Source organism: Nicotiana tabacum, chromosome 7 (genome assembly GCF_000715075.1).
Source record: "Nicotiana tabacum cultivar K326 chromosome 7, ASM71507v2, whole genome shotgun sequence".
In the NCBI taxonomy this organism is placed as follows: domain Eukaryota; kingdom Viridiplantae; phylum Streptophyta; class Magnoliopsida; order Solanales; family Solanaceae; genus Nicotiana; species Nicotiana tabacum.
Window position 1 is genome coordinate 42,780,577 of NC_134086.1, and position 72,089 is coordinate 42,852,665.

The window sequence follows — 72,089 nt, forward strand, 5'->3', positions numbered from 1 at the left end:
GCATTGATGCAACACATTCAAGGGGAGGTACCGTGATGTACGTTATTTGCGGACGATATATTATGATTGACAAGACACAAGAATGTGTTGATGATAGACTGGAGGTGGAGACAGAGTCTTAAGTCTAAAGGTTTCAAGCCGAGTATGACCAAGACGGAGTATTTTAAATGCAAGTTCAGCGAACTTACCTAGGAAGCGGTCATGAATGTGAGGCTTGATACAAAAGTCATCCCTAGAAGAGACAATTTTAAGTACCTTGGATCTATAATACAAGGTAACAGGAAGATTTATGAGGATGTCATGCATTGTATCAGAGCAAGTTGGATGAAGTGGAGGCTTACTTCCGGTGTCTTGTGTGATAAGAATGTGCTGTTGAAACTTAAAGGTATGTTCTATAAGGTAGTAGTTAGACCGACTATGTTGTTTGGAGCAAAGTGTTGGCATGTCAAGAACTCTCATGTCCAAAAGATAAAAGTAGCTGAAATGAAGATGTTAAGATGAATGTGTGAGCATACCAGGTTAGATAGGATTAGGAATGAAGTTATTTGGGATAAGGTTGGAGTGGCCCCTATGGAGGATAAAATGCGGGAGGCGAGGTTGAGATGGTTTGAGCATGTTAAGAAGAGAAGTATAGAATCCCCAGTTAGGAAGTGTGAGAGGTTAGCCCTGGTGAGTATCATGAGGGATAAAGGTAGGCCTAAAAAGTCTTGGGGAGAGCTTATTAGGCGGTACATGGCACAGCTAGAGCTGACTGAGGACATGGACCTAGATAGGAGGGTGTGGAGGTCGAAAATTAGAGTAGAAGGCTAGTAGGTAGTCGAGCGTTTTTCTTTGTCTTACTTAGTTCGCTAGAATTAGTGTTAGTATGATATTCTTTTATTTATAGATTGCTATTACTACCTAGAGTTTAACTACTTTTTTGGCTTCCCTCTTTTTTATCTTGTTATTGTTCCTACTTGTTGCCATTACTCTTTTTTTCATCATTCTATCAGAAACAACCTCTGCCCTTTTAATGTAGAGGTAATGTTACGTACATCTTGCCTCCCATCTAACTTGTGGGAAATGACTTGGTTTGTTGTTGTAGTACTATGATATTATACTATTAAGAGTAAATTATTTATTTTATTCGAATATCAAATACAAAAAAGAATTTACAAAATAGATTCTTCATTGAAAAACTCTAACGAAAATCCAGTGTTTATACTTTAATAGGTGGTTATTGCCCGTGCCAGCACGAGCCCAATATTACTTGGTTTTGTGTGAAAGGGCTGATAATAAAAATTGATGCATGTAAGTTAGTATCTAATTAGATAAGCAACACTACAGGCATACTAGTTGCTGGATATTATTTATATACATTTTGGATCAAAATATACATTCTTTATCTCTATGGTAGCATCATATTAGCAGATGCTTAAAGTCCAAAATGTACATTTTTTCAGATTCTTGCAGGCATCTGAAAATACTTTTCGGCTGAAGCTCAGTGCCTTCTTATTAATTATTTTTTTAACCAAACATCACCTGAAACAAAGAAGCAAGACAATAGACATCTGTCAAAGTGAAGGTGTCGAGCGGTCAAGGTGGAAGAAAAGAGGACACATTCAAATGGTAGCAGCCTTCATGAATCTCAACAGATTCAATTTGGAAAAACCAAAAAGGCAAAGTAATTTAAGAGAGTTAAGCATAACGGAGCATGCGAAATATACTATCAGAACCTTTTCTGAGTATTTAACTCAATTAATTCTATAAGATCAATAGTTTCACCAAATCTAACAATGTTTGGACAACAAAAGATATAGCTCATCTATGTGCAGGCAAATTCAAACAGACACAAGTACCAGAGACAGGGTAAAAGGAACATGCTATTCATATTTGTTCAGCCTTACCTATCTATCAAAATTACAATTCTAGCCTTTAAATACTGATTTTGTAAACCATTAATTGTTTTTATCAAGCCAAAAGCTCTCAATCTCAAAATGGCTTGAACAAGGTAAGAGTAAAAGAGCTTTCTTGAAGGAAATAACAAAAAGCAAAAAGCTTAAGCTTTTGTACTACCTTTACCTCCTTGTTAGAGCTAACAAATACTCACAATCTTGAAGCAGAAAGGATGAAATTTGACCAACAATCATATAGTAAACCATGATAGTACCTTTTACCAAGAGGAGAAGAGTAACAAATATTAACTATGTTGCTCTTAACCTTACAAGAGAAAATATTATCATAAGAATTACAAAAAGACACAGAGAAAGGGTGAATAAGGCTAACAATAAAGTGAAGGAGGTGGAGGAATAAAATGCTTTCAGATTTAAGTGTTTAGAGATCGACTGATATTTGTGCCTTTATTAGGTTAGTATTTTTCACATTTCTAAACTGCTGCTTTAAGTTAGCGTTTTTGTGGATGAAAAAGAACCTTTTGTCAAGTACTCGCACTTCATATAGCGAGAATACCTTGATGCTACCATAACAATACAGTCAAGAAGAGCTTTTCAATGTAAATCCAATAGATCTTTACAAGCTTATTGATTACGTTGTTATTGTACAGAGATATAATGACGGGAAAATGGCAGACCCACAAAAGAGCTGCATAGCATACCCCTTTCAACCCCTAGTTGCGATAGTTGTTTTCAAGGGATATTATGGTTTGATTTTGATACTAAGTATCATTAGTAAGACTGCTCGAAACTAAAGCCAGAGAACACAGAGCATATACAGAAGAAAACAAAAATGAAAGGACCTGGATCTTAGAAGTTAAAAGTACTAAAGAGTTTGATGTGTAACCAGCTGGACTAACCTAATAGTACAACAACAAAAAATGACTACAGCAGCATCTAGAAAAAGAGCAACAAAAGTAGTTCCAACCGCATCCAAAGCAACTTTAAAGGTGTTTGTAGTAACATCCAAGAAGCAGCAGCATAAGTGGCTTCAACTGCATCCAGAAACATTAGCAGAAAGTGGATCCAGTCACAACCCAAAATAGTAGCAAAAGACCTTTCACTGGCGAGTGGCGACCAAACCAATAAATAACATTCAATCGAAGTATCTTTTTTAGATTGACTTACCTTGTTGCAAGCTTGCTCTTTGATTATTCAAAAGTGAAACACTGAACCTTGTTCGTTGTAAATCTTCTCAGACATATTATAGGCATGAGATCATTGTAAGACTGTATATAAATTGTCATTACCCCGGTTCACCCTCCGTGAACCATCGTGACAACACCTATTCTCCACGACTAGGTAAGCCTAAAATGCGGAAGATAAATCAATTTGCGGAAGAAAATAATTTAAAATAGAAATAGAGTAATAAAACAGAGTTTAAAAGTGTCGCTCGGTATACACAATATTAACTCTCAAAAACTAATATATTTTCCCAAAACCTGAAAACCCATGAATCTCAAGCTACGAATATAAAAAAATGCTCTAACTCCGGAATGTCTACATCAACAGAAAAGATAGAAGGGCTATCACTACAAGATAGAATGGAAAGGGACTCCTCGGTCTGCGGACATGGCAGATATACCTCAAAGTCTCTGGAACAGTCGCCTAGCCTCAAGGGTGATAGGACTGAGTGGATGTACTTGGATCTGCACATGAAAAACATGGACAGAAAGGGCATGAGTACACCACATCGGTACTCAGTAAGTGCCAAGCCTAACCTCGATCGGATAGTGACGAGGAAGGTCAGGGACCTACTGAGATAAATAAAAATATAAAGTATGACAAGATAAGGTAAGCAGTACAGTTGAAAGCTAACAATAAGAATTTAATACAGGAATATAAGGAACTCAATAACTGAAATTGAGGCAAAAACAATCACAAAGATATACTATTCTTCACAAGGATAATAACTGAGGATCTCTCAGTATCCTGAGGATCTCTTAGTACCCTCACTATATGCCAGGGATCTCTTGGTATCCCGAGGATCTCTCGGTATCCTCAATATATGCTAGGGATCTCTTGGTATCCCGAGGATCTCTTGGTATCCTCAATATACGTTCTAGGGATCTCTCGGTATCCCGCACCTCAGCTCAAATCATAAATACGTGCAGGGGATCTCCCGGGATGTCGTCCCGTAGTCCCAAAGTAAAACACACAGCAACAACACAAGGAATACTCAATTAAGCTCAATTTTGTACCAAGTAAAACGGGTAATTCTAACCTAACATGCTTCACATAATGCAATTAAGGCAGTTTAGGCAAATAAGCAATTAAGTCAATTAAACATGCTTTTTCTAAGATAAAAACAGGCTTAAATTGCAAGTAGTATAAAACAGGAAAAAACAACACAATTATCAAATATACCAAATCCTAAGGGGAAGGTCCCCCACACAAGGTTAGACAAGCCACTTACCTCGAACCAGCTCAATTCAATCCGAAACCTTGCTCTTTGCCATTAGTACTTGACTCCAAATAGCCCAAATCTATTCAATTCAATTTCATAAAGTAAATAACACTTCAAGTAACAGATTCTACAAAGAAATTCTAAGCTAATATGCGAAATTAGGTAAAATGACCAAAACGCCCCTTTGGCCCCATCTCGGAATCAGGTAAAGTTTACATTTCCCGAATCTGCACACTCTCACGAGTTTAGTCATACCAAAAATACCAAAACCTCAAATGGTCCCTCAAATTATCACTCAAAGGTCTCTAATTAGTGTTGATACCCAATTTTTCCCTATGTATTTTTATATATAAAATACTTTCAAAATAGCATGTACATAAATTATAAGCATGCCCAAGAGTTTTGGTATTTTTTCCTAATTTTTAAGATTTTAAAATCAATTTATTGTCTATTTTTAGTAGTACAAAATCCAATAATTATTCCCAAGATTATAATCTTGGTAAATAAATTATTTTATTCTCATATTTACACCAAAATATAATTAAGGTGATTTTTGTATATTTTTTACAAATCTATTTGGTATTTTTAAGCAAAATTGCATGTAATTGCAATTATAGCCTATTTCACGATTAGTAGCATTTTATAATTATAACATTATTTCCAGTATTTTTAAATTAATATTTATATAGTATATTTTGGCTCAGTGTTTTTAATTTACTTTTAAAATTATTATTACTATTTTTATAAAATAAAAAGGGAAAATAGGCTATTTAACACGTAGCCCATTTGTATTTAAATTACAACCCTTTTACCTTTCAATTTTGGCCCTCAATTTGACCCAATTCCGCCCCCAAATTAAACCAACCCAATCCTTAAATTACCCGACCCCTCACCCGATTTAAAAACTCACCCGGCTCCCCTTTGATCCAGGCCGTTGATCATTTTGAGCAACGGCCATAAACTCCCCTTTCCTTTTTTTAATTCCCAAACCACCCTTAACCTAATTCATTTCACCTGAGATGCCGCCTTTGAACCCTCTTCGTCTCTCAAACTCTCTCGAACCTCTCTGAAATCCTAATCATTTCCCACCTTATCTCGCCATGATTCCACCGGAATCCATGGCGTCTCCGGCCATGGACGGTCTGTACTCATCCTTTCTCACCATAAGACCTAAGCTATTCAAGGTTTGAAGCCCGACTTCAGTGGCCTTCTTCAGATCTTTCTCAGATCTGTAGATCTATGGTTTCTCCGGCCATTATTCTGGCATGTTAAAGCAATATGAGTCTTTTCGACTTAGGATCTGACTTTCCTCAAGCCTTTCTCATTACTATGGTTTTCTCTGCATATCTAAGCCGTCTGAGGTTTTGTACCCACCTATTTTCGTAGATCTGTGATATGTCTGGGCTCTATTTGACATTTTAAAGGTTTTCCCCAAATTTCCTTTTTAAAATCATTCAATTTCGAATTTAGGGTTTCTGAAAAAGTTTCTTCAAATATCTTTCTGATTCTTTCCATTCTTTCTTTATGTGTGTTTATCTATGTTAGGCTCCTATGTTTTCTTTTCTCCTATGCATGAGTTTGCTCTCTTGTTTCTTTTATATTATGCGAGACTCTTCTATTTTTGCTGTCACTCTTATGCTCTCATGTTAATCTGTGTTGTTAATCCTTATTCTTTGTTATATGTGTTTATGGTAGAGTTCTTTGATTTTGTTCATTTTACTGAGTTCTGTTTGTGTTCCTGCTAAGCATATTTCATCTACTTTTGTTTAAAGCTCGTATCATCTCTTTCTTCTGAACTTGTTTAAATTCCAAGTTTTCTCGAGCATGTTCTCATGACTTTGAATCAGTGTTCTTTCTATCGTGTGTGTTTGTCTCTCATAAGTCTTTGGAAAAGACTTCTGAGCCTCTCTCAAGTGGCTTGCCTTCTCATCTCCATTGTCTGACTCAATTTGAAACCCTAGGATTTGGGGGTTTCTTTGGCAAGTGGTATTAGGGTTCCACTTTGGGACCCTAGGCTTTCAGACTCACTATGAGTCTGTAACTGAACTCGAATCCCTTTTGCTTGTGGCTCTAAGACTTTCAATGTTAGACTCTTTTTCTAAGAAACCTGACGATTCCTTTTGCTTGATCTATGTGCTTTATATACAAGAAATTCCTCTTTCAAAAGTTTTCACCAATTAAGTGATTGATTCTGAAGTCCCTTTAATAAGGCTGATGAATTGTCACTGATTTTCTTCAAATTGAACTTGTAATTTTGGTTTCATAGCTGTTTGATTGATTCCTTTGCCATATTTGGCACAAACCGTATGTCGTTGATTGTTTTCCTTAAATAACTTCTATGTACTTACCCCTTTTTGTGATCTTTGAAAAAGTTTTAATTAAAACTTATTTTCTTAACTAAGTTTTACCTGTTGAAATCAGAATCCCTTAACCAAAGGGAGGTTGATTTCAATGATATTTCCTTGCCTTTTTTACTTGCTTTCTGCACTATAAAAAGGACTGCCCTTCTGCACTTTTAAGACACCTTACACCTTCAGCTCACATGACCTACACACTACCAGTCCTTAACTCCAATTGAATACTTGCACACTAGCAATATTGCTTTGAATTCAATACTCTTTCAACACTCTGCTTTTGCTTGAGATCTTTTGAAATTGCTTGGCCTGCAACTTGGCTTTTCCTAAGACTACTGTTTTTACTTGTTTTCCCCTGAAACTGGTATGTTCTGATTTAATGTTTTTGCCTCACCCCTATGTGCTTATTTATAGTTTTCTGCAATCCTGTTTACTTTACTGCTCATGTTTAGTGATTTATGCTAAGTATGTTCTTTCCCTGCACCTGTTTCTATTGTGAATCCCTACCCCCTATTCCCTTCTATGTGTTTGAGTTAAGACTCATGGCCTGACAGTATTCAAATTGCTGCTCAGGTCATAACCTGATCCACAATGGATCCTAACTCTTAAGATTTGGCTAACAGGTTGGTCAGGGGTGTGCCAGCATTCCCAATTGTTGAGCATGACCACCAGCCCGCCATGACGTTCCCTAATTCCTCTATGCACTTACACTTATTCTTAGACTCTTAAGTTCTGTCCTGCCCCCTCTTATGAGCCTTGCTTTGGGACCTTGAGTTCCCTCTAAACTTGGACATCTGAGGGTTGGCCCTTCCACACTGCAGTATGATCTTAATTCTGCAATGTGTTTGGGGTGTAAGTACTACCCGTGGCCCTTTGAGACTCTTGGGAACTTTGACACATCCCAAACATGAGAAAGACTTTTGGAAATCTAATCTTGGAAGTTGGTTTATCTCATATTGTTGGACTTTGAGTCTGAATTAGGCTGTTTGGTTGTAGCTGGAATTTCTGATGTAATTTTACTTTTTTTCTGATTCATTCGGGTCTGTAATAATTTGTAATAACTATTGGGGTTGGCTAGTGAAAAGGGATGGGGATGAATGTATGCAAAGGGTAGAAAACTTGCCTATAGGATTTTTTTGATTTCTGCATTCTCATTTTAGAACTCATGCTTATAAGATTTTCTGATTTTGCATTCTCATCTTAGAAATCATGCCTATAAGTTTTTTCTGCATATAGAAATCCTGTCTCTAAGATCTGCACTTCTGCATATAGAAAATTATGATCATAGTTTTTCTGCACTTCTGCATGTCATTAGGCAAACAATCACAGGTTTAATAATAATCAACTTTATTCTAGATACCATGCATATAGGACACTTGCATCTACGTAATCATTTAAAACCAATAACGCTTAGATAACTTGCCTATAGGAGTAATCAATTGAATCGGCTTCGTCTATTGAGTCTATGAGTCTAAATCAGTCATAAGGTCTTACTTGCATCTTTTGTTTATAAAACCAGTAATCCTCTCTTCAAAATCAGTACGCTCCGTTAGATATCATGCCTATAGGTCTCACTTAGGCAAACCATTAGGTCATTAATTAATTATGTCAGTTTTGATAACTACAACCAGACAAGGCTAATTCGGACTCCTCATTTGAAAAATATGTGATAAATCAGCATGTCCTAACGCTTTTAAATTTAATTCAGACTATAACCAGTATTTGAAGTCGTGCTAAATAATTTGCTCCTTTAAGAGAGGAGGCATGTTTGAGACCTTAAACTGCTATTTGTTTCCCTCTACTTGCTTATGTGTTTTGTTTGTCGCATTAGAATTTTGTCCTTTTAAAACACTGGAAAAAGAAAACCAACCTCCCTCCCTCTAGGACTAGTAGTTCCAAATGCCTCCGGGACTGATAGGATCGGGAGGACGGTTAATAACATGCAGTAAGTAACGACACTATTCTGCATTTAATACCTTAACGGGGTGGGAAAGGGTAGATATGGACATGATGACCGGTGCACTAATACCACGTGCGACCCCTCTTATGAGGAGTGATTGTCGGGTATTGCATTTATGTGATCCATATTGTTTGTAAACCTAAGACCACTTCTCTTTTACTTGTTATCCCTTTTTTTAACTGTCCAGACTATTTGCTTAAGATTTCTGTTTTCTTTATCTTTCTTCAAACTTTCAATTCACTTGTAACATTATGTGTAAATCCCCTTCTATTTGAGACCTTTATTTACTTACTTGTTAGTTAAAATCACAATTGTAACATGGTCGGGAACCACACTAGTGGATCTTGGGGGTGCCTAACACCTTCCCTCGAGATAATTTCTAGCCCTTACCCGAATTCTGATTTTCCAACTCGAACTCTTCTTTAGTGTCCTAATGCACTTTAATCATTAGGTGGCGACTCTTCAACCCAAAAAAATCCAATTCCCAAGAGGGAATGAGTTGTCCTCCCAAATGTCATGAACCCGATTTCGCCTTTAGAAAAAGGGGGCGCGACAGCATGGCGACTCTGCTGGGGACTTCTTTAGGCTTTTACCATCTCATGTTACTTGTGACTTCACTGCTTCTTTATTACCTTTATTTAATGTCTTTATCTCTTTTCTACTATGAAACTGACTTGGCTCTTTGTTTCTTTTCTTTAATGCTTTCTTTTACTGTTTTCCTTCAATGCTGTTGTAATTATGAGCAATTATTATAATCATTACTTTATGAACGTGCACATACGTGACAACTTGTTTCATTCTTGTAATTGCATATTCAACATCATATTCCACTCGTGCCAAACAAAATATCATAGCAACGCTTATAATGAGTGGTTGCACCCTTCCAATATTATCACCCCCTAAATTTGGTAAAGGCGTATTTGCGATAAAACCAGTCGATCAGCGGTGTAGTCGACGGTTCCGTGCCTTTCCCTCTTGAGTTGTCCGCTCAAGGGTACCGGTATAGTACCCTATAGAAACCTTACTCTGTTCAATTGTGCATGCATCACTGTCAAACCTAGCCAAGTCAGTTATGTTGTCCGCATAATAACTCTTTAAGATAGTCTTGTCCAAAGTCCACTGGGTTCCCTTAGAACCCAAATGGATATTACCACGTTTGTGCATTTATTTGGAGAACTAAATGTTGCTTATGCCAATTATTGATATTTAAATAGTCGAGTCTAGCGGGGGTAAGGGTCTAACACTTTATTTTGCAAAAAATGAGGCACGAAGTCCCCAGATTCGGCATGGTAACCAACATGCACCCAAGGTTGCTAAGTTGGTGAGAAGACCTTCACTCCAGTGATTAGACCCTCGTCCGCAAATATTTGGGACATTTGCCTTCTCTTTTAAAGATCCAACCCGACAACAAAATCATAGAGGCTGCAACTCTATTCTGGAATGGCGATAGATTGGTGTTCCGCTTCAGGGACCTTGAAATGACACCTCTGCTCGAGGAAATAGGAGGATTAGCTGGTATTCCATGGGAGAATCCGGGTTTACTTATGCCGGAAAATCGCAAGGGTAGGGGCTTTCTCAAAATGATGGGACTAAAGAAGAACACAGACTTGACCTGCTTGAAGGATTCCTACATTCCTTTCGACTATCTATACGGAAGGTACGGCCATAGCAAGTCTTACCGCACTTACCCAGATGAATTCGCCCTCACATCATTAGGGCATATCCACAGAAGAGTCTTCGTCTTTATGTTCTGCTTTTTAGGGATGATAGTATTTCCTATGAAGAAGGCTAGGATCCATACCAGACTGGCCATAGTCACCAAGACTTTGATGGAAGGAATTGGCGGGCAGCCTTTTAGCATAGTACCTATGATCATTGCGGAGATATACCGAGCCCTAGAAAACTGTCAACGAGAGGCCAAACACTTTGAGGGTTGTAACTTACTGCTCCAACTCTGGCTCATAGAGCACCTCCAAAAGGGTGAATATCGACAAGAGATCCTGCGTAGAGACTGGGATGATCATATCGCCTTCCATCAGCCAAGGCGAATGAACTATATGCCTAACATGTTTGCCCAACCAGAAGATGCTAAAGGGTGGGTAGAGTTGTTCGGAAATCTGAAAGAGGACCAAGTGCAATGGATGTTCGAATGGTTCCCTACTGAAGAGTTCATCGCCCGATCCAGGGACGCTCCATTTCTGATACTGATCGGTTTGAGAGGAACCTACCCTTATATCCCTCTCCGAGTTATGAGACAGGCTGGTAGGAAGCAGGTTATACCAAGGGTCGACAAGATGAGTCACTTTCGGGCTGACTTCCAAGCTAATGACAGTCCTTATAAGTGCCAAGCTCAACATATGTGGCATTGCAAGATCATCATAAGAAGAGATACTATCGAATCAGATAGATACCATGCTGGCTGCACCCCATACTATTCAGGCTGGCTGGAGGATAATCACAATAGTCTGGGCCAACCCGGGTTTGTTCGAGGTCATAGAATCATCGATGAAAGGGCTGAAGCACAGGTCAAATACAACCAACTGTGCAAGAGGATTCAGAAATATGAAAGCGAGCACCGTGAGATTCAAGAATACCACCAAAAACTAATTTAAGAGTGGAAAGACATGGCTGTCAGTGCCAACAAGCGATTAGGATACCTGGAACGAGGTTTAGTGGAGCTAGAAAGGAAGTTCATCCAGAGGATCGAAAACTGCACTGACAGAAACGAAGGAGGACACCTGGCTAGAGCCTACTTGCTGCTGGGACTGCGTGAGCTGGTGAAGCTGTTCAATGGAGCTAAAGAGGCCGAGTCTGGGGAAGGTCCTTCTGGGACCAAGTAGCTAGGAGTCTTTTCTTTTGCTTTAAGAATGTAATAAGGCCAATGGACATTAGTGACATTTTATTTTCTGCTATTTTTAGTGTCGTTTTGGGATTTGTCTTATTTTTATCAATAAAATGAGGCATTTAGCATTATAAGTTCTCCAAATCAACTTGTCGCTAGGCCTACCTCGGGCACAACGAGGCTCCCAAATTAGGACACGAATTATATTCTCGCACTATGTGTTTAAATATTGCAACTTCTTTTTCTTACAACCCGCACTAACTTGCTACCTTTGTTTTTATTTTTTTTATTTTTTTTGTTTTATTCCCCTCGGTTGAAAGGGTAGAGGTTCCTCAGGGTATTCAGGTTTCCAAGGAAAGTGCCTCCCAGCTCGAGCAAAAGTTGTTGAAATTTCGGGAAGAACTGGACCAAGTTCGGAACTTGGCAAGCTTGTCGTTTTTCCTCACCACCCCAGATGTCAACTTTCGCAACACTCAAAACCCCACACCTCCACAAAACATCCCGAAACCACAAAACCAACCTGCTCCCCATCACCACTGCAACACATGCCACACTTCAAACAACACCCCACTGCTCATCCCTGAACTACTAAACTCCACAAATGATCATCTCCACAACACCCCCATCTATGTGGAAACCATACCACACTATACTCAACCTATTTCAAGCATACCTGAGTCTGATGACAAAGACTCTCTTATCAGGAATCTGGCCGCAGAACCCAAGAAGCTGACTAACCGAGTTTAGGGTGTTGAAGGAAGCAAGGGGATCAAAGGATTGAATTACGAAGACCTTTGCATTCAGCCAGATGTCGAACTGCCCGAGGGGTACAAACCTCCCAAGTTCAAGATGTTTGATGGCACAGGGGATCCCAGAGTCCATTTGAGGACCTACTATGACAAGCTGGTCGGAGTAGGGAAGGATGAAAAGATTCGCATGAAGCTCTTTATGAGAAGCCTAAAAGGGGATGCTCTATCTTGGTACATTAGCCAAGACCCGAAAAAGTGGTCGAATTGGGTAAGTATGGCGTCCGATTTCATGGACAGATTCAGATTCAACACGGAGAACGCACCAGATGTAATCTACATCCAGAACTTAAAGAAGAAACCTATGGAGACATTCCGCGAGTATGTTACTCGTTGGAGATCAGAAGTTGCTAAGGTCAAGCCGGCTTTAGAAGAAGAACACATGAATAGATTTTTTGTCCGGGCTCAAGACCCATAATATTATGAGAGGTTGATGTTGATTGAAGGACAGAAATTTTCCGACATCATTAAGCTAGGGGAAAGGATCGAGGAAGGTATTAAAAGTGGTATGGTCACAAACTTTGAAGCATTACAGGACACCAACAAGGCTCTACAATCTGGTGGCATGTCCAAGAAAAGGGATGTGAGTGTCGTGATGGTTGCACAGAGAACAAAGTCCCCAATCAAATACCAAACCTACCAGCCTACCCCAAATTACCAAGCACCATTGCCCTCTTACCAAGTTCCACCGCCTACTTACCAATAATCTCAACCTCCCACATATCAGCCCACTTCACCCAGATACTCTCAGCCTGCACCTGTCTACCAAGCCTACAACACCCAGCAAGCCCACTATCAATCATCCCCCCTCGCCAAAATTTCCTTAGACCCCGACCAAACTTCGACCGTAGACCCCCCAAACAGTATACCGCCATTGCCGAACCTATCGACTAGTTGTATGAAAGGCTCAAAGTTGCTGGTTATGTCACCCCTATCCCTGTCATAAACCCCGAAAAGCCCTCCCAATGGGTCAACCCAAACAAGACCTGTGCATACCATTTTGGCATGAAGGGGCATACCATTGATGAGTGTCGCTCTCTGAAGGATAAGATCCAAGCTTTAATTAACAACAAGATCATTGTGGCAAAAGAGCCTACTCTGAATGTCCGTAACAACCCTCTACTAAACCACAAGGGTGGAGATGTTCACATGATTGAGATAGAAGACGATTGGGACCCCAAAGGGTCGATTGGACTGATCGCTGAAGGTAACGAGCCAAAGAAACCAATAGTCACCCTTAACCCGATTGTGGTCCAGATGCAACCTTCTGGAGACGCCGAAGTGAACATGTCCATACCACTTGAGTTTGAAGCACCTTCTTCTGCAAAGACGCCAGGGCCTATTGAGGTCGAGTTTGGGTCCCCAAAGGCACTTGTACCATTTGAGGTTGTTGTATTACCTCCCAAAGCAAAGGTGCCCATTTCTGTGGCCATGACAGTCGTAACACCGTTCCACCCAAAGGCCATACCGTGGGATTACACCGACGAGGTGAGAAGGAAAGGGAAAACCAAATCTACAGAAGCAATTGCAGCACAGGGTATGACATGAACCGACAGGGTTTATACTCCAGAACATCTAGCTGAGTCCAGTAAGCAGGCCTCTGGACGACCAACCATCACTAAACTGGGCCTGACGATCTCTGGAGGAAGATACAAGCCAAAGAGTATTCGGTCATTGATCAGTTGAACAAAACGCCAGCCCATATCTCTATCTTGGCTCTGCTACAAAGCTCTGACGCACATAAGAATGCCTTATTGAAGGTGCTGAACGAGGCATATGTGCCCTGCAACATAACTGGAGGAGAAATGACAAACATGGTAGGGCAAGTATTGGAGAGTCACAAAATCACTTTCCACGAAGATGAGCTGCCACCTGAAGGGCTAAGCCACAACAAGGCATTTTACATCACTGTGCAGTGCGAAGATTATTTCATCACCAGAATCCTGATTGACGGAGGGTCTAGCCTCAATATTTGTCCATTGGTGACTCTCAGAACATTGGGAAAGAGCCTGCATGAGATCAAGGATGGAGCCATCACTGTCAAAGCTTTCGATGGATCACAAAGGTCCACTATTGGGGAAGTTAGTTTGTGTTTGCAAATGGGACCGACTAGGTTCGACGTTGATTTTCAAGTGATAGTCGTCCCAGCATCTTACAACTTGCTATTGGGACGACCCTGGATCCATGCCGCTGGGGCTGTAGCATCAACCCTACATCAAGCAGTGAAATTTGAGTGGAATCACCAAGAGGTAATTATTCACGGTGACGGTAGCAATCCCATATACAGTCGCCAGACCATCCCAGCAATCGGAGGAAGAAGGAAGATAGGCAGAGAAACCTACCATCACATTGAGCGAGTCAACGTCGTGGACAAGGATAAATGGTGGGATAACAAAATTGAAAGTATACTGAATTGTGGATACGAACCTGGCAAGGGACTTGGCAAGAATCTCCGAGGAATCTCTAAGCCTATCAAGTTGAAGAAACACAGTACCACTTTCGGTTTGGGATATGAATACACTTGGGAGGAGTTCAACCATTGGTTTCCACCATGGCGCAGCCCCTACTACCCACTGGAGCATCCGATACCTCGCTTAGAGCAGACCTTCTAACTAGCCGATGTCATATATGGGTCGGAAGAAGAGGAAGCACTGCCGGCGATGAGTAATTTGTTTTTGGAAGATGACAATATGGACTGTTGTGTCATTTTCGAGGAGGAGGGGGAGGAAGGCCCTTCTATACAAGCTATGAGCCGAGGAGCACGCCTCAATAATTGGTCTATCAGAACCACCAAGGCCCGAAAAGCTTCGGGGTAGCAAGGCTGAACAAAACACCATGCATTATCTTTATTTTTTGCTAGTTGACTTTCTTTCCGCATTTTTAATATTGAAATAAGAGCTCCAATGTTCAAAACAATTATGAAATTTATCTTGCTCTTATTACTTTTTATCATCTACTTTATTTACACAGCATTACTATTACTTATCTTGATGAACCGACGATTGTGACATGCAACGAGACAACGCAACAAATGGATATAGACTCAGAAGAAGATGATATACCAGAAGAGGTAGTTAAAGAGGTTGAGGATTTTGAGAACAGACCTAAGTCTAACCTGGACGAAACTAAGGTTGTCAACCTGGGAGATGCAGAAAATGTCAAAGAAACGTGCATCAGTGTTCATCTGTCACCATCAGAAAAGAAAGAGTACACGAAATTTCTAAGGGAATATGAGGACATATTCGCCTGGTCTTATGATGACATGACTGGTCTCAGTACATCTATTGTAGCTCACAAACTGCCAACCGATCCGACATGTCCACCAGTAAAATAGAAGCTTAGGAAGTTCAAACCCGACATGAGTTTGAAAATCAAGGAAGAAGTCACCAAGCAAGTCAAAGCCAAGGTTCTCAGGGTAGTAGAGTATCCAACATAGTTAGCCAATATTGTGCCAGTGCCGAAGAAGGACGGGAAGGTTAGAGTCTGTGTCGACTACCAGAATCTCAACCGGGCCAGTCCGAAAGATGACTTCCCCTTGCCGAACATGCACATTCTAATTGACAACTGCACCAAGCATGAACTATAGTCGTTCGTTAATTTTTTTGCTGGGTATCATCAGATATGGATGGATGAGGAAGACGAGGAGAAAACAACTTTCATTACGTCGTGGGGGATGTATTGTTACAAGATGATGCCGTTTGGGTTAAAGAATGCTGGGGCTACCTACATGAGGGCCATGACTACTATTTTACATGACATGATACACAAAGAGATCGAGGTATATGTAGACGACGTCATCATCAAATCCAAGAGAGCCACTGACCACATGGAAGATCTGAGGAAGTTCTTTAACAAACTAAGAAGGTACAACTTGAAGCTGAATCCCGCCAAGTGTGCATTCGGGGTTCTGGCCGGAAAACTACTTGGGTTCATTGTGAGTCGCCGAGGAATAGAACTGGATCCTTCAAAGGTCAAATCCATCCAAGAATTTCCACCACCGAAGAATAAGAAAGAGGTTATGAGTTTCTTGGGAAGACTCAACTACATCAGCCGGTTCATAGCTCAATCCACTGTCATTTGTGAGCCAATCTTTAAGATATTGAAGAAGGATGCCACTACCAATGGACTGATGATTGTCAAAAAGCCTTTGATAGAATCAAGGAATACCTGTCAACGCCGCCAGTTTTGGTCCCGCCCGAGCTGGGTAGACCTCTATTACTCTACCTTGCAGTATTGGATGGAGCTTTCGGTTGTGTTCTGGGGCAGCGTGATGAAACGGGAAGAAAGGAGCAGGTCGTCTATTATCTCAGCAAGAAGTTCACCCCGTACGAGGTCCGGTATTCTCTATTAGAACGCACCTATTGTGCTCTGACTTGGGTAGCTCAGAAGTTGAGGCACTATTTCTGTGTCTATACTAATTGTCTCATATCAAGAATGGATCCTTTGAAGTACATCTTTCTGAAGCCCATGCCCACTGGCAAGCTAGCCAAGTGGCAAATCCTGCTAAGTGAATTCGACATTGTTTACGTGACTCAGAAGGCAATCAAAGGACAAGCACTGGCAGATCATCTTGCTGAAAATCCCGTGGATGGAGAATACGAGCCTCTAAAGACGTATTTTCCTGATGAAGAGGTATCTTTCATAGGGGAAGATATTGCAGAATCCTATGATGGTTGGAGAATGTTTTTCGACGGAGCAACAAATTTCAAAGGAGTTGGCATAGGAGCAGTCCTAGTATCAGAAACTGGTCAGCATTATCCGGTATCTGCTAAGCTCAGGTTCCCGTTCACTAACAACATGGCCGAGTATGAAGTCTGCATCTTAGGGCTCAAGCTAGCCATTGACATGAACATTCAGGAATTACTAGTGATCAGAGATTTAGACCTGCTTATACATCAGGTCCGAGAAGAATGGGCAACCAAGAACTCCAAGATACTCCCTTATCTGCATCATGTACAGGAGTTGAGGAAGAGGTTCACAAAGATAGAGTTCCAACATGTTCCCGAAGTTCAGAATGAGTTTGCCGATGCAATGGCTACCCTATCGTCCATGATACAGCACCCAGACAAGAACTTCATTGATCCTATTCCGGTAAAGATTTATGATCAGCCAGTTTATTGTGCTCATGTAGAAGAAGAAGCAGACGTAAAACCTTGGTTTCATAACATCAAGGAATATTTGACGAAGGGTGAATATCCAGAACTCGCAGATCCTACTCAGAAGCGCACACTTCGGAGACTATCTAACAACTTCTTTCATAGCGGAGGAATCCTGTATAGGAGGACTCCTGATTTGGGATTACTAAGGTGTGTCGATGCAAAGGAAGCATCCAGATTATTGGAGAAAATTCATGCAGGGACCTGCGGACCACATATGAACGACTTTGTCTTAGCCAAAAAATACTCCGAGCTGGTTATTTTTGGATGACTATGGAAACGGACTGCATCCAGTATGTCCAAAAATGCCATCGCTGTCAGATACATGCAGACATGATAAAGGTGCCTCCAAACGAGCTTACTGCAACAAGCTCGCCATGGTCGTTCGCCGCTTGGGGAATGGATGTTATCGGACCTATCGAGCCTGCCGCATCAAACGGGCACAGGTTCATTCTAGTGGCAATTGATTATTTCACCAAATGGGTTGAAGCAGCATCGTACAAAGCAATGACTAAGAAAGTGGTAGCAGATTTTGTCCGCGACCGTATTGTTTGTAGGTTCGGAATTCCAGAGTCAATCATCACTGATAATGGTTCCAATCTCAATAGCGACCTGATGAAAGCCATGTGTGAAACCTTCAAGATCAAACATAAAAATTCTACGGCTTACAGACCTCAAATGAACGGAGCTGTAGAAGCTGCCAATAAGAATATCAAGAAGATACTAAGGAAGATGATAGAGAAACATAAGCAGTGGCATGAGAAGTTATCATTTGCTTTATTGGGATACCGCACCACAGTTCGCACATCAACCGGGGCAACTCCCTATATGTTGGTTTATGGTACAGAAGCAGTCATTCCCGCCAAGGTAGAAATTCCCTCTTTGAGAATCATACAGGAAACAGAACTTGACGATGCAGAATGGGTAAGGAGTCGCTACAAGCAGTTAGCTCTTATAGATGGGAAAAGAATGAATGCAGTTTGCCATGGTCAACTTTATCAGAACAGAATGTCCTGAGCCTTCAACAAAAGAGTCAAGCCGAGACAGTTTACACCGAGGCAGCTGGTGTTAAAAAAGATTTTCCTACATCAAGATGAAACCAAAGGGAAGTTCTCTCCCAACTGGTAGGGTTCATACGTGGTTCACTGGGTTCTAACCGGAGGACCCCTCATACTTGCAGAAATGGACGGTGAAGTTTGGCCGAAACCGATAATTCAGATGCAGTGAAGCAATACTATGTGTAACTCTTACGATTTCTTGTATAATGTATTTGAACTACGCCTAACCTGATTCCCGTTTAAGAGGGGATACGTAGGCAGCCCTATGGGTTCGGTCACAATTCAATAAAATTTTCATTTCCCCCGCTATTGGAAACTGGGGCAGAATTTTGAGGAGGACCCTCAAAATTCCGAAGTTGATTTCAGCCATTTATCGCACGCAGCCGTCAGAAGCACCAGCCCAGTAAACTGGGGCAGAATTTTAAGGAGGACCCTCAAAATTCTGGAGAGAGAGAGGTTGCAATGCCTTGAACTGCGTCGCATTCATCGGTTCATCTAAAGAAAACTATTTTAAATTATGTATTTATGTTACATTTTTTCTAAATCATGCATGTCTGGTATCAAAATTTCTTTGTTTAGAAATGCTACCTCAATGATACACAACGCCAAGCAGGACAAGCGAAGCTCAGGGGGAAACGAACTAGCCTTTCCCCCTTTACAAAACTCACAATTTTCTTTGGATGCAGGCACTCAAGTCATAAAATCATCAAATATATCTATACACTCATACTTCCCAGGAATACAACTCTCGGAATCATCACCTATTTACAGTTGCTATCCGTACACGACATCCACAGTAGCCACAATATAGCAATCAGCTATCATCTATCAGCTAAGAGATTTCATTACTATTCGCCTTTTATTTTTTGCATAAGGCTACCTTTCTGCCTTCCGAGGTTAAGCTCTACCTCCATCTGCATCTTCTGCATTGCATAAGGCTACCTTTCTACCTTCCGAGACTAAGCTCTATCTCCATCTGCATTTTCTGCATTGCATAAGGCTACCTTTCTGCCTTCCGAGGTTAAGCTCTACCTCCATCTGCATCTCCTACATTGTATAAGGCTACCTTTCTGCCTTCCGGGGTTAAGCTCTACCTCCATATGCATGGCTGAAATATCGCCAATCTATTTCTCTTGCATGACTGAAATACTTCCATCTTATTTCTCTTGCATGGCTGAAATACCGCCACCCTTTAATTACGTCTTGCATCGGCTGAAAGATCGCCACCTTCTGCATTTTCATGGGCTGAAAGATCGCCAAATTGTCCAAAGGTGTCATTGTTCGTAGGCACCATTTTCATAGCCCGAGAACGCCATGCCATGGCCTGAGGACCCCATTTTATCTTTTGCATATCATTATTCAAAGGCATCATGGTTCACAGTCATCATCCCCATAGCCCGAGAACATCATTTCATAGCCTGCAAATCCTTTACCATACACTTCATGGCCCAGGACATCATGGCCCGAGGACGTCATCCTAACCGTCCAAAGACAGCATTCACGGTCCAACGGGAACTTGCATCACGTTTAAATTTATGCACAATATATATATATGCTGGTATTGTTCATTCGTAGACCGGCTAGCAACGGCCGTCTCAGCAAGAGCGATCTCGCTCCAGCTCCCGCGGCCTATCAGACTCTGACCATCCTTTCTCGACCTGAACATCGCGTCCGCTTTTCGAAAATCTCCATCGGCATACTCCGCCGATGGATCCCGAACTACATATGGCCCGATTCCTGTAATACCAAGGATATGTAAGCAGCTCAAAAACCAGAGCTCGGTCAAAACTCTTCAAAATCGTTTCATTCGGTCAAAATTGGCCATCATATCTTTACCCGACAACTCTTTCGTCCTTCCCGGGTAAAGAGGGGCAGCTGTTGATACCCAATTTTTTTTATATGTATTTTTATATACAAAATACTTTCAAAATAGCATGTACATACATATATAAGCATTCCCAAGAGTTTTGGTATTTTTTCATAATTTTTAAAATTTTAAAATCAATTTATTGTCTATTTTTAGCAGTACAAAATCCAATAATTATTCCCAAGATTATTATCTTGGTGAATAACTTATTTTATTCTCATATTTACACCAAAATATAATTAATGTGATTTTTGTATATTTTTTACGAATCTATTTGGTATTTTTAAGCTAAATTGCATGTAATTGCAATTATAGCCTATTTCACGATTATTAGCATTTTATAATTATAAAATCATTTTCAGTATTTTTAAATTAATATTTATATAGTATTTGTTGGCTCATTATTTATAATTTATTTTTAAAATTATGATTACTATTTTTATAAAATAAAAAGGAAAAATAGGCTATTTAACACTTAGCCCATTTCTATTTCAATTACAGCCCTTTCACCTTTCAATTTTGGCCCTCAATTTGACCCAATTCTGCCCCCAAATTAAACCAGCCCAATCCCCAAATTACCCGACCCCTGCCCCGATTTAAAAACCCACTCGGCTCCCCTTTGATTCAGGCCGTTGATCATTTTGATAAACGGCCATAAATTCCCCTTTCCTTTTTTAATCCCAAACCACCCTTAACCTAATTCATTTCACTTGAGACGCTGCCTTTGAACCCTCTTCGTCTCTCAAACTCTCTCGAACCTCTCCGAAACCCTAATCGTTTCCCACCTTATCTCGCCATGTTTCCACAGGAATCCATGGCGTCTCCGGCCATGGACGGTCTGTACTCATCCTTTCTCACCATCAGACCTAAGCTATTCAAGGTTTGAAGCCCGACTTCAATGGCCTTCTTTAGATCCTTCTCAGATCTATAGATCTATGGTTTCTCTGACCATTATTCCAGCATGTTCAAGCAATATGAGTGTTTTCGACTCAGGATCTGACTTTCCTCAAGACCTTTCTCATTGGTAAGGTTTTCTCTACAACTCTAAGCCATCTGAGGTTCTGTACCTGCCTATTTTCTTATATCTGTGATATTTCTGGGCTTTATTTGACATTTTAAAGGTTTTCCCCAAATTTCCTTTTTAAAATCATTCAATTTCGATTTTAGGGTTTTTGAAAAAGTTTCTTCAAATATATTTCTGATTCTTTCCGTTCTTTCTTTATGTGTGTTTATCTATGTTAGGCTCGTATGTTTTCTTTTCTCCTACGCATGAGTTTGCTCTCTTGTTTCTTTTCTATTATGCGAGACTCTTCTATTTTTGTTGTCACTCTTATGCTCTCATGTTAATCCGTGTTGTTAATCCTTATTCATTGCTATATGTGTTTATGGTTGAGTTCATTGATTTTGTTCACTTTACTGAGTTATGTTTGTGTTCCTGCTAAGCGTATTTCATCTACTTTTGTTTAAAGCTCATATCATCTCTTTCTTCTGAACTTGTTTAAATTCCAAGTTTTCTCGAGCATGTTCTCATGACTTTGAATCATTGTTCTTTCTATCGTGTGTGTTTGTCTCTCATAAGTCTTTGGAAAAGACTTCTGAGCCTCTCTCAAGTGGCTTGTCTTCTCATCTCCATAGTCTGACTCAATTTGAAACCCTAGGATTTGGGGGTTTCTTTGGCAAGTGGTATTAGGGTTCCACTTTGGAACCCTAGGCTTTCAGAATCACTATGAGTCTGTAACTGAACTCGAATCCCTTTTGCTTGTGGCTCTAAGACTTTCAATGTTAGATTCTTTTTCTAAGAAACCTGACGATTCCTTTTGCTTGATCTGTGTGTTTATATATGAGAAATTCCTCTTTCAAAAGTTTTCACCAATTAAGTGATTGATTCTGAAGTCCCTTTAATAAGACTGATGAATTGTCACTAATTTTTCTTTGATTGAACCTCTTTTACCTTTCTTGACTTGGTTCATTCAAATTGAACTTGTAATTTTGGTTTCATGGTTGTTTGATTGATTCCCTTGCCATATTTGGCACAAACCGTATGCCGTTGATTGTTTTCCTTAAATAACTTCTATGTACTTACCCCTTTTGTGCTACTTTGAAAAGGTTTTAATTAAAACTTCTTTCCTTAACTAATTTTTACCCGTTGAAATCAAAATCCCTTAACCAAAGGGAGGTTGATTTCAATGATATTTCCTTGCCTTTTTTACTTGCTTTCTGCACTATAAAAAGGACTGCCCTTCTGCACTTTTAAGACACCTTACACCTTCAGCTCACACGACCTACACACTACCAGTCCTTAACTCCAATTGAATACTTGCACACTACAATATTACTTTGAATTCAATACTCTTTCAATACTCTGCTTTTGCTTGAGATCTTTTGAAATTGCTTGGCCTGCAACTTGGCTTTTCCTAAGACTACTGTTTTTACTTGTTTTCCCCTGAAACTGGTATGTTCTGATTTAACGTTTCTGCCTCACCCCTATGTGCTTATTTACAGTTTTCTGCAATCCTGTTTACTTTACTGCTCATGTTCAATGATTTATGCTAAGTATGTTCTTTCCCTGCACCTGTTTCTATTATGAATCCCTACCCCTTATTCCCTTCTATGTGTTTGAGTTAAGGCTCATGTCCTGGCAGTATTCAAATTGTTGCTCAGGTCATAACCTGATCCACAATGGATCCTAACTCTTAAGATTTGGCTAACAGGCTGGTCAGGGTTGTGCCAGCATTCCCAATTGCTGAGCATGATCACCAGCCCGCCATGGCGTTCCCTAATTCCCCTATACACTTACACTTATTCTTAAACTCTTAAGTTCTGTCCCCCCTCTTATGAGCCTTGCTTTAGGACCTTGAGTTCCCTCTAAACTTGGACATCTGAGGGTTGACCCTTCCACACTGCACTATGATCTCAATTCTGCAATGTGTTTGGGGTGTAAGCACTGCCCGGGGCCCTTTGAGACTCTTGGGAACTTTGACACATCCCAAGCATGAGAAAGACTTTTGGAAATCTAATCCTGGAAGTTGGTTTATCTCATATTGTTGGACTTTTAGTCTGAATTAGGCTGTTTGGTTGTAGCTGGAATTTCTGATGTATTTTTATTTTTTTTTCTGATTCATTCGGGTCTGTAATAATTTGTAATAACTATTAGGGTTGGCTAGTGAAAAGGGATGGGGATGAATGTATGAAAAGGGTAGAAAACTTGCCTATAGGATTTTTTTTGATTTTTGCATTCTCATCTTAGAACTCATACTTATAAGATTTTCTGATTTCTGCATTCTCATCTTAGAAACCATGCCTATACGTTTTTTCTGCATATAGAAATCCTGTCTCTAAGATCTGCACTTCTACATATAGAAAATTATGATCATAGTTTTTCTGCACTTCTGCATGTCATTAGGCAAACAATCACAGGTTTAATAATAATCAACTTCATTCTAGATATCATGCTTATAGGACTCTTGCATCTACGTAATCATTTAAAACCAATAACGCTTAGATAACTTGCCTATAGGAGTAATCAATTGAATCAGCTTCGTCTATTTCGTCTATGAGTCTAAAATCAGTCATAAGGTTGTTTAAAATCTGCAGATCTTTTGTTTATAAAATCAGTAATCCTCTCTTCAAAATCAGTACGCTCTGTTAGATATCATGCCTATAGGTCTCACTTAGACAAACCATTAGGTCATTAATTAACTATGTCAGTTTTGATAACTACAACCAGACAAGGCTAATTCGGACTCCTCATCTGAGAAATATGTGATAAATCAGCCTGTCCTAATGCTTTTAAATTTAATTCAGACTATAACCAGTATTTGAAGTCGTGCTAAATAATTTGCTCCTTTAAGTGAGGAGGCCTGTTTGAGCCCTTAAACTGCTATTTGTTTCCCCCTACTTGCTTATGTGTTTTATTTGTCGCATTAGAATTTTGTCCTTTTAAAACTCTGGAAAAAAAAAACCATTCTCCCTCCCTTTAGGACTAGTAGTCCCAAATGCCTCCGAGATTGATAGGATCGGGACGGATAATAGCATGCAGTAAGTAACGACACTATTCTGCGTTTAATACCTTAACGGGGTGAGAAAGGGTATATATGGACATGATGACCGGTGCGCTAATACCACGTGCGACCCCTCTTCTGAGGAGTGATTGCCGGGTATTGCATTGATGTGATCCATATTGTTTGTAAACCTAGGACCCCTTCCCCTTTACTTGTTATCCCTTTTTTTAACTGTCCAAACTATTTGCTTAAGAATTCTATTTTCTTTATCTTTCTTCAAACTTTCAATTCACTTGCAACATTATGTGTAAATCCCCTTCTATTTGAGACTTTTATTTGCTTACTTGTTAGTTAAAGTCACAATTGTAACATGGCCGGGAACCACACTAGTGGATCTTGGGGGGTGCCTAACACCTTCCCCTTGAGATAATTTCTAGCCCTTACCCGAACTCTGGTTTTCCAACTCGAACTCTTCTTTAGTGTCCTAATGCACTTTAATCATTAGGTGGTGACTCTTCAACCCAAAAAAACCCAATTCCCAAGAGGGAACGAGTTGTCCTCCCAAATGTCATGAACCCGATTTCACCTTTAGAAAAAGGGGGCGCAACAACTAGTCAAGCCCTAATCCCCAAATTACCACTGATTTCCTTAAATTTTCATGTTTATAATGGTAGAAATCACCCCAATAACGAGTTTAGGACCAAAGACCTTACCCTAATGAATTCCTCTGAAAATCTCCCTCGAAAATGATGCCCAAGGCTTCTTCCCGTTTGAAAAGAGGTGAAAATAGCTTAAATTCGCGAAGGCAAGAATTTATATGTTTCTGCCCAGCTGATCCGCTTCTGCGGTCCCGCTTTTGCGGACCTACAGTCGCATCTGCGAAAATCACTAACTCAGCCTTCTCCGCACCTGCGACTCCCTATTCGCAGATGCAGTACCGCTTCTGTGGTAAATCTCCTGCATCTGCAGATCCTGCTGTTCCTCCCAATTTCCGCTTCTGTGATGACAATACCGCTTCTGCAGCTACGCACCTGCGGGACCCAACCGCAGGTGCGGTTATGACAGAAGGCCAGCAGCTGAAGCTGCTCAAACAACTTTCAAATCTTCTGAAAACCTTCTGAAACCATCCCGAGGCTCTCGGGACCTCAACCAAAAGCACAAACAAGTCTAATACCACTATCCAAACTTATACCAATCCTTAAAACACCTAAAACAACATCGAAACGACGAATCAACCACAGATTCAAGCCTAAGAACTCCAAACTCTAAAAATATGCTTTCGATCAAAAAGTCTATCAAACCTCATCCGAATGACCTGAAATTTCTCACACACATCACATTCAACACTACAGAGCTACTCCAACTTCCAGAATTCCATTCCGACCCTCGGATCAAAATCTCACTATCGAACCGGAAACTTCAAAATTCGACTTTCGGCATTTCAAGCCTAAATTAGCTACGGACCTCCAAAACACAATCCGAACACGCCCCTAAGCCCGAAATTACCCAACAGAGCTAACGGAACCATCAGAAATTTCATTCTGAGGCTGTCTTCACACTGTTCCGACTGCGGTCAAATTTCCAATACTTAAGCTCTCATTTAGGGATTAAGTGTCCCAAAACTCTTCGAAACTCAAAACCGAACATCCCGGCAAATCAAAACAGCAGAAATAAACACGGGAAAAGCAGTTAATAGGGGATCAGAGCGTTAATTCTTAAGACGACCGGCCGGGTCGTCACATCAATGGTATATCCAAGGACAAATATTATATATTCAGCACAAGGTGCGTGACACCTACAATACCACTTATGGTTTATCGTTGTGTAAGATTGTACATTAAAAGGTGTATCCAGGCACAATAAATAAAAGTTGTTTCTCTTACTTCGAATTCTGATTCCCCATCTCTAAAAAAAGGAAAATATGCGTAGATACGGAAACACTTATATCTATTGAACCTTATGACTTGGACTCAGCAAAACATTTATATCCTAATGAATCTTATGACTTGGACTCAACATGAACTCTTTCAGATAATATTCTCGTACAAATTTTTTAATTAGAAAGTGCAGTGACTATTATTTTGACTCCAAAATTTGATGTGTCTAATGTGTGCAACATATTAATATGCCAGTCATTCCCATCAAAAGACAAAAATGCAGCAAAGTTTTAAGAATATTACACAAGAATATGGATCAGAAAATTCATTTTGTGCAATTATGTTGCTAATGTTCCTGGCATATTGTACTTAGGACAAAAATCCATGGTTACAAAAGTGAACATTCAGTAAGACTATTCTACTAATCCAGCTTATAGATAATTAAAATTTTAATAGATGTAACATTTTAAGTGAAAGAAAGTCTATATCAATGCACATAAGTCTCCAACTTCTCCCGCAAAAATATAATCGTTATCGCTCCTAGTAAAATGTTCTATACGAACTTTGCTTTGTGGTAATTACTCTCTTGTTGATCCTGTCGGGTAAATGACATTATTCATAAGTATATTTTTGATATATTTACTTCATAATAGGGTAAACTAATTAGGTACTATATTTTATCCGCTAGTAGTTGTTGTAAGTATGTTGGCTTTGCACCTATTCGTTCATACATTAAATACCAACAGTTAATATACTATTCTGATGGTAATAAATACATATTTGTATTTATAATTGTATGCTATCAAGAATTATACATTGTCAAAGCATATAACTTACACTCATACAAATTATACTTTTGACAAAGAAGGTAACGTATTTTTAACAGGCAATCCTTATTCTTTAGATTAATTATTTACTTTTTATTACCTATTACATGTAAATTGTCTTCTAATTGTGACTGGCAGAGTGACAGTCAATATAGAATTAGAAACTTTGACGAAGTACTTTTGGGTCTTACTTGCTATAGTAGACACACAAAATGCCAATTTGAATTATAGCCATTATATTAACCATGGGCTAGCTTTTAATTTGTGTTTACAGGGGAAGTGCGTGCATCTATCTGAGCGAATTAATTTTTTACCGCAAATTGAGTTCTCAAGTGACCTATCAAGGTCGCTATTTTTCGTCTCCAAAGGCAGCAATGACTACACCAACAACTATCTTAAGCCTACATTTTATGACTAGCAAACGTTACTCTCCTGGATCTTTTGCTAAACTTCTCACTGATACACTTCTTCAACAGTTTCAGGCAAGCCCTTCTATATTTGGAAATTGCCACCAAATCTAAGTACAGAATCCATCCTCTATTCTCTAAAGATTATGGAACTACATCGAATTTTGAAATTAGAATTTGGATATTTAAACTATACTGACCTGTTGTTTTAGATGAAATTGGCTAACACAGTCAACCAAAAGATTCTAACCATAATCAACAGAGATACATGCATTCCATAATCAGAAACCCAAATAAGCCTGTTGCATAGTCCTGACTAAATATAGAGGAAAACAAACACTTGAGACGGAAAGAAAGGAAAGAGAGAAAGTTTACCTTTATTTCCGGTGAAGAGCTTTAAATAGTCTCTCCTTCCTGACTTGCACTCTTCTCCCTCATGCCTTACTATCTAACCCCAAGTTTCATATGAGATTAAAGAGTATCAAGAACAAAATGAATTGGAGTATATCTTTGAGAAATTGAAGAGACGGGAAACAAACAAAGGAATAATATACGGTTGATTAAGAAATGAAGATGTGTTGTCTGCAAAAACAAAAGCCACCGCAGGGAACAATATCAACTAAGTAATTAAAATGACTAAATTACTCTCAGGTTTGAATTAAATTCCACGAAGCACACACGTCGGAACCTAGCTCTTCAACAGAGATACATGCATTCCACAATCAGAAACCCAAATAAGCATGCTGCATAGTCCTGACTAAATATAGAGGAAAGCAAACACTTGACACGGAAAGAAAGGAAAGAGAGAAAGTTTACCTTTGTTTCCGATGAAGAGCTTTAAATAGTCTCTCCTTCCTGACTTGCACTCTTCTCCCTTATGCCTTACTATCTAACCCCCAAGTTTCATATCAGATTTAAAGAGCATCAAGAACAAAATGAATTGGAGTATATCTTTGAGAAACTGAAGAGACGGGAAACAAACAAAGGAATAATATACGACTGAGTAAGAAATGAAGATGTATTGGCTGCAAAAACAAAAGCCACCGCAGGGAACAATATCAACTAAGTAATTGAAACGATTAAATTACCCTTAGGTTTGAATTAAATTCCACAAAGCACACACGTCGAAACCTAGCTCTTCAATAGAAATACATACATTCCACAATGAGAAACCCAAATAAGCATGCTGCATAGTCCTGACTAAATATAGAGGAAAGCAAACACTTGAGACGGAAAGAAAGGAAAGATAGAAAGTTTACCTTTGTTTTCAGTGAAGAGCTTTAAATAGTCTCTCCTTCCTGACTTGCACTCTTCTTCCTCATGCCTTACTATCTAACCCCAAGTTTCATATTAAATTTAAAGAGCATCAAGAACAAAATGAATTGGAGTATATCTTTGAGAAACTGAAGAGACGGAAAACAAACAAAGGAATAATAGACTGAGTAAGAAATGAAGATGTATTGGCTGCAAAAACAAAAGCCACCGCGGGGAACAATATTAACTAAGTAATTGAAATGACTAGATTACCCTCAGATTTGAATTAAATTCCACGCGAAGCACACCCTTCGGAACCTAGCTCTTCTAATACATAGAAAAAGAAAAGAAATACCCTTAGACCTTTGGGAATTGATGGCACGTGCCTCTGTTACGTAGCATGACGGCAAACATCATCTCTTTTTCCAAACGGACACGCATTTTCTTCTATTTTCTTCAGTTTCGCAGCTGAACTGAAAATTACTGAGCTTCAAAATGAACTCAACATCTATGTCTATACAAGCATCGCTTCCCCATGATATTGCCCTCAAAATTGCTTCTTCCCTTCAGGTTACCTTTTTTCTCCTTGAAAGATTGACTTTATCCACTTTCTAATTGTGGGTTGTCAGAGAATGTTTTTTCTTGATTCTAGGTTCTTTTCTCTCTCTCTTTAGAATCGCTTTTTTTTAAATTGAGATTATGCTTGAAAGGAGTTGAATTTATTGGTTTTTTGATTTCTGTGTTGTTAAAAAAAGTTATGCCCTTTTGCGTTGAAAGGAATTGAATTTAATGGCTACAATTTGTTTTCTTGATTCTGGCTCCTCCCCCCACCCCCGCCACTTCCTTTTTTTTTTGTCTTTCTAATTTGCTATTTTTTCTTGAAAGGGATTGGATTATTGGCTTTCTGGTTTCTGTATTGTGGAAATTTTTGGTCTTGATTATGGGTATTTTTTTTCTTTTTTGAACTGTAATTTTGAAGGTAGCTGATCTTTGCTCGCTGGGGAGTTGCTCTCAGTTTTGGTGGGAGTTATGTGGTTCTGATTATATATGGGAGTCTCTTTGTAGAGAAAGATGGCCTGCTCTTTCTCTGGAGATTGAGGAGTCTTCATCTTTTGACAATCAGACTCATGAGGTTAATACTGAAGTCAACTCTCTTTCTCTGCTTTAAGTAGATTGGAATATAAATGCATATGCATAGTATTATTTATTGGCTTGCAATGAGTTCTTGAAGTTCTGTAAAATGCTGATAGAATCCTTTGTGCTGTGAAGCTCTATGTTTTTCCTGTGTATATAATGTTGGAATTAGCATGGACTGGAAACCCTTTTCCCAAACAAAAAAAAAAGAAGTTACGTTCTTTTTTAGGTTGATAGGGAAAAGGTCCAAATTTGCCCGCTGTACTATCTGAAATTGCTCAGTTTTGCCGTCCGTTGCACTTTTTTGTCCCTTCATACCTTTGTCGTTAGCAAATCGTGTCCTATTTGCCCTTGCCATTAGTGAATCTCTAGCGCGAAATGGGTGGAATCCATGTGTCCTGATTTTTCGAGAAAAAAGTCTTAAGTTTACCCCTCAACTTCTGACTATATTTTAAAGTTATCCTCGGATTGGAGCTCCTTTAGGGGTAAAGGGCAAACATGAGACATTTTTCTTATGGCGTGGTAATAGTAGACTAGAAGTCTCATGGAAGACAAAGTTGCTTAATTTTAGATAGTACAAGGTGGAAATTGACCCTTTTTATAACTTAATGCTAAAATGGAACTTTTTACTTTTCTACTTAAAACTGCAGGAATGGAGAGTGTTTTATATAAGGAAGCACAACGAAGTAGCAGGAAAAGCAGCAGGTGTGATTGAGTTTGTCAACCGCTGTTTGGCATTTGAGTCAATTGAGGTTGGGCATTATCTGAAAGCAGTTAGAGAACTGGATGTAATGCAGTTTGGGTTTGAAGATGCCCGAACATTCTTCCTCAAATCCAAGCACAATGTGCTGCTAAACTTGATTGGTCTGCACTACTGCATTATTTGGCTTGGTTTGCCGGTAACTAAATGCCTACTTTTGTTACAAACCTGTTAACTGCACCAATTTCTCCATTTATGCAGTCAGTGAATAGGTGTTATACCACTTGAATGTTTTTGCTGAAAAATAAATGACAGATTTGATTTGTGTTTGGCTGCTTGATCTGTTATAGGAGCTAGATCTTTTAGTTGACTCTGATACTAGCACGGTCGTCTTCATAGGGGTTAGAAAAATTTTATTTTCCTTCGCAGGGCGGTGGAAATATTTATCTATGCACTATAAATAGATTATGGATTCGTTTTGTCTAGTTAATGTATCAAAAAGTTAGTTTCAAATAATGATATTGGAGTAAATAAGACAATTGGTTATATGATAATTGATTTATTCCTTTTAGATATAAGAGAAATTGAATGGAATGTTTGACTCTTGTAAGATTTTTTTGTACAAATATTGATTTTTTTCCTTTGATAGGCGTTTTGCATCCTGAAGTGGATGTATGTGCTGAGCCTAATTATACTAGCGTCTCTCTTCCTGTCTCTCTCTCTCTCTCTCTTGCTGTCCGTCTGTTGGTCCGTCTGTCTGGTTTTAGTAGGACTCACTGTTTTGGTAGGCTACAGAGGATCATAAAACTCCTTAATTTCTTTCGTTATTCTTAAAACGCCTACTTAGTACAACAACAACAGCAACAAACCCAGAAAATTCCCAAAAAAGTGGGGTCTCTGGGTGTAAGTTAGACCGTGTATAAATGAAGTGGTCAGAGACAATGTTTAGGTCTGTTGTAAGAGGCAGATTAGGTTGTAGGTACTCTTTACTAAATGAACAACTGCTTGCAGCTGGAACTTTTCCTTATGAAATTATGTGATCTCTGTCCATCTTCTGTGTATGGTGCAATTGGCATGTACATCATGTGTTTATCTCTAAAAACAGTGGTTAAAACTTGAACAGCTTGGCTAGAGTAGCATCTCGCTCGCACCAAGACTTTATCTAGTATAAGCCTTATGGTCTATGTTCCTAAGGACGCTTCATTTCCAAGACTTGCAAGAGTTATTCTAAGTTTAAGCGGGCCCTCTTCGGCATCTGTTGTAGCTGGAATTCTAGTTCCTTGGACTGTGAATAGTTTTATTGCATGTGACGATACGTTAGTTACCTAGCTTCAACCTGGAATCAGCTTCTTGAAGTTATTTGATGTTTCATTTTCTCTACTAGGGTGAATGTGTCATGGAAGTCCTAAGCAACTGCAATATTTCACAAAGGCAAGTACGTGTACAATGGTGGAAGCTCGGGAGGTGGTTTTATGGCTTTCGTTTGCGCGATGAATTACACACACGTAATGTCTCTTTAGAAGATCTTGCAACAGGGAAGGAGGAAGAAGTTCTCGGGGTACTTCATCGAGGTGCAGTACATGAGGTGATACGTGTTCAGATCTCAGCTGCCAAACCTGCATATACATCCTGGTCATTCCAAAGTGCACAAGACCCAAACTAGTAAAAGGTTATTGTATATCATGTGTACATGAATTGTAAATAGTTCACTTAAACTCCTACATAAAGAAAAATAATAATAATTGTAAACACTCATGAAGTTTACTTACAATGTATCCTTTTATATTTATGTTCTTGTAAATACCAAAATCTCACAGGGGAGGAAGCCTGTTTTAATTGTAAATTTGATGCTTGTTGCGTGTGGAAAGCTGTAATACTACATTGTTTGTATTCTTTTACTCGAGAAGTAATTAGTTGTGTTTGTCTCTGTAGCTGGTTTTACCAGCTTGATTTGATTCTTTTCATATTTCATATTTGAACTCGATGAATAAGCGAGCAGTTTCAGGAACGCAGTGCCAAATCACGCGTTTTTAGTGAGTGATGATGTTATCCCACATGAGCTGTTTAAAGGCTTCCTACCTTAATAGTAAATGCTCGACTACATGATAGTTTTCTTCCCTAATTCTCGACCTCCACACTCTCCTATCAAGGGATATGTCCTCAGTAAGCTCTAATTACATCATGTCCTGCTTAATCACCTCTCCTCAATATATTTTAGGCCTATCTCTACCCCTCCTCATACCCCTTATGGCCTACCTCTCACACATCCTAACTGGGGAATCAATGTTTGTCCTCTTCACATGTTCGAACCATCTCAGCCTTCCCTCTCGTATCTTGTCTTCCACGGAGACCACTCCTACCTTTTCCCGAATAACTTCATTTCTAATCTTATCAAATCTGGTATGCTCCCACATCCATATCAATATCCTCATCTCAGCTACTTTTATCTTCTGGATATGAGAGTTCTTGAATGGCCAACATTTTGCCTCATATAACATAGTTGGTCGAACCACCATTTTATAGAACTTACATAAACTTAAAGTGGCAGTTCTTATCACAAAAGACACCGGAAGCGAGCATTCATTTTATCCACCCTGCTCCTATACGATGTATGACATCATCATCCATCTCCCCATTTCCTTGTATTACTGACCCAAGGTACCCGAAACTTCTTCTCTTAGGAATGACTTATGTATCGAGCCTCACCTCCATGTCCTCTTCCTGGGTTACGTCCCTTAACTTGCACTCCTAATATTTTGTCTTGGTCCTGTTCAACTTGAAACCTTTAGACTCTAAGGTCCGCCTCCAAACCTCCAGCCTCTCGTTAACACCACCCGCCATCTCGAAAATCAGAACTATGTCATCAACAAATAACATACACCATGGTACCTCTCCTTGAATGTGTAGAGTCTGTGCGTCCATCACCAAGGAAAATAAAAACGGGCTAAGAGCTGATCCCTGGTGCAATCCCACTACCACCAAAAAGTGCTCTGAGTCTCGATGTCCTCACCCGGTCTTAGCACCATAATACATGTCCTTAATCACCCTAATATAGGCTACCGAGACCCCTTTAGCTTCCAAGCATCTCCATAGCACCTCTCTCGGGACTTTGTCGTATGTTTTTTCTCGGTCAATGAATACCATATGTAAATCCTTCTTTATTCTCCTATACTGCTCCACCAATCTCCTTTCAAGATGAATGGCTTCTGTAGTCTACCGACCCGACAGGAAACCGAAATGGTTCTTAGAAATAGACACACTTCTCCGCACCCTCATTTCTACCACACACTCTCACACTTTCATCATATGGCTTAGAAATTTGATACCCCTATAGTTATTGTAATTTTGGATATCACCCTTGTTCTTGTACAACAGAATCATCGTACTCCACCTCCATTCTTTGAGGATCTTCTTCGTCCGAAAAATGACGTTAAATAACCTAGTGACCTACTCCAAACCTGCCCTACCCACATTCTTCCAAAAGTCTACAGGAATTTCGTGTGGCCTAATCACTCTACCCGTGTGCATCTTAAACATAGCCCCCTCGACCTCTTCCACTCTAATGCGCCTACAATATATAAAATCTCGATGAATCTCGGAGAGCTCCAAATCGCCCAGTATAATGTTCTTATCATCTTCATTCAAGAGTTTATAAAAGTATGTCTTTCAGCTTCACCTAATCTGAGTCTCTTCCATCAAAACTTTGCCTTCCTCATCTTTGATGCACTTAACTTAATCCACATCATAGGCCTTCCTTTCTCTCACTCTGGCTAGCATATACATCGTCTTGTCCCCCCCCCCTTTAGCCCCAGGCTCTTCATATAAATGTTCATACATTGTCTCCTTAGCCGCAGTAACCGCTAACTTCGCCTCCTTCTACCTTCCTATACCCTACCCTATTCGTCCTCCTCTCCTCCTTGTCAATGCTCTCTACTAACTTCAAATACCTCACTTTCTTGGCTTCTACTTTTGCTTTCACCTCCTCACTCCACCACCAGTCCACTTTGTGGCGGTCAGAGAAACTCTTCGAGACTCCTAACACCTCTCTCGTTGCTACTTTAATGCATTCTGCTGTCGTGGTCCACATATAGCTCGTGTCCCCATTGCTCCTCCAAGCCTCCACAGCCAGCAACTTATCCCCAACTCCTGAGCTTTGTCATTAGTCAAGGCACCCACCTGATTCTATGTTGACCATACACAACCCTCTTCTTCCTCTTCCTCTTCCTCATGATCTCTAAGTCCATCACCAATAGCTTATACTGAGTTGTGAGATTCTCACTCGATTTGGGTTTTGGGATGAATGCGCATAGAATGAAAAACTTACACAAATGTCCCAAATAAGTCTTAACTTACCAACCTCTAGCCAATAGTCATAGACTTACCAAAACTAGCCAATAAAAATTAAAAAACCAAATAAGTAGGGTTCTTTCTCTCAAAGAATCATATGCAAAAATTACCTTCTATATATTTAAGCGTGATTAGCAACATTAGATGTAAGACGGAAAGGAAATTTCATGGATGAGGTGGCAAATAAGGTGATGAAATACAAAAAACAATATACAATATTCCAAAAATCTAAGCAAAAAAGGAACTTTTTCAATGGGTATAGTTAAAATTCATTGAAAATATATAGATAAGTTAATATACAAAATTTAAGGAAGATTGGAGGTGATTTGGACTGGTTTTGTATCAAGATTCGTAATTACATCGAGTTCAAAAAATTCTTCTGCGATACATGTATCAAACATGTATCACGTATGTATCTCACACACAGGTATACATGTGATACACAATTGATACAAATATGATATATATGTGACACACAAATGATACACGGTGTGATACATAGTGTGATACACATATCATTTTTTTTTCATGTTCAGCTTTTACTTCGAATTTTTAATTCAAACCACCTCAAAACTTCACCAAATCATCATAAAACTGAGAATCAAGCTCCTTAAGTTGTACCCAATCTATTCTAATAACACTCACTCAAAACAAAGCAAAAAAATTGATATTTTTTTGCTACAAATAGCTAATTGGCTAATATTAGTAATATTTGGCTAATACTAGTAATATTTTATAAATTGATCAATTTTTGTAATGTGTTACTTATAAATGGACATGGACGGTAGTTTCCCTATTTTTTCACATGCTATCAGAGTCAATCTTTGGTAAGCCCATTATTGCATCAATAAGCCCCCATTAATGTTTTCAAAAGAGGTTTATATGTCAAGAATCATTCTATCCGTTGCCTTAAGAATTTGGGTTGAATGTTCTCTTACAGTGAAGTGAGAGAGCACCATTCGGTTTCAAGAAGGAAACAAGAGCAGCACCATAAGTTATCATTTGCTGAGTTCATCAGGTCTTAAAAGTCTGGTTTAGTAATTGCTAGATTGTAAATTGACTTATCAAAAGGGCGGTTTCAAGAAGGAAACAAGAGCAGCACTATAAGTTATCATTTGTTGACTTCAGCAGGTTTTGGAACACTGGTTTGGTACTTTCTAGATTGTAAATCGGCTTATCAAAGGATGATTTCAACAAGGAAAATTTTGGAAACACAAATGAGTTTGCTAGAGAAAAGCAACCGTACTAACCTTGGTATGAAAATTATGCTTTAGCGTAATGCTCATAACGTCCATCCATAGCAGCTACTGAAGCTCCATCTACCAATGGATAAGCTCTCAGTCTAGTCTATAGGAGGTTTAAAAAAGAAAGGAGCAATAATCACTTTCTTGTTCTATCAAGACGGTGATTCGTAGATTTTTTGAAGGATGGATATATGGAATGAAATATTGTAGAATGAGTCTTGTTCCAAGAAAGAAAAAGAACATAAAGAGGCATTACACAAGTACCATGAGGATCTAGGCATTTCTCCTTTACATCAACAACAACAACAACAAAAAACTCAGTAGAATTTCATATGTGGGGTCTGAGGGGATAGCGTGTATGCAAATCTTACCCCTATCTTAAAAAGGTATAGAGTTATTTTCGACAAACTCTCAGCTCAAGAAGGATGAAAGAAATGATAGAATAGGCGTTTCTCGTTTGCTTTCATGATTCTACAAGTAAATTTGAAGTCAACTCTAAATGAAAATTCAAAGTAGATATTGATTCATCAGATATGGAGATTCATGATTGACAAAGGTTAAGAAAGCAATTGAAACAGACACTACACAATCAAGAAAAAAATGAAATTTATCTTTATATGCTCCTTATTTCATCATTTCAACATCTTTGCCTTTTGAATAGACTTTTATTTGATCAAATTCAGAGCAACTAACATGACAGGAAAATTAAACAGACATCTTTCTACAGTTTTTACACAAATGGGAGATTGAAACTTCGAAAATATTTTGTTTTTACAAATACAATGAGTGATAACAACAAGATGGATTAAAAAAAATCTAACATCGATAAACCAAGACACCTCTCAGTTTTGGTGGAGAGTGGCAGATGACCATCGACACAAGAGCTAAGACCATCACTAGTATTATCTTCAAGTTGTCATTACCACCATCATCTGATTCTGAGCAGGAGCAACAAGATTTCCCCATTTAGCTCTAATTGAATTATGTCTGCACTTTCCTGTTAACAATTAGAGGGAAGAGAACAATGGCCTCCAACTTCTAAAGGTAATAAATTGACTTTGTTGGTAGACTTTGATAATTATATTCGTTTGCTTAAACGTGGAAGATTCCACTCTCTTGGGGTGGGGGTGAGTTGGCTTCTTAATTTAAATTAGATTGAAAATAAAGGTTACAAAAAATGATATTTTTTAAAATATATGTTAAATTGTATCTGTCCTACCTTAAATGTCCTACTTTAAGGACACATTGATAACTATAGGGAAAATTCTTCTATATTTTTCATTTATTTATCTTCTTCCGACTTCCGAATTTGGTAGGACATTTAGATGTTATTTGGTTCAAAACATGGATATTCCAAGATTATAATTCTAGGATTATAACCTGGACAACTTCTTCACATCTGAAAAAGACATTGCATAGGCGCTTTAAAAGTATAGCCAATGTCACGCTCCGAACTTGGGCCTAGACGTAATATGGCATTCGGTGCCTCACTACATGTGACCGAGCGAACCAACTGGCTGGATGAATCAACATGCGATATTATAACATACTGAATGCGGAAGATAAACTAGCACATGCTGATATACTGAAAGTCTGGATGATATAAATCAAAGTGCGGAAATACTAATACAATTCTGAAACATACTTGCAGCCAACATAGCTTAACATGAAAAGCCAGAGACTCTGTCTAACTGTTACTCTAGTCTATGAAGCCTCCATTGAAGTACTGAAAACACTAACTATCTGTAAATACTGAAAGGCTGTAAAGTAATGATAATGCCCCGAAAGAACTGGGGATCACCAAACAGCTGATACGAGAGTTCTAGCGCTCTGAATCGTCAACCTGTAAATCATTACTTGCATTGTAAGATGCAGGCCCCTGGCAAAAGGGATGTCAGTACATTTGAATTGCACTGCTATGTAAAGCAACTGAAAGAAAGAATTATAAATGTTGAAACTGATACTGAGTTGATAGCTGAGAATTGATAATTGATAACTGAAGCGATAACTATTGAAACTGAAACTGAAATGACAACTGATAGCTAATAACTGATAGCTGATAACTGAAATGTTAACTGATAACAGAACTGAACAAAGGAAGTAAGGTTATGAATACTCCCTCTTCTGAATGATGAACAACCTGTTTATCTGAATAAGCTACGGCCTCGGGCCCAATATATATGTGCACAAGCTACGGCCTCAAGCCCAAGTATACGTATACATAACTACGGCCTCAGGCCCAAAAATGCATAAAGCATAAACTACGACCTCAGGCCCAAACATGTATAAAGCATAAACTACGGCCTCAGGCCCAAACATGCATAAAGCATATACTACAGTCTCAGACCCAAGTATGCATAAAGCATATAAACTACGGCCTCAGGCCCAAATACAGGTGTTCAATATTCAGGAACTGAGAATCAAACTGCAATACATGATAGTGAAATACTGAATCACACTGAGTTACATGATACTGGAATACTGGATCACACTAAGTTACATAATGCTGGAATACTGAATAGGACTAGACTGAGACATATATTCTTGAATTAATTATGAACACTGAAACTTCAACTGTTTATGGCATACTGAGTAATCTATACTAAGATGGGGGGCATCAAACCCAAGTCTATATTGAGTACGCACTGAGCTCACAACGTTCAGAATGAAAGTGGTGAACGAGTTATGAAGCTAGAGAATAGAAGTTCTACAACTATTCAAGGAACTAGGCTTAACTATATTTGTGAGGCAATTGATACGTCATAAAAGAAACGTAGTGTAGGGAGAATCATTAACATTCCCAAACATAGAGAGTTAGCCTCACATACCTTAACTTCCTATCCTTAAGCATAATACAACATTCGCCAACCCTTTCAACTTTAATCTATAGCAATACAAGTCAAAGGGATTCCAAATTAGCAACAATACTCATGTTTTGGTCACTTAGACATTTTATCAAACACTTGGTGGCATAAAGCTTCATAGCCCTTATTAATGATGTCTCTACACCCAATAACACATTCTCTTGCTTCTAGATAAATTCTAAAGTCTCAAATGGCTATAATCAACATCATTCTTTATCACCCATAAGGTAAACAACACCCTTAACCAATAATCAACAATCAATACCCCAAACCTATAACCATTCATATTTTTCTATCAAACCCATCAACTCATATCTCATGAACTAGAGTCTATAATCATTAATCCAATGCTAGAATTAATTAGAGGGTGAAGACATTATCTTTTTGAAGTTCAATCCCCTTGAATTCGAGTTCTAGGGTTCCTTCTCTCAACAACGATGTCCCAATCGAATATCTAATGATATGGAGGGTTTACCCATGTTAAAAATAAGATGTTGGGAAATTAAAATTAACTTAGAATCACCATTATAACTTACCTTGGGTGGTGGAAGGACCTTTAAAGAGTTAGGTTTTTTAGAGCTTCCCTTTCTAGAGCAAGTTTTTATGTTTTGGGGCTGTGGGGGACAAAATAGGGCTAAAACAATGACTTCCTAAGTCGGCCACCGCATCCCAATAGGCCTGACTGCGGTCCCGACCACTGTAAATAGCTGGAGCACTGCCTCACGACCGCGGTCACGGTGAAACGCGACCGAACGCGATGGTTACGTACTGTTCTGTAAAATGGGCATAACCTTTTGCATAGAGCTCCATTTGGGCTCCACAATATATCATTGGAATGCTATTTCAAAGGCTTACAACTTTCATGCTTTGAGTTTTCCGAAATTTGCTATATATTTTCAATAATACCTTCTGGAAAATGGACATTCTACAAACTTAATCTATTTTGTCGAATCTTATGCACCTCACTCTCCGTCTTGATTCCAAAACAACTATTTTCACTCATAATCATCCCTCTAGGACTTCATATGTCTAAAATATCAAATTAATACCCATTTAACATATCCACATCTAGTCCGAATGTATGGAATGCTACATTATCTCTCCCTTAGGATCATTCGTCCTCGAATGATTGTCCTGACTGTAACTTCTGCTAACTCCGGACCTTAAATGGATCTGGTGGAAATGTGAACTTTCATTAACACTTGCATGCTAAACTAAATGAATACATGATTACTAGAACTGTTGAGATATTGAACTAAATGACTACTGCATTAACTGAATATTGGTCTGCCATGGATACGTGAATACTGAACTAACATGGATATATGAATATTGAACTGGCACGAATATTTGAGTAATCTGAGTACTAAGTTGGCATGAATGTCTAAGTATTGGACTAACATGAGTAGTTGAGTATTGAGCTGACATGAGTATTTGAGTACTGAAATGACATGAGTATCTGAGTACTGGAAACTTGAATGTTATGACATGATACGTGAAATACTGGTTGTACCACCACTAATTATGGTGGCAACTCCAACTCATAAGCTAATTGACCGATCCTTCGCAAGAATCTATATGTCCCAATATAGCAGGGACTATGCTTACCCTTCTTCCCAAATCTCATAACGCTTTTCATAAGCGAAACTTTCAGGAACACCCAATCATCAACTTGAAACTCTAGGTCCCTATGCCTCATGCTCGAATAGGACTTTTGGCGGCTCTGAGTTTTCTTCAAACGCTCTTGAATCAACTTAACTTTATCTATAGTCTGGTAGACCAAATCGGTCCTAACAACTCCACTTCTCCAACTTCGAACCAACCAATTGATGATCTACACCTTCGCCCATATAGAGCTTCGTACGGTGCCATCTTGATACTAGAGTGGTAGGTTATTATTAGCAAGGTCAATGAGAGGTATGTGATCATCCCAATTACTTTTAACATCAAGAACATATCCCCAACTATTTGAATAATGCGCTCTGCCTAGCCATCTTTCTGAGGATGAAAAACTTGTGCCTAATCCTTTCTGAAAGGACTTCTAAAAGTTCATTTTAAACTGAGCACCACAGTCCGAAATGATGGACAACGGAGTCCTATGCAATCAGATAATTTTATGAATGTATAACTTGGTATAATCTTCTGCTAAATCTGTAGTCTTTACTGGCAAGAAATGTGTTGACTTGGTAAGTCGATTTACAATCACCCAATAAAATGATGCTTTCAATATTAGCATAATAATCCTGTTATAAATTCCATATTTACCATCTCCACTTAAAAGTATGTGTAAACTATGGTAAAATATTGTGCTTTCTGTTGCTCGACTTTCATTTGCTGATACTTCGGACACTTGGCCACAAGGTCTGCGACGTTCTCTCTCTCTACCTAGAATTATGGGCTTCTAACATCTTCTTGCCTCACTAAGTCCATCTATGGTTGCAACACACAATAGCATAATAATATGGTTATAAATTCCATATTTACCATCTCCACTTAAAAGTATGTGTAAACTATGGTAAAATACTGTGCTTTCTGTTGCTCGACTTTCATTTGCTGATGTTTCGGACACTTGGCCACAAGGTCTGTGACGTTCTCTCTCTCTACCTGGAATTATGGGCTTCTAACATCTTCTTGCCTCACTAAGTCCACCTATGGTTGCAACACACAATCTATCGTGGTACCTCAAAGTACCATCATCTCCCCCTTATTCAAAAGCCACCGTCTTATACTTGTGAATATCCTCTTTCAACTGCAACATAGATCATCACATTGTTTCTCCTTCTCTTCGGCTACTAAGGGGGAACAAGTCCTGTTCTAGACAACAACTCTGTCATCTTCAAAGTCTGAACTCGAACTCCTATCTTGGCTGGTGAACTTCTTTCACCAGAGTTTTCTTATCTACCTCAATCATAAGTTATATTTCCCACACATTATCTTCTTAAGCACTTCCTAAAAACACTTATAGAATTGTTGTGAGCAAAGTCTTTGACCAGTACTCCGAAGACTAGAGTCTCATGCAATGTTACGAGTTGACGACGTTTTCACTACTCAAACTTGAAAAAGTCTTTTACACCTTTGGGAAAGCGTACCGGAAGACCCAACTTTCGCTTAAAATCCCAGTTTGGATGAGCATAGTTAGGCTCGATTTCGATTCATACTAAAAAAATAGGTGAATAGTTGATAGCAGATGGGGTCAAGCTAAAGGCAGAGCTTGAATTGGATTTTCCAGTTGGAAATCCATTAGAAAAGCTGTACGGGAAGACCTTATTTCGTCCAAGGAGTGGCGGTTAACAGATCGCCATTTCACCCTCTGCGAGACAAAAATCTCTAACATCGTAGAAAAAATGACTTCCTTATATAAGGGGGGGGACATCTTACGTTCTTGAACCGATAACCATCTTTCGGCTAACCTAGCCTCCTCCTAAACCCAGTGATCTTTCAACCGTAGCTTTTTTCCCCTTTGTATGAGAGCACTACCCTCGTGACACATAAATAGGCATGATTTTATAGCTTTTTGTGATCACTTTATCATCAATAACTAAACTCGGTGATCATTCTACTCATTTTGTATTTCTTACACATGCTAGACATAATCTCTGTGGTAATTATACAATTTTCCCTCATTACCGAACTGATTTTCTTTTTCATATCCCATGTTAACTATTCGGGTTTCAAATCTCTAACTGGACTTACTGAAAATTTTCACATCACCCCTTAGACCAAATGTCTTGTACTTGCGGATCCTTCCTTTTTTTTTGTTGGGATTCTAACAACTTTCTTTATCTTCTGCAACTCTTTGCACTTTACGTTAATAACGACTCATCTTCCAACTTACCTCTGAGAAATCTTTCTTACTAGGAAAAACTAAATTATTTACATAAACGAAAAGCTTATGTCTTCATAACTATCATACATAATCGTAATAATTTATCTCTGCCCACACTGCTAATCTTGGGGAAACCCCTTTTCGATAACTCTTAAAGGGTATTCTTCTATAGTTTGCTCTCTCACTGCTAGATGATTTTTTTCCACTGCCATTGTACTTCGGGTTTAACTTAAACTCTTTGGGTTCTAACACATGCATTCGGTATTTCAAACTGCCATCCACTCACTAGAGATAACCTGGCTAAGTGGATCAAATCTTACCTCTACTAGATCTGCTAAAATTGCTAATTCACTGTATCTACTCAAAACTTACTTACTATCCTTTCACTAACCACCTGCTAGCATCATATTTTCTTCTCCTTCTTTGAATAACTAAAGTGAAGCATAAGGTTACTCCTAACTTCCCCCATCATCTGATCATATTCTTTTGCCGCACACTATCATTTTTTTGAACTATGTACATGGATCACACCTAGGGGAATTTCATTTGTCTTAAACAAATTGGAATATCTAACCCCAAACTTTCTATGCACTTCAAAATCATATCAGATTATAAACATTCGGGGTAAACACGTAGTCACATAACTTAAGGGGAACTGTCATATCCTTTATCTCACAATAATAGCTGCTTCTTATAGCAATTCACTAACGTGGTTCTTTCTAATTCTGATTTGAATAAATCTAAACAACTTAAAATCGTTCCCTAAAATTTACTATTGGCTGCTCTTGGTCTTTATTGCATACATCATATCTTATAGTCATTTGCATGAGTTGTACGAAATTACATCTTTGGTAATAACAAATGTTTCTGACTCCTAGGTATTTTACCCTTAGGCTCTTTTCTATCCAAAACTATAGTAACCAACTGACATCTGAAATATCGTCATCCAACTTGTGGCTCCATTTCTAAGAATTAGAAATGAGATTGTTTAATGAGGTAAAACACATATGAATACACTACCATACACAAACTTGTCCTTCAGAGTATACCATCATCAGATAAATCCTTCATGTACCGTCCGATGAGTCTTGGGTCTTAATCCAGACCTAAAATATGCGAAGGTTTCTCTATAATCACTGTTACTTACATTTTCTTTGAGAACCCATATGCATCATTGTATACTCACAAGTCACCAGAAATTTTGATACACTGAAAATTGGATATTTGGTAAACATATAACTGAATAACCATATTGCTAACTGAAAGATTGTATAACTGGTAACTGAGATAAACTGATAACCATAAGACATGATAATTGCTTTTGTACTTTCTGATAAGGTTATGCTCTAATATGTACTACTATCCATTGCATCACACTTTTAATGTCCTCTCAAGTCTCATATTTACCAACATGTACTCCATAATTATACTCCAATGGGCAATTATCCTCTCTAGGACCTTAGGTTTCTCCTGCGCGTCACTTGGGCATCCAATACATTTGGAATTCGATAGGAAGAGAAGGTTACCTTTTGCTATAAGCTTCGTGTCACGATCTAGAGTAGAAATAAGTGAGACAATCCTAGATGTCTTGGTAGTTAACCGTTTATATGAGTGGTCGGCACACACATATAAAGGAAACTCCACTAGACATGGCTTCATAGACTCCCTAGCACTCTTGAACCTAGTGCTATGATACCAAGCTTTGTCACACCCCGAACCTGGGCCTGGACATAACACGGCACTCGGTGCCTGACTACATGTGACCGAGCGAACCAACTGTCTGGTTGAATCAACATGTGATATCATAACATACGGAATGCGGAAGATAAACTAACACATGCTGATATACTGAAAGCCTGGATGATATAAATTAAAGTGCGGAAATACTAATACAATTCTGAAACATATTTGTAGCCAACGTAGCTTAACATGAAAAGCCTGAGACTCTGTCTAACTGTTACTCTAGTCTATGAAGCCTCTATTGAAGTACTGAAAACACTAACTATCTGTAAATACTGAAAGGTTGTAAAGTAATGATAATGCCTCGAAAGAACTGGGGATCACCAAACAGCTGATACGAGAGTCCTAGCACTCTAAATCGTCAACCTGTAAATCATTACCTGCATTGTGAGATGCAGGCCCCGGGCAAAAGGGACGTCAGTACATTTGAATTACACTGGTATGTAAAGCAACTGAAAGAAAGAATTATAAATGCTGAAATTGATACTGAGCTGATAACTGAGAATTGATAATTGATAACTGAAGCAATAACTATTGAAACTGAAACTGAAATGATAACTGATAGCTGATAACTGAAATGTTAACTGATAACTGATAACTGTGATAACTGAACTGAACAAAGGAAGTAAGGTTATGAATACTCCCTCTTCTGAATGATGAACAACCTGTTTATCTGAATAAGCTACAGCCTCGGGCCCAATATATATGTGCACAAGCTACAGCCTCAGGCCCAAGTATACGTATACATAACTACGGCCTCAGGCCCAAAAATGCATAAAGCATAAACTACGGCCTCAGGCCCAAACATGTATAAAGCATAAACTACGGCCTCAGGCCCAAACATGCATAAAGCATAAACTACGGTCTCAGGCCCAAGTATGCATAAAGCATATAAACTACGACCTCATGCCCAAATACAGATGTTCAATATTCAGGAACTGAGAATCAAACTGCAATACATGATAGTGAAATACTGAATCACACTGAGTTACATGATACTGGAATACTGGATCACACTGAGTTACATAATGCTGGAATACTGAATAGGACTAGACTGAGACATATATTCTTGAATTAATTATGAACACTGAAACTTCAACTGTTTATGGCATACTGAGTAATCTATACTAAGATCGGGGGCATCAAACCCAAGTCTATATTGAGTACGCACTGAGCTCACAACGTTCAGAATGAAAGTGGTGAACGAGTTATGAAGCTAGAGAATAGAAGTTCTACAACTATTCAAGGAACTAGGCTTAACTATATTTGTGAGGCAATTGATACGTCATAAAAAAAAAACGTAGTGTAGGGAGAATCATTAACATTCCCAAACATAGAGAGTTAGCCTCACATACCTTAACTTCCTGCCTTGAGCATAATACAACATTCGCCAACCCTTTCAACTTTAATCTATAGCATTACAAGTCAAAGGGATTCCAAATTGGCAACAATACTCATGTTTTGGTCACTTAAGCATTTTATCAAACACTTGGTGGCATAAAGCTTCATAGCCCTTATTAATGGTGTCTCTACACCCAATAACCCATTCTCTTGCTTCTAGATAAATTCTAAAGTCTCAAATGATTATAATCAACATCATTCTTTATCACCCATAAGGTAAACAACACCCTTAACCAATAATCAACAATCAACACCCCAAACTTATAACCGTTCATGCTTTTCTATCAAACCCATCAACTTATATCTCATGAACTAGAGTCTATAATCATTAATCTAATGCTAGAATCAATTAGAGGGTGAACACATTACCTTTTTGAAGTTCAATCCCCTTGAATTCGAGTTTTAGGGTTTCTTCTCGCAACAACGATGTCCCAATCGAATATCTAATGATATGGAGGGTTTACCCACGTTAATAAGATGTTGGGAAATTAAAATTAACTTAGAATCACCATTAGAACTTACCTTGGGTGGTGGAGGGACCTTTAAGGAGTTAGGTTTTTGAGAGCTTCCCTTTCTAGAGCAAGTTTTTATGGTTTGGGGCTGTAGGGGATGAAATAGGGCTAAACAATAACTTCCCAAGTCGGCCACCACGTCCCAATAGGCCTGACCGCGGTCCCAACCACGGTAAATAGCTGGAGCACTGCCTCACGACCGCAGTCGCGGTGAAACGCGGCCGAACTTGGTGGTTACGTACTGTTCTGTAAAATGGGCATAACCTTTTGCACAGAGCTCCGTTTGGGCTCCACAATATATCATTGGAAAACTATTTCAAAGGCCTACAATTTTTATGCTTTGAGTTTTCCCAAAGTCTTTACAGATTTTCAATAAAACCTTCTGGAAGACGGACCTTCTGCAAACTTAATCGATTTTGTTGAATCTTATGCACCTCACTCTCCGTCTTGATTCCAAAATAACTATTTTCACCCATAATCATCCCGCTAGGACTTCATATGTCTAAAATATCAAATTAATACTCATTTAACATATCCACATCTAGTCCGAATGTACGGAATGTTACAGCCGAATAAATATATATTTTTGTACATATATACATTTATGTATGTTATAAATAAAAACTATACAAATTTTATATAATTTTGCAGCTAGGGGTGTACAGAGGAAACTAACAAACCGCACCAACCCGATAATCCGATTCAAACCGAGAAAAAAAATCCGACTATGGTCTGGTTTGATTTGGTTTGGTGTTGGAAAAGAAAACCCGACCATAATTGGTTTGGTTTGGTTTTAACTAAAGAAAGTCAAACCGAAACCATACCAACCCGATATTACATATCTAGAATTTTTGATATATTTAATATATAAATATACTTATTGTGATATAATTTCTAAATATTTCTTAAACTTTTTCATAATTTTATCTTTTAAGGTATTATTATTTCAAGGTTGAACTTAGAACTTTTAAATGTTCTAATAAGTTTATAGCCATTAATATTAGTAATTTAAATAATGCTAACAAAAGCCCAAACACAAAAGATATTCAATTCAATACTAGGAACGACAATGTATTGAATATCTATTTTTTGTTTTAATGATTTAGATAAAAATGCATAACTTATTTTTATTTTTTTCTTTAGCGTTTAGTCATGTAATTAATACTCCCTTATTAGTCTACTTATTTTAGCATTACTTAGTACTTTATATTATGCTTATTTTTATTATGGCTTTTAAATTAGCAATATTTATATTACACAATTTTATTGTCTTTATTGTTGAATATTTTAGAATAATGCCGTGATACATCTCATATTTTGTATTATTTTCTTGAAAAATACCTTATATATTTGTATCTTACTAGGATTAAAGAAATATTTTGAGCACAAGTTATATGTTTTGTGCTACAAATATTTTACCGAATAAAAACCCGAATAACCCGAAAACCCGAGAATACCGAGATTGAAAAACCCGAGTTTTATTGGTTTGGTTTGGTTTGGTTTTTAAATTTAATAACCTGACACAATTGGTTTGGTTTGGTAATTGCAAAACCCGAATCAACCCGACCTATGTACACCCCTATTACAGCTACCGAATGTAAATAATTTCAGCCGCAGGCTAAAAGCGATAGTTAGCCTAACTTATTCCACCTTCTATATGGATAAGTTACATCAAGATTTTAGTATAAAAATAATACCGATAGCTAATACATCTAACTAAATATGGAACAAAATTCAACTAAAATTTTATGGGCATAACCCACCTAATCCCTTAAACCAAACGGCTTAAAGGTATTCATTGTTGGGATGACGGATTTAAGACGAGTAGGTCAAGGGACAAGAGAAGTGTAAAGATCATTGAATTTTCAATCTTCTTTTTCCACAACTCAATCAACTAATAGTGGATCAACTATATGAACTCCCAATTTTGTATCAACTATATTAATTCTCATTGTTTCTGCTGCTTGATTTAAACCCAATCCAAATAATTGTATCTTAAAAAAATCAGGAGTCACCAACAGCAGTCATTCACCAACTGCATTAACCGATTTAGTTTCTGATATTAACTGTTTTGAAATTTTATTTAGCGTCTTAAAAAATTTATGAGTATACAATTTTGATTCTGGCCTGAATGACATCTCCAAGCTACAAACTTTTTAATGTCTGCAAATTTTGGGTTTATGGAGCTAAATCAGGCGGGGGTGACAGTAAGTGACAATTTTTGTATATAACATACAAAATGTATATATATACCAAAAATATATAAATTTTATATTTTTTTGACTATTATTTTTTCAGCGGCTATACAGTATCATTTTTCTAACACAATTCTCTATTCCAATATGCTTGCACAAGGTTGAAACGAAAGCTCCATAAGGACTAAGGTCAAGTCACAATCTACAAAGAAAGAGAGAAAGAAACCGCAGAGCATGATCTAAAAAGAAATTAGTGCTGAATCCAAGAAGGGGAAGTCGTTCGCTGGAATATTACATTTACTCAAAACTCAAGATGCATAGAAAACACAGAATAGAGCAAGCAAAAAGGGCCATAAAAGATTGGAAGAAGCTAGGCAAATCTCATCTCAAATATCTGAGGCTTTTTTACCTCTTGCGGCGATCTTAGCCATATTGTACAAAAAGTATCAAGCTCCTGATGCAACGCAATCAGGGAGGCAGGATTTACAGAAGTTCGACTTGGACAGGATGTTTCTCCTCCCATGTCGACTGCAGAAGTGCATACAAACATCCTCATTTCACTATGATCTGTGCAAATCATGCCAAGTATTTGAACAAGTTCGGGTTATCTTTGTCTCTCTCTAGGTAATCTCTAGTTATCAAATCTTCAATTCTCTTCTTGATAGCTTTGACGTCAGGCTGAGGAGTTTTTGAAACAAAGAAATTAGCTCAGCTAAACTTGAATAACAAACACTATAATTGAGTAGGAAAAGAACTCATCATGTGGATACCTTGAACATGCGTCCCAACTGCTCAACACACTCCATGACTAGTTGCTGGTAGCCCAATACTTTACGACTCTTCATAATACGCACAATTGAAGCATCTATAGCATACCGCCTATCCTTGTCAACATCTTCAATTACCTTTTTCTTCTCATCCACGGGCGGGAGAGGTATCTGCATTATCATTACACCAAAACCCTCACAGTTCAGTAACGTCAACTCATAATAGAAAGGTTTAACTTAACTCGTCACTAATTATACCTTGATCCTCCTCATTTTGTCAGTGAACTTTGAGTTGAACTCAAAGACATCAGTTGGAGAAATCATTTTGGTGCTTGGCTCCTTGATTAGAATCTTATATTTCGCACATGAAAGAGAATGAAGAAGCCGAACAACATCATCATCTGATAGGTTTAGTTGCGTCATGATTTCCTGATAACTCAATCTATCTGATGCATTAAATAGCAACAGAGCAGAAGCCTATGAAGACGAAGGACGAAGTTTCAATCTTATTTTCTCATTGATAATGTCATAATAAAAAGGCTTCATATAAGCCAATCTGGTCAACTAACCTGATAAGTAGTGACAACGAGCTCAATAGTCTTTGGCTCAAATTTTCCATTTATGTTGCAAGTGCCCAAAGAGTATATCCACGTCAGTTTCCTGTGCTTCGTTTTTGTTTGATAGAACTCCTTGAATACTTCAACACACCTAACCTGATAATAGAGCAGCAGAAAATGTTTCAGTGACATGTTGTTCAAGAAAACCAAGATAAATCAACTGCACGATACCAACTAACAGATTGAAATGATATACCATCTCTGCTGGGAGGTTGAGATCAAAAGACTTGTAGCTGGGCCAGAAGCCAGTAGTCAAGACAGTCACCGTCAAGTCAATTCCAGGATTGGCTGCTGGATTGTTGCTCAAATACTCCTCAAAGCTAGCTTGATTTTCTCTTGCCAATGTCAAATCAGTGACCTGTAGGAAGAGAAGAAGAACGTCACGAGAGAACAAAGCCTCAAATACAGCATAATAATCTGGATGGCATACCATTCCTTCCATCTTTGATGTGAACTGGCCCCCACACTGCTGCTTCAACTTTGTCAGGATACTTCTCTCATGTTCATCATTGGCACTCTTATCAAATAACAACCGCCGGGCTAGCTTTTTCCTGGGAGACAAAAATCGGAAATCACCAAGTTGCAACAGAGAAGCTATCACTAAGTTGCAACAGAGAAGCTACTATCCTAGTAGTGGCTGAGAAGCACAGTAGTGGGGAACTCTACCTATAGAATTCTGCAAACAAGTCCTTATCACTAATATATGCTAGCAGCTTTACAACCTGCAAGCGAAATTTATTATCAGCTTTCTCCTGCTGCAGAGGCATGAAGAAAAAGCAGACGTTCTTGAGGGAAAAAAGGGGAAAGGGAGATAGAGAGCAAGAGCTCACCTTCTCCAGAGTCTCTTCAATGGCTTCATCACTCAATTTCTCACTCCCACCTTTTTTGAGAATGTTGTCGCAGAATGTGGCAAGAAGTTCAGCACTTGAGCTACCAGCAACACCCTTGTTGCAGAAGACTTCAAAAGCTTCTTTAAGTGCCTACAAAAGTAGAAAGTGATAAGGGGGGCAGATATTAGCAATCCTAATGCACGGGGTAGAAAAATTAAATTAGACAAAATGCCATGCTCCAATACATACCTTGTGAAAAAGTGTGTGATTTTGGAAACAGTTATTCACATATGCCAAATATTTATCATGAAGCTCAATCACTTTCCGAACAAAAACCTGAAACTTCAGAAGTAAGTTCACCATCAAACACATATTCAAGGACTAGATACCAGATTTACTAAGGGATTACCTGTTCCTGCAAACCAACCACATCTCTCTTCTCTGCCTGTTGAAAAACAGTAGGTGATCAGAAAGAATGCAAGACATTGAGCCATTTCTGTTAAAGGCATTCACAAAGAATCACCAGTCTCATCTTTTATAGAATGATCCACAAAAGAGATCAAAATAACCGACCATAACTATGACATTGTTCTAACTCAGAAGAAGGGGGGAAAAGTTTAAATACATTTAAAAACGATCCATGACAAAATCATTTGTTGGTTCCCTAGTGACAAGTGGCAATTGCTCGTGCTCGTTCTTTCAGGATAAGTATAAAAGTTGACACGGGTTTCTGTTTTAAAGAAACTTCTACTACCTCTTCGCAGTAACATTCCTAACCAACAAATTATCAATGGTCAAGTAGTGGAGGACAAATAAAGTAAACGAAACAACACAATCACAGAGATGAAACCAAACTTTGTGATTTCAAGCTTTTGATACCCAAAAAAAAAGATGTTAACTAGAAATCTCCGAACAAAAATAATAAAAAGGCACAAACAGGAAAAGTAAAATAAGAAGAATAGCAAGATGCACTAATGTAGATATGATGTTAACTAGAAATCTCTGGACAAAAATAATCAAAAGGCGCAAACAGGAAATTTAAAATAAGAAGAATAGCAAGATGCTCTAATGTGCAATAAATTGCTAGTCTTACAAACAATGTAGGATGTGGTACACAATACAATATAGAACTCATCTCCCTTCTTAATGGATTACTGTTATGATTGTCTAGTCACAGATATTGTCACTTTTTTCACTTGGTTTACAATCACTTTGTACTTGATGCACTGTGCAGCAGCATGAGGGCAATTGAATTATGAAATTACAGATAGATATGTTAAATTATCTCTCCCCAGCCCACTTTTTCTCAGTTCATAATAGATACATGTGTTAACTTATGAAATTAAGCTGATTAGACACTTGAATACAAGAACTTGGCATATTAAAATAGCAGAAAATTCTGGTTTGACTTGTTCCAAGTAAGCCAAACTGTTGAAACACTCAAATAAGGAAAGATACTGCTCAATACCAAAGAATTTGAGAAAAGGCTAAATCTACAAACCTTTTTGTTGCTAGCAGCATCTTCAGCCTGTTTTACCAAAGCTGTACCTTCAGCAGTAACATGCTGCATTGAGAAAACTAAGATAGATGAAGTAACTAAGAATTATACAATTCAGGAAAATGTGAGATAATTAGATCACAAACCTGCTTAAATATACTAGCCACAGGGTCTAAGCCTCGAGGAATCTTAGAAAAGAGCCTATACATCCTTGATAAATCTTCGACCTATCAAAATCATGATTTCATTCAATGACCGCAAATTTTTCAAAAACCAGGACATTAAGACGCTGCAAAGTACCTTATCATCTCTTAGTAATGCATGGCATCCAGAGTGCTCCTTCTCAAGAAGTTGAGTGGCATACACAGACAACAACTCATGTTGTACTTTCTGTAAAAAACTAAGAGTAGTAAAGTTGCAACTAATAGAATGCTGATTACGCCAGATCCAAAAAGATGGGAACAACAAAAACTATATTTGTCTATAACAGATGCAGTTAGCAACATCCTCCATCTTTAAGGCTCGAGTCCCAGTAAAGCAAAAAGATTAAGAGCTAGAATGAACCTCTAGCAACTTTGTCTCACTACTTGAATGGAGATAATGAGAGACCCTATCCTTCTCCCGTTTCAGGCACTCCTCGGCCTAAAGGAACGTTGACAAGAATATGTAGGTTAACATATGAACGTTAACCAGAAAAAGGATAGATAGAAGTAGCAACGGAGAGAGAGTGATAGAATTAAGGGGTCGCATACGCGGTATACTAACTTTCAGCATATAATCTGGACATGAATCTTCAAGGATCCAGTTAGAAGCTTTGCGTGAATAATAAGCCGCCGTGTCCTTGAGCATTGCAGCTTCAAAATCGTTTTCATAATAATCCATTTGGCCCATTCCAATTTCAACAAATATGTCTAGCACATTCTTCAGTAGAGCTCTATCAATTTGCTCTCCCTCACGCTCTTGATCAATCTGATTAGATGATTGGTATTACTCAATCAAAAGGAAAAAAAAGGTAATGAAAACTCAAAGGAAGCCAAAGAGATACCAGAGATATGACAGCATCCCTGACTTTGCCATTCAACTCTTGGTAGACCTGAAATAGCAAACAGTCGCCAGTAAGATAAATGATAAAATCTTCTAGTAAAAGGACCTGCCAGCAGATGAGTATGTATTGCCAAACTAAAACCCAAATCCTAAAAGAGGCTAAAACCAGAAAACTGAATTGAAAGTCAAAAAAGAAGCCATGAGCTGAACTCAGAGCTTGATAATTTAACCAAGGAATAAGGTGAAGATGTATTAATAGATGACAACAGAAGCAAAATTCTGATTAGAAAAGGAAAAGAGAGGGAGAACCATAAATTACCAGATCGCGGAAGCAAGTTAGTCCAACTTCATTAAGCCCTGGCAGAGATCTCCGGGCAATGAAATAGCGGTCAAGATAATGGAAGAATCGCGATAACCATCTGACCATAACCTTATGGTTCGACCACCTTTTTACTAGCTCTCGCAACATGAACTCGTCATGTTTTTCTCTCAGAGAAGGCAATACCTGATCCAGAAGTAGCACTATTAAAATGATATTTAGGAATGTCAAGATATAACTAGTTGGAGAAACAAACAATTAGGTAAACAAACTTTAAGCCAAATTTGAGTTTTCCAAGATTTTAACCTCCTAAGTGAAATTGCATGCCTAAATTAACAAACGAAGAAATCCATGGAAGTTAGCTGTATTTTGTAACATTTCTCCACTTGCCCCTTCGGCCTTCCCCTTTTCCTATTATGTTCTACGTGATGAAGAAGAAGCAAGAACAGCTTTCTAAATTTAAATCTAATACAACGTAACTCCTCTTTTAAAATCAAATTTAGCAATAGTGTGAATGAAAATTAAAAATAATACACTTGTCGAAAAAGCAGCTTCTGAATTAAATTCATATCCTAAACAAACCTGTTAATGCTATAGAGGTCCCAGTATTAAATGTTTTGACACATGTAATCATAGAGTGCACCAAGAACACTACCCGCACTAACCCCTCTCAGCTTACATGTTCAAAATCCAAAACGCAAAGATGCAACAAAAAGGTTCGCCAGACTCAATTGTATGATAATGGGAAAAAAGTCATTTTCTAAGAGTCAACCAACATACGAAGAGAGCAAACATCCCGGAATGATACATAGATAGCAAAAACATCCCGAAAAAATAAAAATAATGCTTATTCAGCTCCTTTTTCCTCCTTTCTTATACCTCATTAATGCTAATGAAGTGAAATGTGAGTGAAAACCACAGCTATCCTTACCGTTGCTGTGATATATTCTTCAAAAGATTCACGATATTTGTCATATAGCTGTTGAGAGTAATCATGTGGAGGCTTCTGAGTACACATATTGTAAATTGTCCTGTTAGTTGAATTAAGGAGACAAAAAGTGAACCAAATCCAAGCTATCTACAACGTCAAACCCCAAACAGTGTGGGAGTCTAAAAGGATACGTGTACAGCATCATATAGTCCTCTGAGCTAAACTGTGGCTCTGGCAGCCCTTCTAGAATGTTCTTCAGCTTTGTAATGCCCCTTTGCATGAATTGCCATCCCTGGTCTAAATCGATTGTGGTACGCTGATTCATTGTAATTTCAATATCTTCACAATTCAACAGAATGCAACCCTACTCAAATTTCAAACACCTGTGGAGTTTCCAGACTAAATCATATCATCAACTAAACTCAACAAAAGCTAGAAAGAAAACCAAGCAATCTTTAAGCCAGTAAGAAAATCAGATCAGATTAATATTTGGCTTTACTGTTGAGAAGAAAGGAATATTTGACAACACGGGTGCTCTTATTAAATCCTCAAAGTCTGATGTTGGCAGGCTACAAACATGGCTTCATTGTTGAAATATGGAGCAGAATATTTGGGTTGCAAGGCATCAAAGTTGCAACGGGCACCATATATAGTATCAGGGCCTGTTAAGAATGATGCATGCTTGAAGCGCACAAGTACCTTGAGGCATTTTTGGGTCTCAAGAAAGAGGGAGTAGTAGAAGGACTAAAAATCAACAAAAATAACAACAAACCCAGTAAAATCCTACAAGTGGGGTATGGGGAGGGTAGCATGTATGCAGACCTTACCCCTACCTTGAAGGTAGAGCGGCCGTTTCCGATAGACCCCGGGCTCAAGGAATTATGACTAAACATCAAGAACATAAAAACAGAATTACGAATTTGGAGGCTTAAAATTCAAGCAATACGGAGAAAAAAGAAGATAAAGTAGTCCCAAGAATAAAATCCAATAAAACTTAGTCATCACCAGTAGAATTGCATAAAAAGAACAAATCAAAGGTCAGTCACTGGAATACTCCGAATTACCCACAGTTATAAATGTCCATACTAGCAAGTCTAGTGGATCGTTTATTGCTTCAATATCATTTTGGTCGTCTGAAGATCATTTACCCCTCTGAACTAAATATTTGGTCATAGAGGAATAGGACTTTCAGTATAATGTATTATAGAGCACAAATGAAAAATATATGTGATTGAACAAGTCCAAAAGTTAAAAAGTGCTGAGATAATCCTAAAGTAAAAGTAGTAAAGAAACAGGGGATATCACCATGTCACAGAGAGAGGCCTACAAGAGTATGATACGACCTACATGACCGGAAAAAAAAACCCTAAGACCTCATTCACCATCCATATTTACTTGCCGAAAATGTCTGAAATGGTATTTCATAACTAAATAACCCACACGTCATAGTTCTATCTGTTTCTTTCTTTATTCAGTTATTCATGTGAGCTTGCTACTTATTCATGCTTATTGCCCAGTGAAAAGGAATTCTACTCTAAGTTCCATTTACAAATCGATTCAGCAATTTTTTAGCAAAGCTCTTAGCGCTCTTTGTCCAGAATCCGGAATTTCTCCGGAAACTGCAGGTACCAACACGGTAATAGCATTTTGGTGGCATGAGACATGTCGGCTGGTACCATATGATATATCTGTAGAGCAGTAATTGAGTGACAGATACACACAACATAATTACTTGATCCCTAATGATCCTAACATGGTTCCAGGAGACCCTGACTTGATAGAGAATTCCATAACCAACTTTCTGACCAAGTTATTCCTAGGGCCATATAAACTAGAGCTACCGAAATTAAACATTTTGCCCCAACAAAACATGAGCTAAGGCTATTCAACATTTTTCAGGGTTCCACCTAAAAAAGAAAAAATGTATACAACATTTTTTTCTCATAAAAGTATATAAATAAGAAGTTAAGTTCCATGCACTAATGGTGTTAAAATATTTACACAATCAGGTCATTTATTAGGTAATTATAGGTAAATCTCTTGATAAACATTAATTAATAATCTGGTAAAAATGGTAATTAACTTGCTATCACCAATTAAAATTCACTTATGGTGTATATAACTTAAATCCTATAAATCAGAAAAATAAATAAAACTGAGAAAATAAAAAATAAACACACATCTAAGACACGGAAAAGTGTGCGAACACTAAAGTTTCACGCCGATAATGAAATATAAAAACTCCGGGAAGCAGTGCTTCATATTGAATAGCTAGTTTACATGAATGCCGTGAATAATTGCAACAAATAATAACCAGGAAATGGAACTCAAACCCTACTAGTAATCAACACTAAACCTCCACTATACCTAACCAACGAAAGTACAAAAACTCTTAATCTCAGAATAAATAATAGAATAACAAAAACAACAATACTTAAAACCTTACAGCAGCATAAAACTATTCCATCAATCACAGCTCTGGAAGATCGCCACAAATAAATCACAACATAACCACACAATTTTAACAACTCGAAAAAAAAAGAGCAATAACAAAATCAATCAGAAGCTAAAGAAAAAGCAACAAAACTAACCGCGGCATCAACTATGCACCATACATATATTCATACATACATACACATGTGAACATATACATGTACATCGAATCCGAGCTCATAATTTAACTGGAAAATATACCGAAGATGTCGCCGGAGAGAGAAGGAGTTAGCCGGAGAAGTGATCGGAAAGTCTAGACTCTAGAGCCGACGAGGGCACGCGATGGAAGTGAGAGAATGCATTGATGAGCGGAAGAAAATCGGGTGAGATGTGAATCTCTCTCTTTCCCCTTTTATGCGTTTTTCCTGTTTCCTCCAAAAGTTCCCTCATACTTCTGATTATTTCCATTTTTGCCGCGGTAATTTCTTCGGTTTTTCATTGCGGCTTAATTGCAATTTCAGCCCTACCATTTCTGGTTTTGTGCATTACCATCTCATGTACTTAAATCTAAATTTTCTTGTGGCAATTTTATTATTTTTAGAATAGATAAGAGCACAATGACTAGTCTCTAGCCAAGGGTCTGTCAGAAAGAAAGAATTATAAGAAAATACACATGACTTCACATCATAACAAAAAAATGGCCTAAGTTTTTAAGTTTTACCTCATCTAGCCCATATTGTACATAATTTGAAAGCACTAGCAAATTCAAAATTTGTGTTCATACAACAATTGCTTCTAAAAGCTATGGGGTTAAATCTATGTTCTCCCAACCATTGCTTTCACTCTCTCTTCTTCTCACATCTTCTACATATGCTTCATGGGACCATGTATTTTCTGTTTCTCCTCTTGTGTCACCTGCTTGCAATGTAAGAAAATTGAAGAGTAGAAGTCCACCATTGAAGATCATTCAAAGCTTTGCTTTTGAAAATGGATTTTTTTGAATTTGTTAGTTGTTTGGATTGGGTGTTGTTCCAATTGATTGAAAATATCAAAAGGAGTTCAAAATTTAAATTTGAAGTGATTTGGAGTAGATTTGAGTTAAATTTCAGAAAAGACGCAAGGAAGAAGACGAAGTCAGTTTTTTGTATAATTATGTATAATCTTGTATAATAGTGTATATGAGTGTAGAAACACACCTTATACACTATTACACACCTTTATACAAGCGTCTATTGACAAACTTCTTCCACGATTTTCAGTTGCAATTCTTGTTCAAAACCAGTCCAAATCTCCATTAAATGACTTCAAATTTTATATACAACCTCCTTATACTATTTTTAACAAGTCTAAATAACACCTACTCCAAATTTCTCATAAAATCAAATTCGAAATTTAAACCCACATATTTAAGCTTGTTAAAAATCTAATTTTCACCACCCAAATGAATTTGGTTTGTTGAATTAATATTTGAGTCACAGTTACTGATTCGAAAATTAATTTAAAAGCTTGAGGAATCTTTTTTAAAAATTAAATAGTAATTTTGAGAACATATTGGAGTTGGATGTTGAATCTTAGCCTATTATTTTGGGGCTAGTTGATTGTAAATTGAAATATGGGCTATAAAATTGAAAAGTAGGGAGCCCAATTGTTCTAATATGAAATTTTCCCTATCAGAAATAGCTTCTCTATCCTCTCAGGTTAGGAGTAAGGTATGCGTACAAATTACTCTTCCCAGACCCGACTTGTGGAAACTCACTGGGTTTGATGTTGTTGTTTATAAGAGCACAATTGTTTTTCGTAAAACGGTACTGTTGAATTTGTAATGTGGTTTATAGACAAATGAATTAATTTGACCCAAAAATACGAAATGAATAAGAATAAAAATAAGATTAAAGGAAATACAAGCCTGGCTAACTGTTCAACTTCTCTGATAGCAGCGGTAAGAACAAAATTAAGAATAAAATAAATAAAGCAGTCCTGTAGAATGAGAGCAGAATATTGCTTTTTCATACAGAATGTTTTCTCCCTACAAATGATGCTAACTCCCATTTTTATAGCTTTATTTAGGGAGAGAATATCCCCAAATCAAGCTCCTCTTGAATAAAAATAAAAGCGTCATTGATAACTGTATAACGTGGTTATAAATGTAGATATTCTCTATAATGGAAGCTCATTGAATGTTATCCGATAACAATATTTTGAATATCAATTACTTTGTCTTCTGGATTCATTCAGCACCGGTCGCATGATTGCATCCAGCACCAGCTGCTTACTGACTCACGTCCCACCTGTCTTCATCCTCACATGTCACTTTGTCATTTGCCCAACTGTCACTAACCAACTTTACCCCATACAGATAGTCCTCCTACTTTCCGGTGACGCAACTCAATGCTACTGAGAAGTAGATAAGAGTTCTTTTCTTGGTGAGAAAGTTCTTGAATGGCCTCTGACACTTGAAAGGACGCACGTCTTCTCACATTTAATGATCCGAACACGTGTTGTTCCATGATTCAGCTAATATTTTCGCCAGTTTTTTAGATAATCATTGTAAACACATAATTTTTGACTTGCGCATTTTTAAAGTTAGTATAGTATTCCTAGTATTTTGATCAAATTATTCTAATGGAAATATAGGTCACTCTTATTTTTAATTTTAGATTATAAATTTGAAAACACAAAAATAGTTTCATTAAATATTTTCTTATTTTAAATTAAGGCCATTAGTATTTTATAGCAATATATTTTTATTCTTACTATAATTTTCACTTATTTTTCTATATTTCTATTTCAAAATAATGTCTTAAAAATACCAAAAAGTAGTTTCATATTTTAATATAGTTTAGTATAATTAATTAGAGTTAATTCTTGCATTATGTAGTATTTTATCTTATATTTGACTAAGGTTTGGACAATATATTTAGCCCGAATTGAGGCCCAATTTGGACACCCCCTCCCCCTTTTAGTTGAGCCCAATCTCCATCATCCCACCCCTTACCCAATCGACCCACCAGATGACCCAAACTCACGCCAAGTTCAATTTTAAATCTCAACCCTCCATTCCTCTAAGATCCAACGACCTTAATTAATCCCTACACCTTATATATAATCTCAACCTTCCACAAATCCTAACCTTAACAACCCTAACCAAACGGTGCCCCCCATCTCCAAGTCTTCTGCCGCGCCCTAGTCATGCCAAACTCGCCGGAAATTTCCCCCTAAATCACATGGTCCCCTCCTCTCTCTTCCCTCTTCCACGTGACCTGACAAGTAACGGATTTCATACAAATCGAATCTTCCTCATTCTCCCTCACGTGTCATCTCACCTGAAAATCAATTTGAAGACGAGATTAGGATGAATGGGAGGCGTAGGATTGAGCCTCACTCAATCTACTCCCTCCATTTGTCCTTTACTTGTGACTAAAGATGGATTTTCAGATTTTCTAGAAAGAGGAAGAATTTTCATGACTTGGAAGGGAAGTATAAAAGCTTCTGGAGCTTATATATATTGGGGGTTCATTTCTTTAAGTGAGGGGGATTGGAAAATTTTAGGAGTTCTTCAGTTTTTTTTTTCGGACAGAAATTTCGAGAAAAAAAATCGGAGAAAAAGGAGAAAAAGAAAAGTACCAAGGTTTTTGATTTTTGATTTTTGGTTTTAGTTTTCCATATATAAAAGAAAAATCAGTTTCTTCTAGTTTCAATTCTACTTCAAAGTCAGAAAATATAATAACAAAAAAATCAGTTTCTTCTTCTGGATTTTAGTTCGAAATGGAGTAAAGCCGAATGGGTGTTCGAAATTTTTGGATTCGCTGTTCGTAGTTCTGGTCATGGCTCGTTGTCTCTGTTTGAAAATCTTGTTGAATTCCTCTATTACGGACTCGCTCGATTTTGCTCGATTTAGTGCCATAATTGCTGAAATTTTGTTCATTGGAAAGCTAATCTCAGGTTATTCTTAATCCCCCTGCTTTATTTTGGTATGATTGGAGTTTGATTGATTTCGGAATGTGCCGGATTCTCTGTTTTTAAGTTGTTACTCTTTTAACTTTGTATTAGTTGGTTGTTGTATGTATGACTGATGAATACGTATTAGAGTATGAGTTAGTTTTATGGAGCTGAAAGTATATCTGTTCCCTTTATTTTGACTTCAATCATGGTGTGTATGTGAGAGGGATTCAATAGCATACTGCTAAAGAAATCTATTAACTGCTTTGGTAATTTATCTTACCACTGTTTGGAACCATGACTTAGTAATTTTGACATTATCCTTGTATAGTTGAAATACTTTATTAAGGTGAAATAATGTGTTCTCAATATTTCATAGTATAATAATAACGTCCGGAAGCATGGGTAAGTATTTAAATGAACTGAAAATCTTTCTTTGTTTAATTCAAGTTTTCATGTTAGTCCTTGTTAGTCTACCGAGATTTGAGAGTCTATTTTTAAGGCGTCTGTCTATTATATTTATATATTAGTTTTATTGAATTTTTTAGAGCTCATGAAAGTATGTTTCAATCTTTACTGAATGCTACATTTGATTTCAAAATTTTCTTTGAATATTAAGAAGATTGCTGCAATTTTGTTAAAAATGTTTGGTGTACTTTTGAATGTCTACATTGAGCTATGTGGTGGTTGGCTTAAGATGAGTGAGCCTGCTAAATAATGTATTTAGTGTTCATGCTTAGTTTTGGGATTTAATATGGTGAAAAGTTAACAAAGAATTAGGGTATAAGAAGACTTAATGGATCTTCCAATGGCTTAGTTTCACATTTATTTTTACTAGTTTTTCAGATTTTTCTCAAATTCTTCTTTCTTGAGTTGCTTTGAATGCTTATCTATGAAAAACTTTATTTTAGTGATTGGATTTGCTATTTTTGAATTGTTTTGGATGATCATTGAGGCTGTGGGACGGGGAAAGATCGGAGCCCATTAGCAAATAATTTGTTTCCATGTTTTAGACATTGGGTTCCGCCTAATAAAAGTGAAAAGATAAAAATAAAACATGAGTATGAATCTTTCTTTCTTTATTTATTTTTTTTTTATTTTTTTTATTTATCGTATTACTCACTAGTAGCATGCCTAGGTCATTATCATTTGGGTAGGCAAATCTTTAGGACGTTCATGTTTTAGTTGTTTTTAGGCGAGAGGTTGTTCCATCGGTCGATTATATTATCCGGGGAATGCCCCGAAATACTTTGTAAATATTCCGGAGGCCGTGACGAGTTTGTGAAGGAAGCATAGTGTAGTATTTTATTTTTATTTTTATTTTTATTTGTCTTTTATTTAGGTAGGGACAACCTCGAACCTTTTTGTGTTTGTTTTCTTTTTGTGTGTTTTTACCTCAATTCAAATATTTTGGAAGCCAACTTGATCATGTACGCAACCGTACTAGTTACAGGACTCGAGGAATGCCTAACACCTTCTCCTCGAGTCAAATGGACCCCCTTACGTAGAATCTCTGGTACAGACTTAATTTTGGAGTCCAAAGTGTTTCAAAAGAGAAAATTATCTTTAAACGGTGACCCGACACACCAAAATCAAATGTCAGGTGGCGACTCTGAAATATCTTTTAAAACACAATTTTGTCACATTCAATTTGAAAAACTCTTTTGAGTTTTTAGGTCTTTTATGATTTTAAAGGGAATTAAGAAATAATAAAAAGGTGTGACAGCTTTGGCGACTCCGCTAGGAGTTGCAGGTTCGAGCTGGTAGTTGATCTTGTTGACTTTTTAGAATATTCGGTTGAGGTTCTTATGTTTTTATTTGCTTTATTTGATTTTTGTTCTTGTTTATGTCATTTTATTATTTGCTAGTTGTTTATGTGTTTACAGTTTTCTTTATATGTTACTGCTTTATAACTGTCATCATATGCATAACCTTGAGTCATTTCTTTTTGCAATAAGTCTCGTAGTACGCGTCGCGTGCATGAACTCTTTGTTGAGTCACCCTTATTTTAGGAGGGGGGCCATCGGACGTATGGAGTGGGTGGAAAGCTTGAGCAGCCACCATCGACCATACGCTCCCCCGAATTGCCTTGTTAGTGAACCCCAAACGTAGGTCAGCCTTTAGGTCATTTTTATTTGTATCATATCATTATGACCTAGTAAGGCTCGGTCCTAGGTACCGTGTCCTTTGTAGGAAGCCTATCCAAATTGTGTCAAATAGGTCCGCTGGCCTAAAATGACATTCAATCATCCTATATGCTAAATGTTGCATCTTTGAGGGTAGAAAGGTTATTTGGCGGACTGATGTTTGGGAAAGAACGGTAAAAAATAAAGCAAGTAGGGCCCACTTCTATTTTTTTTCTTTCGCTGCTTTTTTCAAAAAATGAAAGAAAACTTCTAAAAATATTTTACACCTTCATACCATTTTTACAAAAAATAAAAAAGAAGCAACTCATTTTTCAAGTCTATTGACCCTTTTGTAAGTCTTTTCAATTTTGGCCAATCTTCCCGAACTACGCATACCCGATTCTCGTCTTTCGGAGCGAGATACGTAGGTAGTCCACATAGGGTCCAGTTTTCCTCCTCTTCCTAGTGAGTCTTAGGTTCTTGGCTTCGGGGGTCGTAGCCAAATCTTGCATGTCTAGCCACTTTGGCTACATCGGCCATTATTGTAAAATGGTGTCATTTTTGCGAAAGTGGTTCAGTGACCCATGTCTTAGAATCTTGGTACACAATTAAGCGTCACGTTCCTTTAAGGTCCGTCCTTGTCGTGTTTGCATCTCTAGCCACATCTGGCCATATCGGTCGTTTTTGCAAAATGGGTCATTTCCGCAAAGTAATTTTTAAGGCCATGATTAGTGGGAGTGTGAAGCCGTGTAAGCCTTAAATAGGGGTACTTTTCATGCATTAGAGGTCATCTTTGTCGAGTTTGCACTAATAGCCACCCTCAGCCACTTAGGCCATTTTGTAAAAATAGCCCAATCATGTCTTGCATCTATCCACTGAGAAGTGTTGTGGTATCACGTAGTATCCCGAGTCGCTAACCATGTTCTCTTCATTCAAGTATGGACCCGCTAATTCGATCCAAAGTGTTGATGATTGTAAAAATTCCTAGGAAGTTGGTCAAGTGGTGGAAAATGTTTTCATTGTTAGAGCAGCATGAGCTAATGGAAAAGTTAGGCACCCTCACTTCACTTCTTGATATCACACCTCGCCCAAACTTAGTGGAGGAGATGTTGACCTACTGGGATCTGTAGAATTTGGTTTTCAAATTTGGAGAGTGTGAGATGACTCCTACCTTGGCAGATATGTCTGGTCTCACTCGTCTAAGCTACATAGGCAAAGACATTATACTTCCCCGAGATCACTCTAGGACAAGATTCCTTTGTGATCTGGGACTCAAAGACAACAAGCATTTAGGATGCCTCTTGGATATTCTTGGATTATTTGTTTGCTAGATTTGGACCACAGGATAGTTTGGACGTCTTTTGGGATGAGTTTTGCACAACCAAGGCAAAGTGGCAACGCCGCCACCTCGAAGCTTTTAGCCTTGCTTTGTTGGGATTATTGGTGTTTCCTTTAGATGAGAGGCACATTAGCACCTGTCTACAATCAGTGTTAATGGCACTATTTCATGAGAAGCAATGCAAAACTGTTACTATTGTGCCGATGATCTTAGTAGAGTTGTATCGAGCCCTAAGTGAGATTAGGGGAGGTGTTAGGTTTTCTGAGGGAAGTAACCTTGTGCTGCAATTGTGGATGATAGAGCATTTACACACTACTTCCTTACTTTGTCCCATCGACCATGCCTTGCGGGATCGAGTGGTATGCATTGAGCGTAGGATAAAGTCTGCTAAGTTTACATACCCAGTAGGCGTCATTAGAGGCATTCAAAACTGATCCGAAACCGAAAACCGAACCGAATCGAAAACCGAATTGAAATCAAAGCTTAATGGGTTAACGGTTTAATGGACGGGGAACGGATTGAAATTTCTTTATTAACGGCTTATCGATTTGAGGACGGATTATTCAATTTTCTTAACGGATAATCCATTAACCCGTTAATAATATATATATATATTCTTCTGCCAAATTCAGTCTCTTTGATGTATTTTTATTATATATATTAAATATAAAAAAACAAAAACCCTTGACCCTTCTGTAATTCTGTTCCAGTAGACCAGTACTCTGTCTATGTCTATTCGCTAAGACTAACCTAATTCCTAAATAATCAAAAAGACAAAATCATAGAAACCCTAACGCCTAAACTAGCAGCCACCTCCCACCAATCCTCATCGTCGTCGACTTCCACCAGCCACCGGTCTCCCTCTCGCCATCTCGCCTCTCCCTCTCGTGGCTTCTTATCTTCTTATCCTGGTACTCTTAGTTACTACTACTAGTTTGCTTAAGCTATGAATATGGCACAATGATCTCTGCTTATTGCTATTCCTTCTCAGAAGTCAGTGACAATTAAATTAATCAATAAAGATTAAATGTTGATCCTTAATAATTGTGTTTTCATCGTTTAGTTCATTGCTACAACATGCTCTAGTTTTGTTTAAGGAAGGGCAAGAAAAAGGATTTAATTACCTTAAAATTGAAAAAGAAGAGGCTAGTCTTGTTTAAAATTTTGGTACTTGAGTGATTTCAAGGCTAATATTACTCTGAAATGAACATGATAAGGATTGCTAGACCACAATATTGGACCTTGGACGTAGCAGGGCCAAAGGTGAAAAAAGAGAGGGTTCTCTATTATTTGATCCTCTGTAATTGAAAATCCAAGAACTCACAAGTTCTTCTTGGTTGCTGAATTCCATGGCACAAGTTCCTTTGTAAGTTTTGTTTTGAGTTGTGCCAGGAGCTTTTCTTTTAGGGAATGGTCACAATCTGGGAAAAAGTAAAGTGTTATTACCTAAACTATTCCATCGATTAATACATGGCTGAAAACTAGTCCATTACAACTTGATGTCTTTATTCTCATTCCTTTACTTTTCTTGTTGCAGTGACTCATACATGTCTGAAAATATACAAAGTGATAAGGTGTTGATGGGTGAAAGTGGGGCTTCTAATTCAAATGCAATAAGTCAAACTCAAACAACAGAGTCAAATATAACCAAAAAAGGAGAAAAAGGTATGTTGTGTGGGATCATTTTACAGAAATTATTACTTCTGAAGGGAGTACAAAAAAATGTGACTATTGCTTTATTGGGTATGTATTTAAGACCAAAGACGATACGTCGACACTTCTTTCTCATATGCTTAAGTGTCCTAAAATGCCAATAAGTCATATACATGTAAATGGAAAGTGCCTTTGAAAAAAACTACTGATCAAACTATGGACATGTGACATTTGTCCTCTCAAACCTTACAATTTTGATATGATAGCAATGTAGTTTCACGCTTATTGGCCTTCAAGTTGGATATGATAGCAATGTAGTTTTTCTATCTGATATATTTAGCTGGTATTCTCTTAGGTAAGAGCTTTGTAGTAGTAGTTTATACTATATGTGAGTTGATCTAGATACAACAAATAATAGTTGACAAAAAAGTTTCAGATTTTCCTTTTTATATTTATGGATCTTTGTACATGTAGTGAAGCATGTATGTACCAGTTGAAGTTTTGATTTTTTTGCTAGAATATGCACTCTGTTTATCAATAATTGCACATTTTACGTCTCTCAAAATTACTAAGTATCTTTTGGTTACCTACAAGATCATCCTTGTGTCGTGTCTGTGATTGCCACTTATTAGCATCCATCTCAGTGTCTTATATGTAAATTGTTGATCATAATTCAGGGGAGATGAGGGTGATTATTGTGTAAAGAGTTAATGTTGGAGTTGCCACCCCTAAAAGGTGAGAGGCCCTCCATAAATTTATATTGGGTTTTTAGCATATTGCCACTAATGATTTTCTTGTGTTTTTCATGTAATTGAAATAGGAGAAGAAGTAGAGATGGAAGTTGGAACCGGACAATGTGGGACGCAGGAACAGTTGCAGAAAACAAATGTGTACAATTTTAAAATGGACAGTGTTCTTTTAATACTCTGCTTTGGGATGTACTGGACAAATGTACAATTGTACACATTTGCGTAACAAAAGTATTCTTGAAAATAAGTGTGTACAATTTTAATACTCTGCTTTGGGACAGTGTTCATTTTAATAAACTGTAGCGTACAATTTAGTAATTTACAAATGTGTTCTGCTTTTTCACTCATTGTTATGTAGGCAGACTAGTAGTTTCGAGTTCTGTATGTAGACTCAATGTGTAATTTCGATTTCTGAATTTGTATGCTAGGTTGTTAGCAAACAATTAATGCACGTAATATAGGTTGAACTACGCCGATAAACCGCCCGATAATCGCCCAATAAGAGTTAAACCGATACCAATCCGCCCGATATCTTATCGGGTGGCTAGTGGATTAATACATTTAAAAGCCGATAACCATTAAGCCAAACTGTTAAGAGTAAATAACCGCCCAATCCGCCTGATAAGCAGCCTTAGGAGTCATAGCTTGGATTGAGTTCCTTGGTTTGAGGACAAATGGGAATGTTTTGTGGGCTTACCTTTGGCTACCTTTAGATGAGATCTTGGTAGGATGTCGCATGCAACCTTTCTTGATGTTGATAGGACTTAAGTGTGTCATGTCATACACTCCCATTAGTGTGATGCGACAGTTGGGCAGGAGGCAAGAGGAGTCGCCAACCCTGAATCTTTGGATGCACATAATGAATTTTAGCAGAAAGGCGACCGATGAGATCAAGTACGTGCAATACTGGAACAATGCAAAAAAGATGAAGAAGGATACATTAGTAGAGGATATTGGCAGGACCAAGCGTACTCATGAGTACTTGATTTGGTTGCAGTCTATTCCACCAGGGGTCAGCACCCCATTGCCAGCACAACTTAGGGGTCGGGCAGTTCAGACGGATGATTTTGAGGAGGCTTTGGATCCGGATCCTTGGGGTAAGCTTGAGTTGATAAAGTCTCAGTTAGCGGGATTGGCAGCAAACGTGGAGCAGCATGGCCAGTATTTGCTTAGGGTCGGCCTTCAGGAGGCGGGGGCACACGCCAGGGTCTTTATTCCCAGCATTGGTGTTTCTTTACGAGGCATGTTATAAAGCTTGAGCGTGACGGACGGCCTAGGACCATCCTAGCCAGAGGCATCATATCCAGGAGCTGCTTGAGGAGTCTTTTTATTCATATGTTTTGAGTTTGTTTATATTGTCTTCTATTTTCTAGTCTTGTCTAGTAGCACTGAATCCTTTAGGTAGTGTTAGAGTTTGTCGTAGTGTAGTTGATTCTGTCGAGTCTTTCATTATCGTACTTCCCATTTTGTATTTTGAAAACCGAAAAGATTTTAAATGAAAAATTCAAAAAGATTTTTATTTTAGTTTACTTTTTCACCACTTTTCCAGAACTACGCTTGGTCTGATTCATATGTAACATGATACATAGACAACCTACATCAAGTTTGATCAAGTCATTTTAAAATTAAAGAAAAATAGATGTAATTGTAGGGTGTGAGAAATGAAAAAAAGAGTGATAAGCAAAAAGAAAAGAGTGGGAAGAAAATGATGTAGGCTAAGAGGTGCTAGAAAAGAAAGAAAAGAGAAGATTGAAATGAGCAAATTGGGATGATGCCATATGACCCTGCGACCCTCAAAGCCATTGTAGAACTATTAATTGTTGCTAGGTGCATTGCACGTAATGTGATATTATTATCTAATAAATGCCATAACGCTAACATGGTGGCTTTCTTTTATTTTTCTCTATTACCTTTATTCTAATTTCAGGAAGGTGGTTAGTTTATTGGCATCCTGGCAAGTCATCCATACAATACCAGGTCAAAGTGCCAGACAGTCATGACTAGCAAAGAAACAGACTCGGGGGTTGTAGACCTACCAAGAGAGATTGCAGAATTAGAATCGGAACTAAAAGAGGAGGTCCGAAGATTGAAACATCAGATGGCGGAAATGTATCAGGCCTGGATTAAGGGACATCCTTCACCTTCATTACCTACTAACTATAAAGAAAACCCTGCTTCCATTCCACCACTGTCCCAAATCTAGATGCCCAGTACCGTTGATCTTTCCCTACAACATGCACCAGGCTTCACCCCTTACCACTCCTACCCCGGCACTTCGTCCCAAACTTTTCATGCTCCACCAGCCAAAATAACCTCATACCCTGCTCCGACATCTATTCCTATTTTTGTACCCCTTCCACAAGCTACCCTCCACTGATCCTCTAGTGAGCCCGAATTCCAAGCTCCAGATACCCAATACTATGCCCCGGAACCCACCTTCAAAGTCCCAGATCTTTACTCCTACACTCTTCACTTTGAGCCTTATGTTGAAACTAAGAAACAACCCAAGAACGCGGAGCAAGAGGAGATATTTAGGAAAGTAAAGAGTCTGGAGCAATCATTGAGAAACATGCAAGGGTTAGGAAGCCAGGTGAGTGTGGCTTATAAGGATTTGTGTTTGTTCCCTGATGTCCAACTGCCTATAGGGTTCAAGATGCCCAAGTTTGACTTATATGACAGACATGGGGATCCTGTAGCTCATCTGAGAGGTTATTGCAGTAAAATAAGAGGCGCCGAGGGAAAAGACGAATTACTGATGGCGTACTTTAGCCAGAGTCTTAGTGGGGTAGCTTTAGAATGGTACACCACCAGGACGCCAGTAGGTGGTACACATGGGACGATATGGCTCAGGCTTTTGCCTGACACTTTTAGTACAATATAGATAGTGTCCCAGATCACCTATCTATAACCAAGGTGGAAAAGAGGCCCAGTGAAAGCTTTAGAGAATATGGGTTCCGATGGAGGGAGCAAGCTGCACGGGTCAATCCTCCGATGGAAGAAGACGAGATGGTTGAATACTTTCTTCAAGCCCTGGAGCCTACTTACTTCGGCTATTTGATCTCAGCCATTGGTAAGCCTTTCAATGATATGGTAAAGATGGGAGAAATGGTGGAAGAGGGACTCAAGTCAAGCAACATCATGAGCTACTTCTCCATAAAATCAACCACGTAAGCAATCCAGGGTGGCACCGGAAGTTTGCTAGGAAAGAAGAAGAAGGATGATGTTGCCATGGTTGTCTCTGGACCATGGCGTGGACCGAGAGGTTCGCCTCACCCGTATGCTCAGCCTCGACCCCAACCTCAAGCCTACACCCAAGCTCCACATAATCCACCCCAATATTACTTTCCCCCGCAAGGCCCCTAATACTCAGTCAGACCACCCCAATACCATGTTCACCATGCATAGTCATATGCTCAACCCCTCCTTACCCGCAATGGTGTTATCCAGCTCCACAAATACTTATCCACCTCCACAACCCTACCGAAACCCTATTGGTCCAATTTTTTTACCAAGGCCGGAGTATAGAAAAGAAAGGCAACAGAGAAAATAAACTTTCACCCCTCTTGGAGAGTCCTATGCCAGTTTGTTTCAAAGGTCGAGGCAGTTGGATGTCTTGAGGCCGATTGAGTCAAAGATACCAAATCCCCCTCCAAAGAACCTTGATTACTCCCTCAGATGTGCCTATTGTTCTGATGCTCCAGGGCATGACATAGAGAAGTGTTGGCATTTAAAAAGGGCAATCCAGGAGCTCATTGATACAAACTAAATTGTAGTCCAAAGCCCAGACACACCGAACATCAACCAAAACCCTTTGCCAGCCCATGTAGAGATGTATATGATTAAAATAGTTCATAAGGATGGGGAGCTCAGGAAGTCTTCTAAGTCCATCATGATGATTCAGGCGGGTGAAAGTAATTTGGTTAAAGCTCCAGACTCTACCAAAGCAACGCCCTTGATAGTTGAAGGGGTGACAGAGAAGCTAAGCTCGCTCCACCAATGTTGGTCGTGAAAGGCCTTCAAAAGATATTGGGGCAAGTTAGGAAAATCCAAAAGTGGTAGTGCTAGGGGTCCCAAGAAAGCCTGTCATAGTTGTGAAAGGGGATCCTATTACCCCTGTTGTAATTAAACTAGTGACTCAGCTACCAATGGTTGATACCAAGGCTGTTCTGTGGAATTACAAGCAAGTGATAGTGACATGCAAAGTAAAAGAGGTGGAGGAAGAAGTCAATGAAACTAGAGGATTGACTCGTTTTGGGAGATGTTTTATCCTAGAAGAATTAAGGAAAGCCAAGCCGTTCAAGGATAGTCAAATGCCGGTAAAGAAATCGGTCACTGAAGAAGAGGCTGAGGAGTTCCTGAAAAAGATGAAAGTGCAAGAATATTCCATTGTGGAACAACTAAAGAAAACATGGCTTAGATCTCTCTTTAGTCTTTGTTGATACATTCAGATGAACACCGCAGAGTCCTGATGAAGATTTTGAATGAGGCCCATATTCCTGATAAGATCATGGTGAACCACTTGGAAAAGATTGCTAACAAGATCTTCAAAGCAAACATGATCACTTTCTTAGATGATGAACTTCTTGTGGAGGGTACAGAACATAACCGAGATCTTTATCACATGGTGAAATGCGAAGATTCTATTGTCTCAAGGGTGCTGGTTGATAATGGCTCTAGTGCAAATATTTGCCCTTTGTCCACTCTGCAAAAGTTGAAGATCGACACTGAGAGAATTCACATGAACAGTGTATGTGTTCGAGGTTGATGGGTCTTCAATGTCTTTTTCTTATGCTTCTTATATTTTGATGATCTAACAAACTTGTTGTGTGGAATCAGATAGAGAACTTGACCCATATGGCATACATTTCAACTAATAATGTCCAGTCTGAAAATCAGCAAATGAATGAACAACCACAGGGAGGAACACAATGTTCAGTCTGATCTCCAGCAAATGAATGAACAACCACAGAGAGGAACAACAGGGACTTGGTGACCTGGTCCCTTAGGGTTCTCCGACAGAAGTACAAGTTAGTGACTGTCCGCAATCATTATAAAGAGGAACACAACAAGGACCTGGTCCCTTGGGGTTCTCTGACAGAAGTACAAGTCAACTATACAGCTGGAACGCAACTGC

The 72,089-nt window shown here is 38.2% G+C and overlaps 2 protein-coding genes and 2 long non-coding RNA genes across 18 annotated transcripts; 2 read left to right on the forward strand and 2 right to left on the reverse strand.

Moving 5' to 3' along the window:
- Positions 1-1,299: 1,299 nt before the first annotated feature.
- On the reverse strand, positions 1,300-28,961 carry LOC107817384 (uncharacterized). 10 transcript variants are annotated; one of them, XR_012711597.1, is made up of 8 exons: positions 28,753-28,961; positions 28,310-28,382; positions 27,869-27,941; positions 4,348-4,417; positions 3,517-3,580; positions 3,060-3,239; positions 2,792-2,926; positions 1,300-1,521 (listed from the first exon to the last, which is right to left on the reverse strand). It is a non-coding gene; the product is annotated as an uncharacterized LOC107817384 (long non-coding RNA). The 10 variants fall into 10 exon arrangements; XR_012711602.1 differs by lacking the exon at positions 1,300-1,521 and adding an exon at positions 28,582-28,630 and having other exon boundaries at positions 2,489-2,926; positions 27,869-28,378; XR_012711598.1 differs by lacking the exon at positions 1,300-1,521 and adding an exon at positions 28,582-28,630 and having other exon boundaries at positions 2,489-2,926; positions 27,869-28,454.
- Positions 28,962-29,102: 141 nt separating this feature from the next.
- On the forward strand, positions 29,103-32,508 carry LOC107817382 (uncharacterized). The gene is made up of 4 exons (XM_016643189.2): positions 29,103-29,317; positions 29,727-29,879; positions 30,532-30,780; positions 31,966-32,508. Exons 1-4 carry the CDS (start codon positions 29,243-29,245, stop codon positions 32,242-32,244), a joined length of 756 nt encoding a protein of 251 aa, XP_016498675.1. The 5' UTR covers positions 29,103-29,242; the 3' UTR covers positions 32,245-32,508.
- Positions 32,509-48,945: 16,437 nt separating this feature from the next.
- On the reverse strand, positions 48,946-57,683 carry LOC107770609 (cullin-1). Of its 6 annotated transcripts, none has more exons than XM_075257176.1 (20): positions 57,411-57,683; positions 54,908-55,099; positions 54,717-54,816; positions 53,786-53,971; positions 53,468-53,515; positions 53,188-53,391; positions 52,987-53,064; positions 52,723-52,812; positions 52,569-52,649; positions 52,426-52,488; positions 51,334-51,369; positions 51,174-51,260; positions 50,925-51,074; positions 50,761-50,816; positions 50,525-50,645; positions 50,291-50,452; positions 50,047-50,190; positions 49,736-49,954; positions 49,481-49,648; positions 48,946-49,388 (listed from the first exon to the last, which is right to left on the reverse strand). In XM_075257176.1, exons 2-20 carry the CDS (start codon positions 55,039-55,041, stop codon positions 49,287-49,289), a joined length of 2,229 nt encoding a protein of 742 aa, XP_075113277.1. In that variant the 5' UTR covers positions 55,042-55,099; positions 57,411-57,683; the 3' UTR covers positions 48,946-49,286. The 6 variants fall into 6 exon arrangements, with proteins under 6 accessions (XP_075113277.1, XP_075113276.1, XP_075113278.1 ...); XM_075257175.1 differs by having other exon boundaries at positions 51,174-51,266; XM_075257177.1 differs by lacking the exon at positions 57,411-57,683 and adding an exon at positions 55,216-55,378 and having other exon boundaries at positions 54,908-55,080.
- Positions 57,684-60,297: 2,614 nt separating this feature from the next.
- LOC107770608 (uncharacterized) lies at positions 60,298-67,281 on the forward strand. The gene is made up of 4 exons (XR_001644655.2): positions 60,298-61,091; positions 66,091-66,218; positions 66,884-66,941; positions 67,027-67,281. It is a non-coding gene; the product is annotated as an uncharacterized LOC107770608 (long non-coding RNA).
- Positions 67,282-72,089: the final 4,808 nt, after the last annotated feature.

What these genes read in the sequence shown, in the direction of transcription:
- LOC107817382 (XM_016643189.2), top strand. Translation starts at nt 29,243, where the DNA reads ATGAACTCAACATCTATGTCTATACAAGCATCGCTTCCCCATGATATT. An exon ending in TTGACAATCAGACTCATGAG is followed by an intron (nt 29,880 to 30,531) that starts GTTAATACTGAA and finishes TTAAAACTGCAG; the next exon opens with GAATGGAGAGTGTTTTATAT. An exon ending in TTATTTGGCTTGGTTTGCCG is followed by an intron (nt 30,781 to 31,965) that starts GTAACTAAATGC and finishes TTTCTCTACTAG; the next exon opens with GGTGAATGTGTCATGGAAGT.
- LOC107770609 (XM_075257172.1), bottom strand. Translation starts at nt 55,041, where the DNA reads ATGAATCAGCGTACCACAATCGATTTAGACCAGGGATGGCAATTCATG. An exon ending in CATCAAAGATGGAAGGAATG is followed by an intron (nt 50,453 to 50,524) that starts GTATGCCATCCA and finishes CTCTTCCTACAG; the next exon opens with GTCACTGATTTGACATTGGC. An exon ending in AGTTGGGACGCATGTTCAAG is followed by an intron (nt 49,389 to 49,480) that starts GTATCCACATGA and finishes AAAACTCCTCAG; the next exon opens with CCTGACGTCAAAGCTATCAA.